This window comes from Oncorhynchus gorbuscha, linkage group LG09 (assembly GCF_021184085.1).
Source record: "Oncorhynchus gorbuscha isolate QuinsamMale2020 ecotype Even-year linkage group LG09, OgorEven_v1.0, whole genome shotgun sequence".
In the NCBI taxonomy this organism is placed as follows: Eukaryota; Metazoa; Chordata; class Actinopteri; order Salmoniformes; family Salmonidae; genus Oncorhynchus; species Oncorhynchus gorbuscha.
Window position 1 is genome coordinate 32,193,694 of NC_060181.1, and position 72,089 is coordinate 32,265,782.

At 44.0% G+C, this 72,089-nt stretch overlaps 1 long non-coding RNA gene across 1 annotated transcript; it reads left to right on the forward strand.

The window, feature by feature from the left end:
- The first annotated feature begins 13,590 nt into the window (after positions 1-13,590).
- Positions 13,591-16,820, forward strand: LOC124042769. The gene is made up of 2 exons (XR_006840199.1): positions 13,591-13,890; positions 15,317-16,820. It is a non-coding gene; the product is annotated as an uncharacterized LOC124042769 (long non-coding RNA).
- Positions 16,821-72,089: the final 55,269 nt, after the last annotated feature.

Genomic DNA, 72,089 nt, shown 5'->3' on the forward strand with positions numbered 1-72,089 from the left:
CCCAGCCTCCCTCTTCCCTCAAGCCCCCCTTTTCCCAAGCCCAGCCTCTTGCTCTCAGCCCAGCCTCTCTCCCTCTCCCTCCAGCCCAACCTTCCTCTCCCCCCAGCCCAGCCCAGCCCAGCCCAGCCCAGCCCAGCCTCTTACCCTCTCCCCCCAGCATGGCCTCTCGCCCAGCCCAGCTCGATGGGCATCGATCCCCCAGCAGCGAGTCGACGCCGGTTCCCAGGGAGGGGTAAGGGGATCCACCTCGTTGCCTCCAACTATCCCTCTGCCCCTGTAGGGACAGGTCGTGGTAAATTAATAGAGTGTTTGTAGCCACTGGATATTGTTAATGTATTTGCTATTGATGGAGTGAGATAACATGAGTAGCTTCAGCCTTACTTAACACAAAACATAAATTCTCCAAGGCCATTGGGTATATAGGACAGGGTAGAGGTGGCAGGGGATACTAGATGGGGCAGGATGGGGAAATGGGAATGGATGGGGTAGGTGAAGGCAGAGGAGGTAGGATGGGATAGGATGGGAAGGGTCACAACTTGCAGACTTGTTTACGTGTTACTGTGCGTTTTGTTGCAAACCTTACTTTGCTACCTGACAACTTTAAGTTTTTTACTTTTTAACTACCGTTTATATTGTCAGTTTTTCCCTCACTCAACTTTTTTCTCATTCAACTTTTTCACTCTTTATCTCTTTATCTGGACATGGTTCGTCAGGACCTCCAACAGCCTAAGCTAAGTAGTAACATTAACATGATGCCTTCTAATTGTAGTCTCTGTAATCATAATATACAGGATAATGATCGCCTTACGGCAAGGGTAGCTGTGCTGCAAGCCCAGCTTCAGACAAGGGTAATTTCAGTGTAGGAAAGGATGAAACAGCGTCTGTGCCACCAGTAAGTACAGATAGTAACGTTAGTATAAATTCCCTCGCATGGTCCCCGCAGCCGGACAACTTTCTCATGGCTTCTGGAGGAAAATGATGTTGGAATGCACAACAGGTGTTGCTCATTCAGCCGACAGAAACTTTCAATCGGTTTTCCCCATTAAGCAACGAGTCGGAGTCTGAGGCCGAGCCTTCTCTTGTCTCTACTCCTCCCATTACGGAGTCTGAGACGCCGAAGCTTCCCACCATTAGCTCTGACAAATTGAAAACCCTAGTCATTGGCGACTCAAATTACCCTCAGTATAGACTTAAAACGAATCATCCAGAGATCATACACTGTTTACCAGGGGGCAGGGCTACCGACGTTAAGGCTAATCTGAAGATGGTGCTGGCTAAAGCTAAAACTGCCGAGTGTAGAGAGTAGAGATATTGTTATCCACGTCGGCACCAACGATGTTAGGACAGTCAGAGGTCACCAAGCGAAACATAGCTTCAGCGTACAAATCAGCTAGAAAGATGTGTCGGCATCGAGGAATTGTCTCTGGCCCCCCCTCCCAGTTAGGGTAGTGATGAGCTCTACAGCAGAGTCTCACAACTCAATCGCTGGTTGAAAACTGTTTTTGCCCCTCCCAAAAGATAGAATTTGTAGATAATTGGCCCTCTTTCTGGGACTCACCCACAAACAGGACCAAGCCTGGCCTGCTGAAGTGACAGACTCCATCCTAGCTGGAGGGGTGCTCTCATCTTATCTACCAACATAGACAGGGCTCTAACTCCTCTAGCTCCACAATGAAATAGGGTGCAGGCCAGGCAGCAGGCTGTTAGCCAGCCGGCCAGTTTGGGGAGTCTGACACTAGCACAGTCAGTGTAGTCAGCTCAGCTATCCCCATTGAGACCGTGTCTGTGCCTCGACCTAGGTTGGGCAAAAGTAAACATGGCGGTGTTCGCCATAGCAATCTCACTAGGATAAAGACCTCCTCCATTCCTGCCATTATTGAAAGAGATTGTGATACCTCACATCTCAAAATAGGGCTACTTAATGTTAGATCCCTCACTTCAAAGGCAGTTATAGTCAATGAACTAATCACTCATCATAATCTTGATGTGATTGGCCTGACTGAAACATGGCTTAAGCCTGATGAATTCACTGTGTTAAATGAGGCCTCGATAGCAAATTTCAATTTACAATTTAAAAAAAACTTTTTCATCTTTTGAGCTTCTAGTCATGAAATCTATGCAGCCTACTCAATCACTTTTTATAGCTACAGGCTTCCTGGGCCATATACAGCGTTCCTCACTGAGTTCCCTGAATTCCTATCGGACCTTGTAGTCATAGCAGATAATATTCCAATTTTTGGTGATTTAAATATTCACATGGAAATGTCCACAGACCCATTCCAAAAGGCTTTCAGAGCCATCATCGACTCAGTGGGTTTTGTCCAACATGTCTCTGGACCTACTCACTGTCAGAGTCATACTCTGGATCTTAATGTTTTTCCTCATAATGCTTGACTATCGGACCACCATTTTATTACGTTTGCAATCGCAACAAATGATCTGCTCAGACCCCAACCAAGGAGCATCAAAAGTCGTGCTATAAATTCTCAGACAACCCAAAGATTCCTTGATGCCCTTCCAGACCCCCTCTGCCTACCCAAGGACGTCAGAGGACAAAAATCAGTTAACCACCTAACTGTGGAACTCTACCACGATCTAGGATCAAGAGAGACACTCAATGTTTTAGTACTATATCTCTTGACACAATGATGAAAATAATCATGGCCTCTAAACTTTCAAGCTGCGTACTGGACCCTATTCCAACTAAACTACTAAAAGAGCTGCTTCCTGTGCTTGGCCCTCCTATGTTGAACATAATAAATGGCTCTCTATCCACCGGATGTGTACCAAACTCACTAAAAGTGGCAGTAATAAAGCCTCTTGAAAAAGACAAACGTTGACCAAGAAAATATAAAAATCTATCGACCTATATCGAATCTTCCATTCCTCTCAACATTTTTAAAGCTGTTGCACAGCAACTCACTGCCTTCCTGAAGACAAACAATGTATACAAAATGCTTCAGTCTGGTTTTAGACTCCATCATAGTACTGAGACTGCACTTGTGAAGGTGGTAAATTACCTTTAATTGGTGTCAGACCAAGGCTCTGCATCTGTCCTCGTGCTCCAAGACCTTAGTGCTGCTTTTGATACCATCGATCGATCACCACATTCTTTTGGAGAGATTGGAAACCCAAATTGGTCTACATGGACAAGATCTGGCCTGGTTTAGATCTTATCTGTGCGAAAGATATCAGTTTGTCTCTGTGAATGGTTTGTCCTCTGACAAATCAAGTGTAAATTTCAGTGTTCCTCAAGGTTCCGTTTTAGGACCACTATTGCTTTTACTATATATTTTACCTCTTGGGGATGTCATTCGAAAACATAATGTTAACTTTCACTGCTATGCGGATGACACACAGCTGTACATTTCAATGAAACATGGTGAAGCCCCAAAATTGCCCTCGCTAGAAGCCTGTGTTTCAGACATAAGGAAGTGGATGGCGGGCAAACTTTCTACTTTTAAACTCGGACAAAACAGAGATGCTTGTTCTAGGTCCCAAGAAACCAAGAGATCTTCTGTTGAATTTGACAATTAATCTTGGTGGTTGTACAGTCATCTCAAATAAAACTGTGAAGGACCTCGGCGTTACTCTGGACCCTGATCTCTCTTTTGACAAACATAGCAAGACTGTTTCAAGGACAGCTTTTTTCCAAGAAACATTGCAAAAATCAGAAACGTTCTGTCCAATAAGATGGAGAAAAATTAATCCATGCTTTTGTTACTTCTAGGTTAGACTACTGCAATGCTCTACTTTCCGGCGACCCGGATAAAGCACTAAATAAACTTCAGTTAGTGCTAAATACGGCTGCTAGAATCCTGACTAGAACCAAAAAATGTGATCATATTACTCCAGTGCTAGCCTCCCTACACTGGCTTCCTGTTAAAGCAAGGGCTGATTTCAAGGTTTTACTGCTAACCTACAAAGCATTACATGGGCTTGCTCCTACCTATCTTTCCGATTTGGTCCTTCGTACATACCTACACGTACGCTACAAGACGCAGGCCTCCTTATTGTCCCTATAATTTCTAAACAAACAGATGGAGGCAGGGCTTTCTACTATAGAGCTCCATTTTTATGGAATGGGCATGGTGGGGTAAATTAGGGCAGGATGGGAACATTTGGGACTGGATGGGGTATTATGGGACAGGATGGGGCAGGACAGAGCAGTGAGGGTTGTTTCAGGTTTTTGTGGCACGTGTTTCCTGAAGGTAGCTAGCATATCAACCACAGTGAACTTTGATTTAAGATCAAAAGCATTATAAGACAAAAACACCACACATAGAATAGTTTAACTCATATCTGCCACTCTTTGTAGCCTTTGCTTTTTGTATGAAATTCCCCTCATCATTGTCGTCCAGGATAATTAGGCTGTGGGGGATGGTATAACATTTCCTCTTCGGCAGATTCATACTGCAATAATTGCTCCCTCCGGACCGATCGATGGCTCCGCTTATTGACGACGGCATCACACACACAAGCACGCACACGCCACATACACACACACACAGCAGCTATGCTTATTGACAATAGCGCCTCAGAGTACCACTCAAGGACTAATCATATAAAGTACATGCCCCTTTCCTCTCCTTCTCATCCCCCTCTGCTCTCTTTCTCATCCCCCTCTCGTCTCCTTCTCATCCCCCTCTCGTCTCCTTCTCATCCCCCTCTCGTCTCCTTCTCATCCCCCTCTGCTCTCCTTCTCATCCCCCTCTGCTCTGCTTCTCATCCCCCTCTGCTCTGCTTCTCATCCCCTCTGCTCTGATTTTCATTTCTCTCTGCTCTCCTTCTCATCCCCCTCTCCTCTCCCTCTCGTCTCCTTCTCATCCCCCTCTCTCTCCCTCTCCTCTACTTCTCATACCCCTCTCCTTCTCATCCCCCTCTGCTCTGCTTCTCATCCCCTCTGCTCTGCTTTTCATTTCTCTCTGCTCTCCTTCTCATCCCCCTCTACTCTCCTTCTCATCCCCCTCTACTCTCCTTCTCATCCCCCTCTCGTCTCCTTCTCATCCCCCTCTCGTCTCTCTCCTTCTCATCCCCTCTCGTCTCCTCCCCCTTCCCATCCCCCTCTCATCCCCCTCCCTCTCCCTCTCCTCTCCTTCTCCTCCCATCTCATACCCCTCTCCTCTCTCTCCCCTCTGCTCTGCTTCTCATCCCCCTCTGCTCTGCTTTTCCTCTCTCTCTCTCCTTCTCATCCCCCTCTACCCCTCTCCATCTCATCCCCCTCTGCTCTCCTTCTCATCCCCTCTCCTTCTCATCCCCTCTGCTCTGCTTCTCATCCCCCTCTGCTCTGCTTTTCATTTCTCTCTGCTCTCCTTCTCATCCTCCTCTACTCTCCTTCTCATCCCCCTCTACTCTCCTTCTCATCCCCCTCTCGTCTCCTTCTCATCCCCCTCTCGTCTCCTTCTCATCCCCCTCTCGTCTCCTTCCCATCCCCCTCTCGTCTCCTTCTCCTCCCCCTCTCCTCTCCCATCCCCCTCCTCTCCTTCTCATCCCCCTCTCCTCTCCCTCTCCCCCCCTCTCCTTCTCATACCCCTCTCCATCTCATACCCCTCTCCTTCTCATCCCCCTCTGCTCTGCTTCTCATCCCCCTCTGCTCTGCTTTTCATTTCTCTCTGCTCTCCTTCTCATCCTCCTCTACTCTCCTTCTCATCCCCCTCTACTCTCCTTCTCATCCCCCTCTCATCCCCCTCTCGTCTCCTTCTCATCCCCCTCTCGTCTCCTCCCCTCTCATCCCCCCCTCTCCCCCTCTCCCTCTCCCTCTCCTTCTCATCCCCCTCTCCCTCTCCCTCTCCTCTCCTTCTCATACCCCATCTCTCTCCTTCTCATCCCCCTCTGCTCTCCTTCTCATCCCCCTCTCCTCTCCTCTCCTCTCCTCCTCTCATCCCCCTCTCCTCTCCCTCTCCTCTCCTTCTCATACCCCTCTCCTTCTCATACCCCTCTGCTCTCCTTCTCATCCCCCTCTCCTCTCCCTCTCCTTTCCTTCTCATCCCCTCTCCTTCTCATCCCCCTCTGCTCTCCTTCTCATCCCCCTCTCCTCTCCCTCTCCTCTCCTTCTCATACCCCTCTCCTTCTCATCCCCTGCTCTGCTCTCCTTCTCATCCCCCTCTCCTCTCCCTCTCGCTCTCCTTCTCATCCCCCTCTCCTCTCCCTCTCCTCTCCTTCTCATACCCCTCTCCTTCTCATCCCCCTCTGCTCTGCTTCTCATCCCCCTCTGCTCTGCTTTTCATTTCTCTCTGCTCTCCTTCTCAAGCAAACAATGGAATCAACACTGTTTCAATCAACTCAGGACTGATGGATTTAATGACAGATTCATTTTTCCTCTCTTCCTTTATAGGAAAGAAGAGCTGACAACATCCAGAATGAGGCAGCCAAGGTCTCTAAACGGAGGAGGAGGTGTTGTTGTTTTATTTAGGTCCATTTCATTGAGTTTAATGAGAAGGAAATTACACTGACAAATCACTGTAAACTAGAGACAAATGAAGGACATTACTGTGTTGGGGCACATTTCTCACATTAGTCTGAATGGGATGAGACTGAGAGCCAGGTTCTACGGGGGACAAGGAGATGTATTGCTTACAGGGGGGTTGCGCTGGGATCCCAACAAGCTCTCTGTTGGATCGTCAATCCAACATACGGTGGCAAATGGCTAGGGAATAGGACAGAAAAAAACACCTGAGAATCAAATGAACTATGGAATGGTTGTGGCTGTGAGTTGTGTCTTCAGGGCATCCCATACCAGGAAGACCTGAATTGATGCGATTTGAAAGAGGGGCTCTGTTGGGGACTCTCAGGACTAATGGTGACTGAGTTTTGTCCCACAACACAGCTTCTTAGTAGAATCTAGCTGCACCAGTTAAATGCCATGACAACAAAACCCAGATTACATCTTGCATTAACATAGGGTTTACATGATCCGATCATGATCAAATCAAATTTTATTTGTTACATGCGCCAAATATCTGCTACTCTTTGACATGACTCAATAGCCCCGTTTACACTCACCTTGTCACGGAACCCTCTGGAACTGTCATTCCGCACACCTGGTCCCTATTCCCATTTGATTAGTAATTGTATAAGTGTGCCCTTTGTTCACCATTGTCCTCTCGATTATTGTTCCAATGTCCGTTGGTCGTTTGAGTACATGTGCTGTGTTGTTTTGGCTTTCGTACCACGTGTAATGTGCAGATGATTACGGGTCTCGTCCCGTGTGATAATCATTGTGTGATTGTTTATTTATTCGAGGTACTCCTCGCTCTTTGTTTGGGTCTCAACCCTATGTTTGGTATACGTGTTTGTTTAGTCTTCGTGCCTGTACATGGCACATTGTAATTTGGGTGAAGGAAAAAAAACTATTACGCATTCCTGCGCCTGTCTCCTGACCTTTTATACCAAGGTGACGCACCTCTCTAAACCTCACTCCATAGCGACCCCAGCCGTTGTGCTTAGTACAACTGCAGATCCGAGTCTGACGTCAGCACTGTAACATGCATCTGTAACATGCATCACACTGCATGCTTAACAGTACCTCTTCCTCCCTCACCAGCTCACACCAAGACTGGATCTTGGGACCAGTGTCTTGCAAACTCACGACTGCCTTATTGACAACCTCTTAGCCAGCTGCACCACCTAAAAGCTAGCAATTTTATGACATTTCAAGCTGAGGAGTGAGGTTACCAACTCAGGCACCATGACGGCCGTGGTGTTTTGATAGACAGAGTGATTGTGTTACACTGAGAGAGGACAGATGGATTATATTATACTATTGGAAACAAGTCAAGAGACACTAAAATCCTCTGGCCTTATACGGCTTCCTCTTCAATAATGCAGATACCACCTCTGGAGAAATCATCAAATTGTGTTCTGCAGACATCAGGTCATGACATGGAACTCTTTTTCCGATATGGTAATCAAAAACTGATGTCACACTGATCTTTGAGCGTTTCTGGGTGACGTACTATTGGATTGCAGCGTTTCTTGGATGAGAGCCTTTTTATTCCCATTGATTTAGGGCCATAGGGGGACGCTTGATACAATGGATGACCTCTACCAAAGTCAACACCATCGCTAGTGGTTTCATTATCATCCAGTGGACAGTAGAAATGTTTTATTTGGGGGGTTTTGTCACTTACACTATTTGAGAAAGGAATTTTATTGTCTGTTTCTGTGTTCATCTTGTTGATGGAAGGTTTTGGGAAAACACAGCATGATCGCCAGAAATATTGGAGTTGCGTGTGTGGCCTGAAGAACAAGAAACAATAAAACACCTGCACAAGTTTCTGTAGCACAATAATGTGTGTTAAATTGTGAGCTCCCATTCAAATTGACAAAACATTTGCTGATATGTTTATTTTATATATGAAAGCAGTGCAGACACATCTCAGGTGAATAAGTAGCTATGCCTGCATCTGTAGTCTCATGTCAATTTAGATCATAGATTATGATTATTCTAGACATTTTATCATTCAATATAAACTAGCGCTGTTGCCAAGCAACATGAGAGTCCAATATCTACAAGCAGTCACTTTCTGAGAATAATAATTTCCATATGTCTAGTTTAGTTCGTCATGTGTGTCTTTATATAGATTTCAGAAATGACTTTGTTTGGTACTGATGGTCTAAGGCAGAAACTGGGAAATGATGCGGAATTATTAGAGCAGAATTGTTTTGGTTCATGGAAAGTTTCCAAAAGTGATCTGCCAATTAAGAATATCCTCTCCTTCCTCAAAGAGTGTAATAAGGGAGTTATTAATATTAAATATTCAAAAATAAAGATCTCTGGTTGAAAACGGCCTATGTGGCATCGGTAGTTGTCATAATCATCAATTATAGTCCCCAAATTTACTAAAAAGTGAAATTAGGATAACTTTAGTCACAAAGTCATTATTTTACAAAACAGAGATTTGTGAGAATTAAGGAATTTAAAACTTGGATATTTGAGGGTTGGGTTTGGATTTCCATCTTTCCCACTTTCCCACTAACACGGGATAGCTAGCAGCACCCATCTAAATTATCAGAGCAAAACACGCAAGGAGAATTGTCATGCAATGAGGGTGAACAGTGAAACAGCTGCGCTCATCCATTTCTATATAGACAGCAGCGCCTCGGACTTGTTTGAGAGACGTGAGACAACGACACATACAACAAACATAACATTGCCAATGTTATGTTGAAAGAACGACTGTTCTTTATAAACTGTCACACCCTGATCTGTTTCACCTGTCTTTGTGATTGTCTCCACCCCCTCCAGGTGTTGCCCATCTTCCCCATTATCCCCTGTGTATTTATACCTGTGTTCTCTGTTTGTCTATTGCCAGTTTGTCTTATTTGTCAAGTCAACCAGAATTTTGTTTCTCAGCTCCTGCTTTTTCCCAGTCTCTCTTTTCTCGCCCTCCTGCCTGACCACTCTGCCTGCCCCTGACTCTGAGCCTGCCTACCGACCTGTACCTTTGCCCCCCTCCACTGGATTTTTGACCTCTGCTTACCCTGAGCCTGCCTGCCATCCAGTACCGTTGCCTCACCTCTGGTTACTGACCCCTGCCTGCTTTGACCTGTCTATTGCCTGCCCCTGTGGTATCATTATACTATTGTTTATTCAACGTGGTCTGCATCTAGGTCTTACCTTCATACCTGATATGAACGACTTGGGTGTTCTCCAACTCAAACATCCTCACATTCATGAGCTAACGTTGGCATCATAAGCACAACTGTTATTCCTTTAGCCAAAGTACCAATATACTGTATCTTTGGTATGGTGGCTGTTGGGGTTATCTCAATCACGGTGAGTGAAGAGGAACAAACAACAGTACTGTCAGGGTAGGCTATAATGAACATAACACATTCACATTAAACCACACCCTCAAGATGCAAATTTCCTCTCCACAGTTGAATTTCTTAAAGAGGAGGAGGAAAACTGAGCCGAAATCAGTGAGTTCAGCCCCTTTTAATGGTAGGGTAAATTGAAAGACCTCATTTTGCTCACTGCCCAGTGCAGGGACGTCTAAAATATGTAATTTTGCTCACTGGGTACCCTGTCTGTCTTGTTCAACTTTGATACAGAGTTGATAAGGTCAGGTTAGGTTGTCAGCTAATCCATGAGTGCTTTTGTTTCTGAACACGCTATGGTGCTTTAGCTGCTAAAGATTTTGACATGTTGCAGAAGTGTGTAGAAGGGAGATACCACAATGTGAGCAGGAGGGCACAGGGAGTGTAAAGTTAGGGTAAAGAAAGCACTGTGTGTCAATTGTGGGGGCGCCTGGTCCCAGCCTGGTCTCATAGATTAGATTTAACATAGTAAATGTAAATCTAGCACGCTCAAATTAGTATGATATGTTACGTTTGGTATGGTTACATACCGCCAGCGGGACACCTGGTGACAACTTCCGGTGAAATTGGAGGGTGCGCAATTCAAATAAATAATCATACAAATTATGGATATTAAACATCTAGGTACATACAAGTGTCTTATATCAGTTAAAAGCTTAAATTCTTGTTTATCTAACTGCATTGTCAGATTTACAATAGGCTTTACAGCGAAAGCATACCATGCGATTGTTTGAGGACGGCGCCTCACATCAATATATTTTTCAACCAGCAACAGGCTTCATAAAATCACAAAGTGATTAAATATTCACTTACTTTTGAAAATCTTCCTCCGAATTCCTCCGAAGGGTCCAAAGGGTCCAAAGGGTTCCAGCTACAACATAGATGGTCATTTTGTTAGATAAAATCCTTCTTTATATCCCAAAAGGTCTGTTTAGTTGGCGCCATGGATTTGAGAAATCCACTTGTTCAACCTGCGAAGAAAGGAATCCAAAAAGCTACCTCTAAACTTTGTTAAAACAAGTCAAAATACGTTTCTATGTAATCTTCAGGTACCCTAAAATGTAATTAAACTATAATATTTCATACGGAAAGATGTTCAATAGAAAAGTAAAATTAGCAGGTGCGTGTCCTCTTTGTCGTGCGCGCACAGACTGATTTCCAACTCTGACTCCCAGTACCAAAACTCAAAATTCTTCCTCGTTTGGGAAGAAAAAAGCCTGAAACCTTGAACAAAGACTGTTGACATCTAGTGGAAGCCATAGGAATTGCAATCTGGTCTTTCTGGTCCTCAAATCCCAGCTTTGAGGATGGGCTCTCTCTCAAAAAAAAAAAACATTCTGGTTGGTTTTTCTTTGGATTTTCCCCTACCATATCAATTGTGTTATAGTCTCATACATTATTTTAAAATTTCTACAAACTTCAAAGTGTGTCTATCCAATGGTACCGATTCTATGCATATCATGGCTTCTGGGCCAGAGTAACAGGCAGTTTACTTTGGGCACATCAGTCAGACAGGAAGTGGAGAGGAATAGACCCTAGCTTGATTAAGGCAAAAACGAAAGGAGGGTGGTTGGTCGGAGTGGATGAGTGGGTGTGTAACGGATGTGAAACGGCTAGCTTAGTTAGCGGTGCATGCTAAATAGCGTTTCAATCAGTGACGTCACTTGCTCTGAGACCTTGAAGTAGTGGTCCCCCTTGCTCTGCAAGGGCCGTGGCTTTTGTGGAGCGATGGTTAACGATGCTTCGTGGGTGACTGTTGTTGATGTGTGCAGAGGGTCCCTGGTTCGCACCCGGGTATGGGCGAGGGGACGGTCTAAAGTTATACTGTTAGATTGATGCTGTTGACCCGGATCACTGGTTGCTGCGGAAAAAAAGAGGAGTTCAAAAGGGGGATGAGTGTAACGGATGTAAAACAGCAAGCTTAGTTAGCGGGTTCGAGCTAAATAGCGTTTCAATAGGTGACGTCACTTGCTCTGAGACCTTGAAATAGTGGTTCCCCTTGCTCTGCAAGGGCCACGGCTTTTGTGGAGCGATGGGTAACGATGCTTCGTGGGTGTCAGTTGTTGATGTGTGCAGAGGGTCCCTGGTTCGCACCCGGGTATGGGCGAGGGGATGATATAAAGTTATACTGTTACAGGTGCATAACATGAACGTCTAACAACCGAAAGGTTGGCAAATACTTACCACTTTTTTGCTACTTAGCATGTTAGCTAAACCTTCCCCTAACCCTAAACTTAACTCTTTAATCTAACTCCTAACCTTAACCTTAATCCCCAACCCTAACCTTTAGCCTAGCTAACATTAGCCACCTAGCTAACGTTAGCCACAAGAAATTGGATTCGCAACAAATTGTACGAATTGCAATTCGTAATATTTCATACAAAATGACTGATGGAAATCACCAATTAATACATGCCATATGAAATGTAACATATCATACTAAATGGAGGTAGACAGATATACATTTACTATGTTACAGCTACCCCTGAGTCCAGGTTGGATAGATGTGGCAGCAGAAGACATTTTTTGTGTGTGAGAGATTTTAGTGCTGAAGATCTACAGGGGTTTTGAGAGAAGGGATTCCATCCCAGCTAGCAATGAGGAATCGACCCAGAAGGGGCCCTATTCCGAGGGGGCGAGGGGGGGGTTGAGGGGGGGGCATGGGAATCAGGTGCCGGAATCAGCCCCGAATCAAAATGAATGACTGCCCAGAATCGTCTGTTTCCGTATACCGGAATTGAGCCGACTTTGCCGGCATCTTACCAGAATCCCCCCAGAAGCGGCCCGGCGCAAATTTAAATAAATGTATACATATTTAGTCATTTTAAATATTACTATTATACATTTTATACATACAAATTATACCCATCCACAAAAAAATGGTGTCGGACGAAACACCATACACCTGGTGACCGTGTCAACGTGCATGCGCCTGGCCCACCACAGGAGTCGCTACAGCACGGGCCGGCCAAACCCTCCTTTAACTCGGGAGGGTTTAGCCTCTGGCATGGGTCTCCCGGTCGCGGCCAGCACGGGTCTCAAACCAGGCTCCATCCACAAAGTTTTTAAAGCTTATCAATTGCCTTGCACAAAGTATCAAATTACTAAAATACTACACAAGACTCTTAAAGAATGTAATTTAAATGTTAATTGTATTTTTTGATCGCAGAAACAATGAGAAAATGTGGAAAAATAAATAATGAAACGTTAATTATATAAAGCACCCAGTGTAATCATCTGCCAGAGAGTAGCCCCAATCATCCCGAGCCCCAAATAATACATTTGGGCCAGATAACTCACACTGGAATCGCCCTGAGCTCAATCCCCCAATCCTATCCATAAATAATAGTGCCAGACTCGGGCCACATGAAGTCTGCCGAATCTGACTCTCAGCCGAGTGCCCCGACTCTCAGCTGGAATCGGACCAAATCCATTGTGCTAGCTGGGATTCTTCCAGGCCGGCGGCCTAGTGTGGGATCTGTTAGGGCCAACGTAGCGGGATGAGGTGGTGGGTTTTTGGGAGATATTGGTTTATATGTGCAGGGTTAGGTGGTGGTGAAATGCCTTTTTCCCCTTCCATTTTTCCCTTTTTTGTGACCAAAATGTGCAATTCAAATTCCGAGCTGTAAAAGGCAGCAATACGCAAGAAAGCGTCTAGTCTGTCGCAAAGCCACAAGAAGGAGAATTAGTTCTGTTTCCATGACAATGACGTCAATATTAGTGTCGGGTAACCAAAGGTCAAAATAAATACAAGTGAGTGAAACGGAAGCAAACTGGAGAAATAAGTTTTAAAATGTTGCAAAAACAAAAGTAAAAGTAGGGGAAGTGGTTTGTTGTGAAGGGTAGCGCGTTTTAATATGCTGGGAATAGACGGAGAAGCTGGTGGTAAGGAATTGTCAAGTCATATCAGTAGAAAACCGTTAGCTAGCTGAGTACTTAGCAAGCTAGCTAACAATAGCTAGCCAGCAAAGTTAGCTAATCTTCAAGGGATGACTACAGGCACTGATATACCAAGCTAACTACTAGCGTTTGCCTATTGTTTTTACAAACAGTTGAAAGAAGACTCGGGTAAGAAGGGAGAATGACTACTTGACACCGAATTCACTAAATCGCTTTGCTAGCTAACATTTACCATAATAACTAGTTAACGTTAACTAGCAAAGTAGGTGGCTAGCTCAAAGTAGACCGGTTGCTGTCCAATAACCTTGGCAAACAACAACAAAGGGAAAGTTTGTTCTTGCGGATTTTGAGCTTGTTAGCCACCTTTTTAGGTAGCTAGCTAGGTAGCTACAGGCATCGGCAGACAACGCTTGTTTACCTGTGCCGTGTATGACTCCTGTTACTGATTTATGGAATGACACTATCTTAATTATTGTCTATTCTATCTAAGCTAGCTAGCTAGCCAGCCAGCTGTATACTGATGGTTAGTAGCTTGTTGGGAAAATTAGTTTCATTGATAGCGTTCCTTTTATCTCATAACGTTTTAAGCTCTTCTTTGTATCTATAATTATGATGAGGGTTGTTGCATGGTGTTCGAAGTGTCAACAGTCCAAGTTCAGACAAGGACAAAAGTCCCTCCAGTCAAGTCAATGTCAAAACAAAAATTGTAATTTGGAGCATCTTAAATTGGTTGTTGATTGTTTCATGTTGTCCTCAATTATGCCATTGTATTAATTCAATGTACTTCATATTGATTTTTGATGTATGTTCTCTTAGTCATTTGTATATCAACATAAACATTTTAAAAGAGGCCACTAGTGCTTGGCTTGGGAGACCAAGGATGTTCCTCAAGTGATTCAGAATTGGCCCTGTTCAAAAGTAGTACACTATATAGGGAATAGTCTGCCATTTGGTGATCACTTGAGCAACATCCTACCTCACTCCATTCATCCTCTCTGGCCCGTCATGTCAGTGTTTTCCAGATGACCGCATTGTTTCTCAGTTGTCCAGACTGTGGCACATTGGGTTGGGAGAACAAGGGGCCAGGAGTTGATCCTTGGTTGAGGACCGTGTCACTGCTGTCCTGAACCAGGCCCATTGTTAGACCAACCGGTGGCCTGGGCATCTTAGCTGGGAATCAGAGTTCTACCACATCTGTGGGGTGGTGGTGTGCATCCCAAATGGCATTCTATTCCTTATAGTGCTCTACTTTTGACCAAAGTGACTCTGGGGGCTGGGAAGGAACAGCTCTGGTGACCCCTCTGACCTTAAACACATTGCCTCTCCCTGAACAAAGCTTTTTGATAAATGGGATTGTAAGTCGCTCTGGATAAGAGCGTCTGCTAAATGACTTAAATGTAAATGTAAATGGATAGAGCTGTGTCGTGTGTGGATAGCTATGTTTGACCGGAATCATAGGCTCTACTTTACATCACAATATCTTGCGTTGTGAGCAGTGTAATTGTTAATTGGGCTATTTTGAAGATGCAAGTGGGATGCATTTTTTTGTTGATCATGCAAACTGTCAAATAAGAGACGTATGGTATCCCACCAGGTTTGTGCCAAACGAGGGCTGTTTGGGGCTGTAAACATCCCCGACTGGAATCTGTTCTACATCATCAGAGCTTTCAGTCAGGTGTTTGCTGCTGCTGGCTGCCTCCAGCTCCTACTGGGAAACAGACCAGTGCCATGTGGTGCTTGACCTGCTAATGATACTGTTAGTACGACAGACTGCATCCTTACCAATGCCTTAGTTCAGTGCCCTTCAACCCTGGTCCTGGTCCTGGGAATCCACGAGCTGTGAAGGCTTGTGTGCCACTCCAGCTTGACTAACACACCAGATGTTGGAAAGGTAATGGTCAAGACTACAGTGCTGAGCCCAGTGGGCTGAATCAGAAGCTAGCAGTGCACACCCTGTGGGTCTCCAGGATCTAAATTGAATAACACTTCTCTACTGATCTCAATGGAATGCTGAAATTAACTTATGATGACAACTGTTAATATGTGCATCTCAGTTGTAATTCTTAGTTGGCTCATACAGCTTATTCATAACAACACTCTAGAGGACACCATACAGACAGACCATACAGTGCTAAGACTACAGTTAATGTAAACATCCTACACTCAGCTGTGAGTTGGCAGCAGAGGCTGGGAGAAGGCTGTTTACTTTAACTGGCTTGGATAGACACCCAACCAAACAGGAAGACAGACAGTCCGCAGGTCCATACTATGGATGGAGGGTCATTATCTACCAGGGTGATTCCTCACGAAACAAGGAAAGAAAAATGCCATGATTTTCATTCAGTTTAATCCATGTAATGGTCCTTTGGAGGAATGATTGTTGACATATATTTAACATTTGTATCTTTAAAGCATAATTGAGAAATAATTAATTGGTTTGGGCTCCATAATGTTTCACCTGTAGATGCTTCAAAAAATTGGTACCATTTGTTCTGTAATATGAGTATTATTTTTTTATATTTTCTTAATGAATATTGAATAAGCTGATTTTCCTATATATTGTTGAACATAATATACTCTACAGCAGGGCTCTCTAACCCGGTTCCTTGAGAGCGACCATCCTAAAGGTTTTCGCTCCAACCCTAATCTAGCACACCTGATTCTAATAATTACCTGGTTGATCAACTGAATCATGTTAGTTACAACTGGTGTTGGTAAGTGTGAACCTACAGGAGGATAGCTCTCCAGGAACAGGGTTGGAGAGCCCTGAGCCACAGGCATATCAAAGTTCCATACTAGGATCTTTGCTACCATTTTAGAGTTATGATCCAATTTCAAAGCATTATCAACATAATTACTGTGAAAATGGTTTCAGGATGTGCAATGATACAAGAAAAACAGGGCTATGATTGGTTACAATGCCAATTTCTCTGTATAGAATGGGCAATAACTTTAAAACTAGCAGAGATCCCACCCTGAAATGTTAAAATGCCTGTAGTGTATATTATGTTCAATGTATGAAGTTTGTATTTCTTGGTATGTGACTTGTCCCATTGTTTCTGTATTTGTTAATAATAAAAATTAACAAAAATACCTGACAATCTGTCAGCCCCTTTCCATTACTGATTCACTCAGTTGTGTTTTATGAGAATGACGATACATTTTCTAAATGAATATGTAATGGTGATAATTTTTTTATAAAGTCATCTTTCATAGCAATGGCATGTCCAGTGGTGGAAAAAGTACCCAATTGTCATACTTGAGTAAAAGTTATGTACCTTAATAGAAAATGACTCAAGTGAAAGACACACAGTCAAATTCTAGTTAAGTAAAAGTATTTGGTTTTAAATATACTTAAGTATCAAAAGTAAAAGTAAAATTCCTTATTAAGTAAACCAAATGGCACACTTTTTTTCTCCTTTTTACAGATAGCCAAGGGCACTCAGACATAATTTACAAAGAATTTGTGATTAGTGAGTCTGCCAGATCAGAGATCAGGGATGTTTTCTGGACCATTTTTATGTCCTGCTAAGCATTCCAAATGTAACGAGTACTTTTGGGTGTCAGGGAAATGTATGGAGTAAAAAGTACAATTATTTTCTTTGAGTGTAGTTTAGTAAATGTTTTCAAAAATATAAATGGTAAAGTACAGATACCCCAAAAAACTACTTTAAATAGTACTTTGAAGTATTTTTACTTCAGTAATTTACGCCACTAAAAATGTCACATCTAACAATGTAAAACACGTTATCCCCGTGTTTAGCCTCTAGATGTCAGTGTTGTACTGAGGATCATACAGCCATGTGAAGTCCATGCACACCAAAGTGCATGTAAGCCCTAACTGATGCAGGTGGTGTGTATTATTTTTCCCATCTTCATTGGGAACGTATAAATAAATTCATTCCAAGTAAATAATAGTATCAAATCAATTTGTATTAGTCGCATGCGCCGAATACAACAGGTGTAGACCTTACAGTGAAATGCTTACTTACGTGCCCCTAACCAGCAATGCAGTTTAAAAAATAAAATAATGGATACGATTAAGAAATAAAAGTAACAAGTAATTAAAGAGCAGCAGTAAAATAACAATAGCGAGACTATATACAGGGGGGTACCGGTTAGTTGAGGTAATATGTACATGTAGGTAGAGTTAAAGTGACTATGCGTAGATAACAACCGAGTAGCAGTGGTGTAAAAGGAGGGGGCAATGCAAATAGATTTGATTAGGTGTTCATTTGATTAGGTGTTCAGGAGTCATGGCTTGGGGGTAGAAGCTGTTTAGAATCCTATTGGACCTACAGTTGAGCCAAAAGTTTTGAGAATGACACAAATATTAATTTCCACAAAGTTTAATGCTTCAGTATCTTTAGATATTGTTGTCAGATGTTATAATTGAATACCGAAGTATAATTACAAGCATTTCATAAGTGTCAAAGGCTTTTATTGACAATTACAATAAGTTGATGCAAAGAGTCAATATTGGCAGTGCTGACTGACCCTTTTTCAAGACCTCTACAATCTGCTCTGGCATGCTGTCAATTAACTTCTGGGCCACATCCTGACTGATGGCAGCCCATTCTTGCATAATCAATGCTTGGAGTTTGTCAGAGTTTGTGGGTTTATGTTTGTCCACCTGCCTCTTGAGGATTGACCACAAGTTCTCAATGGGATTAAGGTCTGGGGAGTTTCCTGGCCATGGACCCAAAATATTGACGTTTTGTTCCCCGAGCCACTTAGTTATTACTTTTTCCTTATGGCAAGGTGTTCCATCATGCTGGAAAAGGCATTGTTCATCACCAAACTGTTCCTGGATGGTTAGAAGAAGTTTTTCTCAGAGGATGTGTTGGTACCATTCTTTATTCATGGCTGTGTTCTTCAGCAAAATTGTGAGAGAGCCTACTCCCTTGGCTGAGAAGCAACCCCACACATGAATGGTCTCAGGATGCTTTACTGTTGGCATGACACAGGACTGATGGTAGCGCTCACCTTGTCTTCTCCGGACAAGCTTTTTTCCGGATGCCCCAAACAATCGGAAAGGGGATTCATCAGAGAAAATGACTTTACCCCAGTCCTCAGCAGTCCAATCCCTGTACCTATTGTAGAATATCAGTCTGTCACTGATGTTTTTCCTGGAAAGTGGCTTCTTTGCTGCCCTTCTTGACACCAGGCCATCCTCCAAAAGTCCTTGCCTCACTGTGCGTGCAGATACACTCACACCTGCCTGCTGCCATTCCTGAGCAAGCTCTGTACTGGTGGTGCCCCGATCCCGCAGCTGAATCAACTTTAGGAGACAGTCCTGGCGCTTGCTGGACTTTCTTGGGCGCCCTGAAGCCTTCACAACATTTGAACCGCTCTCCTTGAATTTCTTAATGATCCAATAAATGGTTGATTTAGGTGCAAACTTACTGGCAGCAATATCTTTGCCTGTGAAGCCCTTTTTGTGCAAAGCAATGATGACAACACGTGTTTCCTTGCAGGTAACCATGGTTGACAGAGAAAGAACAATGATTCCCAGCACCAGTCTCCTTTTGAAGCTTCCAGTCATTCAAACTCAATCAGCATGACAGAGTGATCTCCAGCCTTGTCCTCGTCAACACTCACACCTGTGTTAACGAGAGAATCACTGACATGATGTCAGCTGGTCCTTTTGTGGCAGGGCTGAAATGCGGTGGAAATGTTTTTTGGGGGAGTCAGTTCATTTGCATGGCAACGAGGGACTTTGCAATTAATTGCAATTCATCTGATCACTCTTCATAACATTCTGGAGTATGTGCAAATTGCCATCATACAAACTGAGGCAGCAGACTTTATGAAAACTAACATTTGTGTAATTCTCAACTTTTGGCCACAACTGTAGACTTGGCGCTCCGGTACCGCTTGCTGTGCAGTAGCAGAGAGAAGTCTATGACTAGGGTGGCTGACGTCTTTGACCATTTTTATTGCCTTCCTCTGTCAACACCTGGTATAGAAGTCCTGGATAGCAGGAAGCTTGGCCCCAGTGATGTACTGGGCCGTTCGCACTACCCTCTGTAGTGCCTTGCTTTCAGAGGCCCGAGCAGTTGCCATACAAGGCAGTGATGCAACCAGTCAATGGTGCAGCTGTAGAACCTTTTTGAGTATTTTAAAAATTTATTTCACCTTTATTTAACCAGGTAGGCTAGTTGAGAACAAGTTCTCATTTGCAACTGCGACCTGGCCAAGATAAAGCGTAGCAATTCGACACATACAAACAACATAGAGTTACACATGGAATAAACAAAACGTACAGTCAATAATACAGTAGAAAAAAATATATATATATACAGTGAGTGCAAATGAACTAAGTTAAGGAAATAAATAGGCCATGGTGGCAAAGTAATTACAATATAGCAATTAAACACTGGAATGGTAGATCGGCAGAAGATGGATGTGCAGGTTGAGATACTGGGGTACAAAGGAGCAAAATAAATAAATACCAGTATGGGGGATGAGGAAGGTAGATAGATGGGCTGTTTACAGGATCTGAGAACCCATGCCAAACCTTTTCAGTCTCCTGGGGGGGAATAGGTTTTGTAGTGGCCTCTTCACGAATGTCTTGGTGTGCTAAGTTTGTTGGTGATGTGGACACCAAGGAACTTGAAGCTCTCAAGTTCCACTGCTGCGCCGTCGATGAGATTGGGGGCATGCTCGGTGCTCTTCTTCCTATAGTCCACAATCATCTCCTTTGTCTTATTCATGTTGAGGGAGAGGTTGTTGTCCTGGCACCACACGGCCAGGTCTCGGACCTCCTCCCTATAGGCTCTCGTTGTTTGTGATCAGGCCTACCACTGTTCTGTCATCGGCAAACTTAATGATGGTGTTGGAGTCGTGCCTGGCCGTTCAGTCATGAGTGAACAAGGGAGTACAGGAGGGGACTGAGCACGCACCCCTGAGGGGCCCCTGTGTTGAGAATCAGTGTGGCGGATGTGTTGTTACCTACCTTTACCACCTGTGGGCAGCCCATCAGGAAGTCCAGGATCCAGTTGCAGAGGTAGGTGTTTTCTCCCAGGGTCCTTAGCTTAGTGATGAGCTTTGAGGGCACTATGGTGTTGGAACACTGAGCTGTAGTCAATGAATAGCATTCTCACATAGGTGTTCCTTTTGTCCAGGTGGGAAAGGACAGTGTGAAGTGCACTAGAGATTGCATCATCTGTGGATCTGTTATGGCGGTATGCAAATTGGAGTTGGTCTAGGGTTCCTGCGATAATAATGTTTATGTGAGCCATGACCAGCCTTTCGAAGCACTTCATGGCTACAAACGTGAGTGCTACAGGTCAGTAGTCGTTTAGGCAGGTTACCTTAGTGTTCTTGGGCACAGGCACTATGGTGGTCTGCTTAAAACATGGTGTAACAGACTCAGACAGGGAGAGGTTGAAAATGTCAGTGAGGACATTGCCAGTTGGTCAGAGCATGCTCGCAGTACACGTCCTGGTAATCCGTCTGGCCCTGCAGCCTCGTGAATGTTTACCTGTTTAAAGATCCTTCTCACATCGGCTGCGGAGAGCATGATCACGCTGGCTATGTCCCTTCCATCTTCAAGAGAGCGAGAGTTGCACCCCTTCTGAAAAAACCTACACTCGATCCCTCGATGTCAACAATTACAGACCAGTATCCCTTCTTTCTTTTCTCTCCAAAACTCTTGAACGTGCCGTCCTTGGCCAGCTCTCCCGCTATCTCTCTCTGAATGACCTTCTTGATCCAAATCAGTCAGGTTTCAAGACTAGTCATTCAACTGAGACTGCTCTCCTCTGTATCACGGAGGCGCTCCGCACTGCTAAAGCTAACTCTCTCTCTTCTGCTCTCATCCTTCTAGATCTATCGGCTGCCTTCGATACTGTGAACCATCAGATCCTCCTCTCCACCCTCTCCGAGTTGGGCATCACCGGCGCTGCCCACGCTTGGATTGCGTCCTACCTGACAGGTCGCTCCTACCAGGTGGTGTGGCGAGAATCTCCTCACCACGCGCTCTCACCACTGGTGTCCCCCAGGGCTCTGTTCTAGGCCCTCTCCTATTCTCGCTATACACCAAGTCGCTTGGCTCTGTCATAACCTCACATGGTCTCTCCTATCATTGCTATGCAGACGACACACAATTAATCTTCTCCTTTCCCCCTTCTGATGACCAGGTGGCGAATCGCATCTCTGCATGTCTGGCAGACATATCAGTGTGGATGACGGATCACCACATCAAGCTGAACCTCGGCAAGACGGAGCTGCTCTTCCTCCCGGGGAAGGACTGCCCGTTCCATGATCTCGCCATCACGGTTGACAACTCCATTGTGTCCTCCTCCCAAAGCGCTAAGAACCTTGGCGTGATCCTGGACAACACCCTGTCGATCTCAACCAACATCAAGGCGGTGGCCCGTTCCTGTAGGTTCATGCTCTACAACACCGCAGAGTACGACCCTGCCTCACAAAGAAAGCGGCGCAGGTCTTAATCCAGGCACTTGTCATCTCCCGTCTGGATTACTGCAACTCGCTGTTGGCTGGGCTCCCTGCCTGTGCCATTAAACCCCTTCAACTCATCCAGAACGCCGCAGCCCGTCTGGTGTTCAACCTTCCCAAGTTCTCTCACGTCACCCCGCTCCTCCGTTCTCTCCACTGGCTTCCAGTTGAAGCTCGCATCCGCTACAAGAACATGGTGCTTGCCTACGGAGCTGTGAGGGGACGGCACCTCAGTACCTCCAGGCTCTGATCAGGCCCTACACCCAAACAAGGGCACTGCGTTCATCCACCTCTGGCCTGCTCGCCTCCCTACCACTGAGGAAGTACAGCTCCCGCTCAGCCCAGTCAAAACTGTTCGCTGCTCTGGCCCCCCAATGGTGGAACAAACTCCCTCACGACGCCAGGACAGCGGAGTCAATCACCACCTTCCGGAGACACCTGAAACCCCACCTCTTTAAGGAATACCTAGGATAGGATAAGTAATCCCTCTCACCCCCCCCCTTTAAGATTTAGATGCACTATTGTAAAGTGACTGTTCCACTGGATGTCATAAGGTGAATGCACCAATTTGGAAGTCGCTCTGGATAAGAGCATCTGCTAAATGACTTAAATTTAATGTAAATGTCTTCCGGAACAGCTGGTGCTCTCATGCATGTTTCAGTGTTATTTGCCTCTCGTGTCACTGGGCAGCACTCGGCTGTGCTTCCCTTTGTAGTCTGTAATGGCTTGCAAGCCCTGTCACATCCGACGAGCGTCAGAGCCGGTGTTGTATGATTCTATCTTTGTCCTGTATTGATGCTTTGTCTGTTTGATGTTTCGTCAGAGGGCATAGCGGGATTTATTATAAGCTTCAGGGTTAGAGTCCCGCTCCTTGAAAGCGGCAGCTCTAGCCTTTATCTCAGTGAGGATGTTGCCTGTAATGTATGGCTTCTAGTTGGGGTATGTACGTCCGGTCACTGTGGGGACGACATCATCAATCCACTTATTGATGAAGCCAGTGACTGATGTGGTGTACTCCTCAATGTCATCGGAGGAATCCTGGAACATATTCCAGTCTGTGCTAGCAAAACAGTCCTGGAGCTTAGCATCTGCTTAATCTGACCACTTTTTTATTGATCTAGTCACTGGTGCTTCATGCTTTAATTTTTGCTTGTAAGCAGGAATCGGGAGGATAGAATTATGGTCAGATTTGCCAAATGGGGGGCGAGGGAGAGCTTTGTATGCATCTCTGTGTGTGGAGTAAACGTGGTCCAGAGGTTGTTGGGTTTTTTCCCCTCTGGTTGCACATTTAACATGCTGATAGAAATGTGGTAAAACGGATTTAAGTTTGCCTATATTAAAGTCCATTGCTACTAGGAGTGCCACCTCTGGGTGAGTGTTTTCTTGTTTGCTTATGGTGGAATACAGCTCATTCAATGCTGTCGTAGTGCCAACCTCTGACTGTGGTGGTATGTAAACAGCTACGAAAAATATAGATGAAAACTCTCTAGGTCAGTAGTGTGGTCTACAGATTATCATGAGATACTCTACCTCAGGCAAGCAATAGCTCGAGACTTCCTTAGATATCGTGCACCAGCTGTTATTTACAAAAATACATAGTCCGCCGCCCCTTGTCTTACCAGACGCCGCTATTCTATCCTGCCAGTGCAGCGTATAACCAGCCAGCTGTATGTTGATTGTGTCGTCGTTCAGCCACGTCTCAGTGAAGCATAAGATATTACGGTTTTGAATGTCCCGTTGGTGTTTAATCTTTCGCGTAGGTCATCTATTTTATTGTCCAAAGATTGCATGTTTGCTAGCAGAATGGAAGAAAGTGGGGGTTTATTTGATCGCCTACGAATTCTCAGAAGGCAGCCCACCCACTGGCCCCTTTTTCTCTGCCCCTCTTCACACAAATCACGGGGATCTGGGCCTGTTCCAGAGAAAGCAGAATATTGTTTTCGTTAAAGGAAAAACAGGATTCTGCCAGTCTGTGGTGAGTAATCATAGTCCTAATGTCCAGAAGTTATTTTCGGTCATAAGAGACTGCAGCGGCAACATTATATACAAAATAAGTTACAAACAAAAAAACTATCGGGGGCACGTAAAACGTCTGTCTTCTTCCCCGGCGCCAATTTACCATAAAAGATGGTGCCCGAGAGCCATGCGTCCCCCGAAACACGTCCCTGCCAAGTCGCTGCTTCTTGACACTTCAAACGGAAGCAAGCCACATTAATGCGTTGGAGGAAACACCGTCCAACTGACGAGCGATGTCAGCTTGCAGGCGCCCGGCCTGCCGCAAGGATTTGCTAGAGTGCGATGAGACAAGCACATCCCGGCTAGCCAAACTCTCCCTAACCCGGACAACGCTGGACCAATGCTGGACCAATTCTGTGCCGCCCCATGGGTCTCTCGGTCACAGGTGGCTGTGACACACCCTGGGATCGAACCCGAAGCTGTAGTGGCGGTTCAGCACTGCGTGCTGTGCCTTAGACCGCTGCGCCACTCAGGAGGCCCCATACATTGATATTCTAGACAATTCTGTGCTTCCAACTTTGTGGCAACAGTTTGGGAAAGGTCCTTTCCTGTTTCAGCATGACAATGTCCTCATGTGCAAAGCAAGGTCCATACCGAAGTGGTTTGTCGAGATTGGTGTGGAAGAACTTTACTTGCCCTGACCTCAACCCGATCGAACACCTTTGGGAGGAATTGGAATGCTGACTGCATGCCAGGCCTAATCGCCCAACATCAGTGCCCGACCTCATTAATTATCTTGTGGCTGAATGGAAGCAAGTCCCGCAGCAATGTATAACAGCTTCCAGAAGAATGGAGGCTGTTATAGCAGCAAAAGGGGGACCAACTCCATATTAATGCCTATGATTTTGGAATGAGATGTTCAACGAGCATAATAATGTATGTTTAACATACATTACCAAAATTATCTTTAAAAAAAATATTTATGTTTCTTCCACTTTGAAAGAGTATTTTGTGTAGATTGTTGACAAAATTATAATGAATTCAATTTTATTCCCACTTTAACACAATAATATTACAAGCATTACAAGTGCATCATACTGTCCAAGATAGTGCATTCCATATCATTAACTCGGTAGATGTATTATGGTAAAGTAATTAACCTTGCACCGGAATGGCTCATAGGACCAAGAGCCTATATCCTGTTTCTGTTGAGTGAGGCAGCTTGATATACAAGTACACTCCCTGGACATCGCAGGGCCTTACCCCCAATCTATCTACTTAATGCTGAGTGGCAAGCAGAGACCACCGGGTCCCATTTTTGTTCTTCGGAATGACTCGGCCAGGGATTGAACTCCCAATCTCAGGGCGGACACTAACCACAAGGCCACTAGATAAATTGTCATGATCAACAAGGTGATTCACCAAATCTTTGTTGGCGTTTATCTTCGGCCTAAGAAGTAAATATGAGCTGTTGAATTAAAGAAGACTTTCATTTCATCCAGAGGTGCTATGGAATCTTAGACAAATGCATGGTATAACAGACTGCTGGACTAATCAAAAGAGAATCTATAAAAAGTGGTTACTCACAAAGTGATGTTCAATCCATTTGTGGTGGCGCAGGGTAGCCACTGAAGGTCCAGAGTCTTGAAAGGGATCAGCAGGAACCTAGTGGTGTTGTCCACTCTCTGGGTACATGACTTTGTGCGTGGTCTGGCTTCCTACATCCTCATAGCCAAAGGTAGGAGCCATGTTCATTCTGAATAACACAGTAAAAAATTACAGGGATCCATACCACAATATTTCAAAGCACTTGCATTCAAAATACATAGGGCCCACTTCCAACTTAGAGAATTATGCCGTTCTTATGCATGCCTTTCCTACACACTTCTCAGTAGTTGGTATTCAGACTTACCTTATAAAGGTACGCAACGTGTTTTGCAGATGTGGTTCCCTTGTGCGTGCTAAATAAATGTAGGCCCTAATTCAACCGCCGAAAGATTTTTTGTGGAGTTTTCATTCAATAGGGTTTTCAGTACATTTATCTTATGCCATCCCTTTAAATACAGTGTACCCTTTTTAAATATAATTTTGTTGAAAGACTAGAATACATCAAGAGGATGGGTTCAGAAAATAGGGATCAATGAAATAATGCCATCTATACATCATCGTCTCCGTTTCAGCACCAACTGGTAGATTTAAAAATACTCTGACCTTGTAGATCATTTAGGCACATTTTAGGGTTAGGAATGTATATATGAATCATTAAAGAAACTGGTTTGGAGAGCCTTTACGCACTAAATATATTGATGAATAGAAAGATACAATAGTTTTATTCATCCTGTAAGTTCAATCCATGAAATATTGAAAGTTGAAAAAAGTGTACAATAAGGGTTGGACAATAGTCCTGTGAATCTAACCTAATTCTCACTAATTATGGAACTGTATGACAATGGTCCAGTCGTGAACTGTGCTCCAGGTTTAACCTGCTATTTGTGGTCGGAGTTCCATAATGATTCAAGTAGGCAACATGTCCCAAATTATTGCTCAACATTAGCCTAATATGATCTACTAATGCTAGCGACCCTCAGGAACAACTACACAGACGTGAGAGAGGAAAGAAAGGTTAACAGAATGGAATGATGCAAAATTAAAGCTACAAATGAAAGAACTGTCACTTTAGTGTTAGAAATCTCCACATACATTTATAATTAATGGTGGCTCCCGATAGTGGCTAATATTTAACGAGATACAAACGGTCAAATAATACAGAGAAAAGCCCGGAATAACGGCTGTGGTGGAAATTACAACATTACGTTATCCACATTGTATTAGAATGTATTCTTACATTTGTACTGTCATATTCTGTCTGTACTTCTGAAAGGAGCCTCTGAGGCTTAACACTGGCAGTTGATTTACGATGCCTTGGTGGTAAAACCAAAAGACTGTATTCCATTGTATTCCATTTCATGATTAGTATCTGTGTGATGAGTGCGAAACTGAGAGAACCCTATAGAAACAAGCAGTAAATGACCTCGAAACCTATACCTTTGTATAATTCTACACATCTGTTGCTTGTCATGAACATTCAGAAGGATGTACTTTGCTTTAAAGAGCTGTATAACCCAAATCTGCTCGTTGGGCTCTCAGTGATCACTTAAGGGTGTTTGTTAACCAGCTCCATATTTGCAATAATGAAGTTAGATTGTTTTGAAGTAATCTGAAAGTGTCTCTCCTTTGAATCAGAAATATTCCACGATAGCTATTTATAGCCAGCCTATTTCACTGTGGAAAAGGGACCGCAATATACATGTCGTGTTGATAGGATTTTCAGTATGCTTCAGTATGCTTCTACATGGCTGGTTTCACATTCGTCTCCAGTGATCATAAGGAAAAATTATCCAAAACAATTGCAATGTGTATTTACAATTCCCTTTCTCCAAATGGATTACTAATTTGCATTGAGATTGCTGTTATTTCTAGAAGTAAAAAGATATGGAGGTGCTTTTTTACTTTGAACTGGAATGTTTGCTCGACCTTATTCATTGTTTACTCACATGTAAAGGTTGTGGAATTATGTCAAGTTTATCTGTAGACACACCTCTGCCACACCTTCATTTCTTAGATCTCCACCCCAAAACAAACAGTGGCTGAATAGCATGCTATTCTTCGGAAAGTATTCAAACCCCTTGACTTTGTCCACATTTTGTTATGTTACAGCCTTATTCTAAAATGTATTCAATATTTTTTCCCCCTTATCAATCTACACACAATACCCCATAATGACAAAGCAAAAACAGGTTTTTAGAAAATTAAAAATTAAAAACCCAAAAGTATTCAGACACTTTACTCAGTACATTGTTGAAGCACCTTTGGCAGCGATTACAGCATCAAGTCTTCTTGGGTATGACGCTACAAGCTTGTCACACCTGTATTTGGGAAGTTTCTCCCATTCTTCTATGCAGATCCTCTAAAGCTCTGTCAGGTTGAATGGGGAGCATTGCTGCACAGATATTTTCAGGTCTCTCCAAAAGGTGCCTTTTGGAAAAATCCAAGTGGGCTGTCATGTGCCTTTTACTGAGGAGTCGCTTCCATTTGGCCACTCTACCATAAAGGCCTGCTTGTTGAAGTGCTGCAGAGATGGTTGTCCTTTTGGAAGTTTCTCCCATCTCCACAGAGGAACTCTAGAGTGACCATCAGGTTTTTGGTCACTTCCCTGACCAAGGCCCTTCTCCACCGATTGCTCCGTTTAGGCCGGCGGCCAACTCTAGGAAGAGTCTTGGTGGTTCCAAACTTTTTCCATTTAAAAATGATGAAGGCCACTGTGTTCTTGTGGACCTTCAATGCAGAAGACGTTTTTTTGGTACTCTTCCCCAGATCTGTGCCACGACACAATCCTGTCTCAGTGCTCTATGTACAATTCCTTCGACCTGATAAGACTCTAACGTAACGAAGTGGAAAAAGTCAAAGTGTCTGAATACTTTACCAAGGCATTGTAGTATCTATGGTTGCTTGGTAGGTCTGTGTGTACAGGCTAGGTTGGCTTGGGGTTAAACAACCCCCAGCGTGGGCCTCCTGAGTGGCGCAGTGGTCTAAGGCACTGCATCGCAGTGCTAGATGTGCCACTAGAGATCCTGGTTCGAGTCCAGGCTCTGTCACGACCGGGAGACCCATGGAGCGGCGCACAATTGGCCCAGCGTTGTCTGGGTTAGGGAGGGTTTGGCCGGCAAGGATGTTCTTTTCCCATCACGCTCTAGCGACTCCAGTAGCGGGCCGGGCGCATTGCACGCTGATACAATCGCCAGGTGTACGGTGTTTCCTCACTAATGCTTGGGGCTGAATGGAAGCAAGTCCCTATAACAATGTTCCAACATCTAATGGAAAGCTTTCCCAGAAGAGTGGATGTTGTTATAGCGGCAAAGGGGGGAACCAACTCCTTATTAATGCCCATGATTTTGGAATGAGATGTTCGATGAGCAGGTGTCCACATACAGTGGGGCAAAAAAGTATTTAGTCAGCCACCAATTGTGCAAGTTTTCCCACTTAAAAAGATGAGAGAGGCCTGTAATTTTCAACTATGACAGACAAAATTAGAAAAGAAAATCCAGAAAATCACATTGTAGAATTTTTTATGAATTTATTTGCAAATTATGGTGGAAAATAAGTATTTGGTCACCTACAAACAAGCAAAATTTCTGACTCTCACAGACCTGTAACTTCCGCTTTAAGAGGCCTCCACTCGTTACCTGTATTAATGGCACCTGTTTGAACTTGTTATCAGTTTTAAAGACACGTGTCCACAACCTCAAACAGTCACACTCCAAATTCCACTATGGCCAAGTGTCATGCAGGTGAAAGAGGACCCAAAAGCGACTTAACAGAAACAGAGTTTATTTAAGTCCAAAACCGAATAACAGAAATCCTCTAGACTTGTAGAGGGGAAACAACTGGAGAAGCGGCCACAGACTGCAGGTCGCTTCGGGTAGGCGCAGGCCGTAGTCGACAGAGACACCTGCTCTCACGCAGCATCTGATGAAGGCAAAAAACACGACAGGACAGGGCGATACACAATCACGGCAAAAACACGACAGGACATGGCGAAACGCAATCACAGCATGGTGAATACAATACAAGGAACCGACGGGACAGGAACGGAACACAAAGGAATAAATAGGGACTCTAATCAGGGGAAAGGATCGGGAACAGGTGTGGGAAGACTAAATGATGATTAGGGGAATAGGAACAGCTGGGAGCAGGAACGGAACGATAGAGAGAAGAGAGAGCGAGAGAGTGAGAGAGGGAGGGGGAGAGAGAGGGCTAGAAGGAGGGAAAGAACCAAATAAGACCAGCAGAGGGAAACGAATAGCATGGGAAGCACAGGGACAAGACAAGATAATAAATGACAAACATGACAGTACCCCCCCACTCACCGAGCGCCTCCTGGCGCTCTCGAGGAGGAACACTGGCGGCAACGGAGGAAATCATAGATCAAACGGTCCAGCACGTCCCGAGAAAGAACCCAACTCCTCTCCTCAGGACCGTAACGAAAAACGATAAAAAGGGAAACTAGGGTACTACTCTAAAAAAAAAAAAAAAAGAGAACTAGGGACAGACTGAGACACAGCAAGGGCAGGGACAAGAACAGGAGAGATGCGATGGCAGGGAACAGACTGAGACCCAGCAAGACCAGGAGCAGAAGCAGAAAAAAATTACCAGACTTCTTCTGCGCGCAGTCTGAACACGCAGCCACGAAACGGCGCGTGTCACGCTCCTGAGTCGGCCACCAAAAGCGCTGGCGAATAGACGCAAGAGTGCCTCGAACACCGGGATGACCAGCTAACTTGGCAGAGTGAGCCCACTGAAGAACAGCCAGACGAGTGGAAACAGGAACGAAAAGGAGGTTACTAGGACAAGCGCGCGGCGACGCAGTGTGCGTGAGTGCTTGCTTAACCTGTCTTTCAATTCCCCAGACTGTCAACCCGACAACACGCCCATAAGGAAGAATCCCTCGAGATCAGTAGAAGCCACAGAAGAACTAAACAGACGGGATAAGGCATCAGGCTTGGTGTTCTTGCTACCCGGACGGTAAGAAATCACAAACTCGAAACGAGCGAAAAACAACGCCCAACGAGCTTGACGGGCATTAAGTCGTTTGGCAGAACGGATGTACTCAAGGTTCTTATGGTCTGTCCAAACGACAAAAGGAACGGTCGCCCCCTCCAACCACTGTCGCCATTCGCCTAGGGCTAAGCGGATGGCGAGCAGTTCACGGTTACCCACATCATAGTTGCGCTCAGATGGCGACAGGCGATGAGAAAAATAAGCGCAAGGATGAACCTTATCGTCAGACTGGAAGCGCTGGGATAGAATGGCTCCCACGCCTACCTCTGAAGCGTCAACCTCGACAATAAATTGTCTAGTGACGTCAGGAGTAACGAGGATAGGAGCGGACGTAAACGTTCTTTTAGAAGATCAAAAGCTCCCTGGGCGGAACCGGACCACTTAAAACACGTCTTGACAGAAGTAAGAGCTGTGAGAGGGGCAGCAACTTGACCGAAATTACGAATGAAACGCCGATAGAAATTAGCGAAACCTAAAAAGCGCTGCAACTCGACACGTGACCTTGGAACGGGCCAATCACTGACAGCTTGGACCTTAGCGGAATCCATCTGAATGCCTTCAGCGGAAATAACGGAACCGAGAAAAGTAACGGAGGAGACATGAAAAGAGCACTTCTCAGCCTTTACGTAGAGACAATTCTCTAAAAGGCGCTGTAGAACACGTCGAACGTGCTGAACATGAATCTCGAGTGACGGAGAAAAAATCAGGATATCGTCAAGATAGACAAAAACAAAAATGTTCAGCATGTCTCTCAGAACATCATTAACTAATGCCTGAAAAACAGCTGGCGCATTGGCGAGACCGAACGGCAGAACCCGGTACTCAAAATGCCCTAACGGAGTGTTAAACGCCGTTTTCCACTCGTCCCCCTCTCTGATGCGCACGAGATGGTAAGCGTTACGAAGGTCCAACTTAGTAAAGCACCTGGCTCCCTGCAGAATCTCGAAGGCTGATGACATAAGGGGAAGCGGATAACGATTCTTAACCGTTATGTCATTCAGCCCTCGATAATCCACGCAGGGGCGCAGAGTACCGTCCTTCTTCTTAACAAAAAGAACCCCGCCCCGGCCGGAGAAGAAGAAGGCACTATGGTACCGGCGTCAAGAGACACAGACAAATAATCCTCGAGAGCCTTACGTTCGGGAGCCGACAGAGAGTATAGTCTACCTCGAGGAGGCGTGGTCCCTGGAAGGAGATCAATACTACAATCATACGACCGGTGAGGAGGAAGGGAGTTGGCTCGGGACCGACTGAAGACCGTGCGCAGATCATGATATTCCTCCGGCACTCCTGTCAAATCGCCAGGTTCCTCCTGAGAAGTAGGGAGAGAAGAAACGGGAGGGATGGCAGACATTAAACACTTCACATGACAAGAAACGTTCCAGGATAGGATAGAATTACTAGACCAATTAATAGAAGGATTATGACATAATAGCCAGGGATGACCCAAAACAACAGGTGTAAACGGTGAACGGAAAATCAAAAAAGAAATAGTCTCACTGTGGTTACCAGATACTGTGAGAGTTAAAGGTAGTGTCTCAAATTTGATACTGGGAAGATGACTACCATCTAAGGCAAACATGGGCGTAGGCTTGTCTAACGGTCTGAAAGGAATGTTATGTTTCCGAACCCATGCTTCGTCCATGAAACAACCCTCAGCCCCAGAGTCAATCAAGGCACTGCATGTAGCACCCGAACCGGTCCAGCGTAGATGGACCGACATAGTAGTACAAGATCTAGATGAAGAGGACTGAGTAGTAGCGCTCACCAGTAGCCCTCCGCTTACTGATGGGCTCTGGCCTCTTACTGGACATGAATTAACAAAATGTCCAGCAACTCCGCAATAGAGGCACAGGCGGTTGGTGATCCTCCGTTCCCTCTCCTTATTCGAGATGCGAATCCCTCCCAGCTGCATGGGCTCAGTCTCAAAGCCAGAGGAGGGAGATGGTTGCGATGCGGAGCAGGGAAACACCGTTGATGCGAGCTCTCTTCCACGAGCCCGGTGACGAAGATCTACCCGTCGTTCTATGCGGATGGCGAGAGCAATCAAAGAGTCCACATCTGAAGGAACCTCCCGGGAGAGAATCTCATCCTTAACCACTGCGTGGAGTCCCTCCAGAAAACGAGCGAGCAGCGCCGGCTCGTTCCACTCACTAGAGGCAGCAAGAGTGCGAAACTCAATGGAATAATCCGTTATGGACCGTTCACCTTGGCATAAGGAAGCCAGGGCCCTAGAAGCCTCCCCACCAAAAACTGAACGGTCAAAAACCCGAATCATCTCCTCTTTAAAGTTCTGGAATTTGTTAGAGCAATCAGCCCTTGCCTCCCAGATAGCTGTGCCCCATTCTCGAGCCCGGCCAGTAAGGAGTGAAATGACGTAAGCAACCCGAGCTCTCTCTCTAGAGTATGTGTTGGGTTGGAGAGAGAACACAATCTCACACTGCGTGAGAAAGGAGCGGCACTCAGTGGGCTGCCCGGAGTAGCAAGGTGGGTTATTAACCCTAGGTTCTGGAGGCTCGGCAGGCCAGGAAGTAACAGGTGGCACGAGACGTAGACTCTGGAACTGTCCAGAGAGGTCGGAAACCTGAGCGGCCAGGTTCTCCACGGCATGGCGAGCAGCGGACAATTCCTGCTCGTGTCTGCCGAGCATGGCTCCTTGGATCTCGACGGCAGTGTAACGAGCGTCTGAAGTCGCTGGGTCCATTCCTTGGTCGGTTCCTTCTGTCATGCAGGTGAAAGAGGACCCAAAAGCGACTTAACAGAAACAGAGTTTATTTAAGTCCAAAACCGAATAACAGAAATCCTCTAGACTTGTAGAGGGAAACAACTGGAGAAGCGGCCACAGACTGCAGGTCGCTTCGGGTAGGCGCAGGCCGTAGTCGACAGAGACACCTGCTCTCACGCAGCATCTGATGAAGGCAAAAAACACGACAGGACAGGGCGATACACAATCACGGCAAAAACACGACAGGACATGGCGAAACGCAATCACAGCATGGTGAATACAATACAAGGAACCGACGGGACAGGAACGGAACACAAAGGAATAAATAGGGACTCTAATCAGGGGAAAGGATCGGGAACAGGTGTGGGAAGACTAAATGATGATTAGGGGAATAGGAACAGCTGGGAGCAGGAATGGAACGATAGAGAGAAGAGAGAGCGAGAGAGTGAGAGAGGGAGGGGGAGAGAGAGGGCTAGAAGGAGGGAAAGAACCAAATAAGACCAGCAGAGGGAAACGAATAGCATGGGAAGCACAGGGACAAGACAAGATAATAAATGACAAACATGACACCAAGACCAAAGAGCTGTCAAAGGACACCAGAAACAAAATTGTAGACCTGCACCAGGCTGGGAAGACTGAATCTGCAATAGGTAAGCAGCTTGGTTTGAAGAAATCAACTGTGGGAGCAATTATTAGGAAATGGAAGACATACAAGACCACTGATAATCTACCTCGATCTGGGGCTCCACGCAAGATCTCACCCATGGGGTCAAAATGACCACTAGAACGGTGAGCAAAAATCCCAGAACCACACGGGGGGACCTAGTGAATGACCTGCAGAGAGCTGGGACCAAAGTAACAAAGCATACCATCAGTAACACACTACGCCGCCAGGGACTCAAATCCTGCAGTGCCAGACGTGTCCCCCTGCTTAAGCCAGTACATGTCCAGGTCCGTCTGAAGTTTGCTAGAGAGCATTTGGATGATCCAGAAGAAGATTGGGAGAATGTCATATGGTCAGATGAAACCAAAATATATATTTTTGGTAAAAACTCAACTCGTCGTGTTTGGAGGACAAAGAATGCTGAGTTGCATCCAAAGAACACCATACCTACTGTGAAGCATGGGGTGGAAACATCATGCTTTGGGGCTGTTTTTCTGCAAAGGGACCAGGACGACTGATCCGTGTAAAGGAAAGAATGAATGGGGCCATGTATCGTGAGATTTTGAGTGAAAACCTCCTTCCATCAGCAAGGGCATTGAAGATGAAACGTGGCTGGGTCTTTCAGCATGACAATGATCCCAAACACACCACCCGGGCAACGAAGTAGTGGCTTCGTAAGAATGACTTAAATGTATGTAAATGTAAGGTCTTGGAGTGGCCTAGCCAGTCTCCAGATCTCAACCCCATAGAAAATCTTTGGAGGGAGTTGAAAATCTGTGTTGCCCAGCAACAGCCCCAAAACATCACTGCTCTAGAGGAGATCTGAATGGAGGAATGGGCCAAAATACCAGCAACAGTGTATGAAAACCTTGTGAAGACTTACAGAAAACGTTTGACCTCTGTCATTGCCAACAAAGGGTATATAACAAAGTATTGAGAAACTTTTGTTATTGACCAAATACTTATTTTCCACCATAATTTGCAAATAAATTCATTAAAAATCCTACAATGTGATTTTCTGGATGTTTTCTCATTTTGTCTGTCATAGTTGAAGTGTACTTATGATGAAAATTACAGGACTCTCTCATCTTTAAGTGGGAGAACTTGCACAATTGGTGGCTGACTAAATACTTTTTTGCCCCACTGTATTTCTGGTCATGTAGTGTCTCTGTACTAAAGCCACACTTTCGGCTACTGCAGCTGGAGCCAAGATTTAAATTTGAGTGGAGAGTAGTCAAAAATGAAAGAATTCATCAGGATCCATCCATTAGGGAAATTGTTCTAGTTTAACATTGTGGCTGAGACATCTCTATCATTATAAAGCAGGAGCTGCTGTAGAGAGAGCGCTAAATGTCACTGCCAATGGCTATAGAGCTACACATTTCTTATGCGTCCTAAATGGCACCCTATTCGCTATATAGTCCACTACTTTTGAGCAGAGCCCTATCATATAGGGTGCCATTTGGAATTGCTCCCTGATGAATAGGCTGGTTTCCTCTCCAGTGGGTTCTCAGACTTATCAATTATAAAGCATCTAACTCAAACTGGAACATGTGGATCCCAGCATTGCAGTTTTCCTTTCTCTTTCATCTCACTTATGTATAACACAATCATTTTACATGTTCATATCTCTCAATGGTGTATATGAAATAACACTTGAACCTCTGGTAAAACGAATATTGGGTATCTTTTTATTTATTTTATTTCACCTTCATTTAACCAGGTAAGCTAGTTGAGAACAAATAAGTTCTCATTTACAACTGTGACCTGACCAAGATAAAGCAAAACCGTGTGACAGAAACAACAACACAGAGTTACACATGGAATAAACAAGCATGCAGTCAATAGCACAATAGAAAAAAAGAAAGTATATATACAGTGTGTGCAAATGGCATGAGGAGGTAAGGCAATAAATAGGCCATAGTAGCAGAGTAATTACAATTTAGCAGATTAACACTGGAGTGATAGATGAGCAGATGAAGGTGTGTAAGTAGTGATACTGATGTGCAAAAAAGCAGCAAAGTAAATAAAACCATATGGGGATGAGGTAGGTAGTTTGGGTGGGTTATTTACAGAAGGACTTTGTACAGCTGCAGCGATCGGTTAGCTACTCAGATAGCTGATGTTTAAAGTTAGTGAGTCTGCAGGTTCAGCGATTTTTGAAATTCGTTCCAATCACTGCCAGCAGAGAACTAGAAGGAAATGCGGCCAAAGGAGGGGTTGGCTTTGGGGATGACCAGTGAGACATACTGTACCTGCTGGAGCGCATGCTACTGGTGGGTGTTGTTATCGTGACCAGTGTGCTGAGATAAGGCGGAGCTTTACCTAGCATAGACTTATAGATGACCTGGAGTCAATGGGTCTAGCGGCGAATTTGTAGCGAGGGCCAGCCGACGTGAGCATACAGGTCGCAGTGGCGGGTGGTATAACGGGCTTTGGTAACAAAACGGATGGCACTGTGATAGACTACATCCAATTTGCTAAGTAGAGTATTGAAAGCTATTTTGTAGATGACATCGCCGAAGTCGATGATCGGATCGGTAGGATAGTCAGTTTTACTAAGGTAAGATTGGCGGCATGAGTGAAGGAGGCTTTGTTGCAAATCTATATTTAATGAGTGAGTCTGGAAGGAGAGTTTACAGTCTAGCCAGACACCTAGGTATTTGTAGTTGTCCACGTATTCTAGGTCAGAACCGTCCAGAGTAGTGATGCTAGTAGTGATGCTGGCATTGAAGCTCATTTGAAGGTTAGTTAACACAGTGTCCAAAGAAGGGCCAGATGTATACAGAATGGTGTCGTCTGTGTAGAGGTGGATCAGGGAAAAGAGTCGACCCGAGAATTGAACTCTGTGGTACCCCCATAGAGACTGCCAGAGGTCCGGACAACAGGCCCTCGGATTTGACACACTGAACTCTGTCTGCGAAGTAGTTGGTGAACCAGGCGCGGCAGTCATTTGAGAAACAGAGTCGAAAGCCTTGGCCAGGTCGATGAAGACAGCTGCACAGTACTGTCTTTTATCGAGGGTGGTTATGATATCGTTTAGTACCTTGAGCGTGGCTGAGGTGCACCCATGACCAGCTCGGAAACCATATTGCACAGCGGAGAAGGTACGGTTGGATTCAAAATGGTCAGTGATCTGTTTATTATCTTGACTTTCGAAGACTTTAGAAAGGCAGGGCAGGATGGATAAAGGTCTATAACAGTTTGGGTCTAGAGTGTCACCCCCTTTGAAGAGGGGGATGACCGCGGCAGCTTTCCAATCTTTAGAGATCTTGGACGATACGAAAGAGAGGTTGAACAGACTGGTAATAGCGTTAGTTTTAGAAAGAGAGGGTCCAGCTTGTCTATCCCAGCTGATTTGTACGGGTCCAGGTTTTGCAGCTCTTTCAGAATATCTGCTATCTGGATTTGGGTGAAGGAGAAGCTGAGGAGGCTCGGGCAAGATGCTGCGGGGTGTGCGGAGCTGTAGGCTGAGGTTGGGGTAGCCAGGAGGAAAGCATTGCCAGCCGTAGAGAAATGTTTATTGAATTTTTCAATTATCATGGATTTATCTGTGGTGACTGTGTTACCTAGCCTCAGTGCAGTGTGCAGCTGGGAGGAGGTGGTCTTGTTCTCCATGGACTTTACAGTGTCCCAAAACCTTTTGGAGTTAGAGCTACAGGATGCATATTTATTTTTGAAGAAGCTAGCCTTTGCTTTCCTGACTGACTGTGTGTATTGGTTCCTGACTTCCCTGAACAGTTGCATATCGCGGGGACTATTGGAGTCCACCACAGGATGTTTTTGTGCTGGTCAAGGGCAGTCAGGTCTGGAGTGAACCAAGGGCTATATCTGTTCTTAGTTCTCCATTTTTTGAAAGGGACATGCTTAGTTAAGATGGTGAGGATATTACTTTTAAAGAACGACCAGGCATCCTCGACTGACGGGATGAGGTCAATATCCTTCCAGGATACCCGGGCCAGGTCGATTAGAAAGGCCTGCTCGCAGAAGTGTTTTAGGGAGCGTTTGACAGTGATGAGGGGTGGTCATTTGATCGCGGACCCATAGCGGATGCAGATTGAGATCCTGATTGAAAACAGCAGAGGTGTATTTGGAGGGCAAGTTGGTCAGGATAATATCCATGAGGGTGCCCATGTTTACGGATTTAGGGTTGTACCTGGTGGTTTCCTTGATAATTTGTGTGAGATTGAGGGCATCTAGTTTAGATTGTAGGACTGCTGGGGTGTTAAGCATATCCCGGTTTAGGTCACCTAACAGAACGAACTCTGAAGATAGATTGGGGGGCAATCAATTCACGTAGGGTGTCCAGGGCACAGCTGGGAGCTGAGGGGGGTCTATAACAGGCGGCAACAGTGAGAGACTTATTTCTGGAGAGATTTTTATTTATTTTTTAATTAGAAGCTCGAACTGTTTGGGCATAGACCTGGAAAGTATGACAGAACTTTGCAAGCTATCTCTGCAGTAGATTGCAACTCCTCCCCCTTTGGCAGTTCTATCTTGACGGAAAATGTTGTAGTTGGGTATGGAAATCTCTGAATTTTTGGTGGCCTTCCTAAGCCAGGATTCAGACATGGCAAGGATATCAGGGTTGGTGGAGTGTGCTAAAGCAGTGAGTAAAAGGGAGGAAGGAGGCTTCTGATGTTAACATGCATGAAACCAAGGCCTTTTGATTACAGGAGTCAACAAATGAGAGTGCCTGGGAACAAGCAGGGCCTGGGTTAGCCTCTACATCACCTGAGGAACAGAGGAGGAGTAGGATAAGGGTACGGCTAAAGGCTAGCAAATCTGGTTGTCTAGTGCATTGGGGACAGAGAATTAAAGGTGCAGATTTCTGGGTGTGGTAGAATAGACTCAGGGCATAATGTGCAGATGGGTATGGTGGGTTGCGGGTACAGTGGAGGTATCTAAGGCATGTACAGTGGGACTAGGGGCTCCGCAGTAAACTTAAACAATGATAACTATCCTAAACAACAGTATACATGGCATATTGACATTTGAGAGATACCTAAAGCGAGGCATAAAGCAATCACAGGTGTTGATTGGGAGAGCTAGCTAAGACAACAACAGGTAAGATAACAACAGCTAATCAGCTAAGACAACAACAACAGGTAAATGGAGTACCGTGATAAATGAACAGTCCATCAGGCATTAGCTATGTAGCTAGGTGATCATAAGGTCCAGTGTACAGCAATAGATTGAACCGGGAAGCCACAGGGTACTCGTTGCTATGCTAGCAAGCGGGAGACACGACATTTAAAGTTAGCAGGCCGGGGTAAGAAGAAGCATCTGCTCGACGTCCGGCAAAGGCCCGGTTGAAGGCACAGCGGATGAAATTACGTCTGCGGAACAGTTGTGGTGGTACAGCGGGGCACTGTGTCGACGAAGGGAACGGGCCAGATGGCAAAAGAGGTAGATGTGTAGATGTGGTGATTTCGTTTGCAAGCTGGGAGGTGTGTCTGTCTCAGGGATAGCTTCGGGGCTGGGTCACTCAGTGACTGCTAGCTAGCTGTGATGATCAGGGGTAATGGTCCAGGGTTTACGGCAGGAATCCGGCGTTGAAGTGGAGAAAAACAATCCGAGGCTGGCAGGTATTATCCAGGCTAAAAAACGACTGGTGCCTGAGCAGAGTGTAAAGGCCGCTAGCAGTGGCTAACAATGACTAAATATCTAATAGCTAAATTAGCTGGCTAGCCCTTGATGAAAGTTTTGGCTATAAGGTCTAAAAAAAATAGCGGATCCGTGTCACACTGAGTGAGGCGGGGTACCGGAAGGTATATTTAATATAAAAATGGAAAAAGAGATTGAAAAATAAATTGGAATATAAACAAAAAAGACGAAAAATACAAAAAGTAAACAAGAGGACGACAAACCACGTCTGCACTGCAGAGGGGGGGGGGGATTTGATTGCCTTCATGTTAATTACTGTAGCCAGATCTTATACCGCGTAATGCCATTTTAATCAAAGGTTCTTAACCATGATTCTCTACTGAAGGAGCAACCATCACGATAATTACGTAGTTATGAGTACCTTTAACAATATAGCCTGTGTTTATACCGGCAACCCAATTCTGATATTTTTTCCACTAATTGGTCTTTTGATAAATCTTATCAGATCTTTTCACATCAAATGTTTTTCGGGGTTGATCTGATTGGACAAAAGACCATTTAGTGAGAAAAAAAATCAGAATAGGGTTGCCTGTGTAAATGCAGTCTTATACTCTACCATCAACAATATGAATGCTCTATTAAAGACATTACATTTGCAGAGCATGGCTGCTTCTCTCCCCCTCTAGAGAAATGGAAGACGGGACACATTTTAATGTTGGCAGACATAGGCATTGATACTGTACTGGTACTTCAAATGTACTTCTGTATTCATTTTCATGCTCTGTGTGGTGATTGATTCTGAACTCTGAGATGAAATCATGTCAGCTCTAACTTGTGAAACATCAGATTTAACAGACAGTGAATTGTGTTATGCCTTCATCCTTTTTGCAGTCAGTTCACATTCGAGAGCATGGTCTTTGACCCCATATGCAAATATTCTCACAGCTACTTTGGTGCATTGCATCATTCTGTCGCATGAGTTCATCCTAATCCCCAAAACACAACGTAATAGCTTGGTGTTTGTTTTTTCTGTCCTAACTACTCTTCAGGTTTGTCATGTCTGACACAGAACAGTTGGATCTCACGAGTCGTCAGCTCTCTCCTCTATCCTTCTCTCCTCATCCTCTCTTCCTCTCCTCCTCTCTATCCTGTTCTTCTTTACTCCTCTCATCCTTGGGTCAGGGACTCAAAGCGACACTGTGCCTCTGCAGTGCTTGCTGCAAGGTGGTAGCCATGGCACCTGTGGTTGACTGTGACCGTGTAGGATGGAGTGTCACTGTTGGTCTCCAATGAGTAATGTGAACTCTTCTGATGAGCTGTAATGTAATTGCTTAGCTGAGATTAATGATAATGTAACAGGCCCGTACTGATGTATGGTGAGGTAATCGGTGGGACAGTTGTTACTGCAGCTTACTGAACACAGTCATTTATCAGACCCCCTTAACAGATCTCATTCCTCACAGCTGGAACCCACAGACAGCATGAAAAACAAACCTGAGAGAAAAGTTCTCTCTTAGATCATTGTTCTAGAGGAAAGACTGTTTTGAAGAGGATGAGAGTTGTTCTCTCTCAGGAGGTTCCCTTTTAGCCTGAACCCATATCTGTTTGTGCTGTCTTTGCCATCTGACCATAGGACTTATGGTATACAAACAGATCTGGGACCAGGCAAGTTCTCTTCACCTACAGGACCAGTCAAAGGTTTGGACAGACTTACTCATTCAGGATTTTTTACTATTTTCTACATTGTAGACTAATAGTGAAGACAGAAAATATGAAATAGCACATATGGAATCATGTGGTAACCAAAAAGTTTTAAACAAATCAAAATATATTTTATAGTTTCCTTGATTACAGCGTTGCACAATCTTGGCATTCTCTCAACCAGCTTCATGAAGAATGCTTTTACAACAGTCTTGAAGGAGTTCCCACATAAGCCGAGCACTTGTTAGCTGCTTTTCCTCTCTGCAGTCCAACTCATCCCAAACCATCAATTGGGTTGAGGTCGGGTGATTGTGGAGGCCAGGTCATCTGATGCAGCACTCCATTACTCTCCTTCTTGGTCAAATAGGCCTTACACAGCCTGGAGGTGTGTTTTGGGTCATTGTTCCGTTGAAAAACAAATTATAGTCCCACTAAGCGCAAACCATCGCTGCAGAATTCTGTGGTAGCCATGCTAGTTAAGTGTGACTTGAATTCTAAATAAATCACTGACAGTGTCACCAGCAAAGCACCATCACACCACCTCCTCCATGCTTCATGGTGGGAACCACACATGGGGAGATCATCCGTTTACGTACTCTGCATCTCACAAAGACGCAGTGGTTGGAACAAAAGAAAACGCACATTTGGACTCATCAGACCAACGGTCAGATTTCCACCGGTCTAATGTCCATTGCTCATGTTTCTTGACCCAAGCAAGTCTCTTCTTCTTATTGGTATCCTTTAGTAGTGGTTTCTTGCAGCAAATCAACAATGAAGGCCTGACTCACGCAGTCTCTGAACAGATGATGTTGAGATGTGTCATGACTGTCAACGAGAATCCAAATAGGTCAGATCAGGTTTGCACTGAATGTCTTCAATCAGACCCCCTCTCACCCTGAGGGGGAAGGAAATAACTACTGGGCACTAACAACTCATGTCCTGTTGTAAATCAAGGGAGAAGATCCAGGCTCTCCCTCTCCAAATTCACAACTGAATGTGCTTTTTCTCAACAGACCTTTTTCCCGCCGAAATGCTAACGCGTTCAAAAGCGAATACTGGAACAATATTTCGAATCTAGAACGTGAGGAATGGTCAGAGGCGATCTTTAGAACACTAATGTAATTTTGTTTTGTTATTTTGGGATGTAATTTTAAAATGTTATAAAGGAAATACTGTAACTTGGAAAGTATACCTACTACATATACGAAGTTTCCATACTATGTGTTGTGCACGTAATTTGTTAAGAGAGGGATGTGATTTGAGAAGCTATAAGAGATAATTGTTTTACATGAACTTTGCACAGTGACATGTCACGCGGCGTGTGAGGTCAGAGAGCGTGTCAGTCTGACGGAACTGCCCCTTTCGAACAAACTGTATGAAATGATGGGTTAAGAAATTAACATACTAGACCAGAAAAACATCAAGCGGCAGCTGCATGTTTACAGTGGTTTGAATTTTGAATCTCAATACGAGGTAGAGATGATAAACTCACCTCCTGTACAATCACTGTTACGGCTGATTAGCTGTCCTAAGTGAATTATCTTAGAAATTGAATTTAAGTAAGACCCTTCTGTTACTCTGCTGAAACCATCGATACGGTTTCAAATCATCTAGCATTTCTTCAAAGAAGCATCTTCAAGAGCGACTGGAAGGAAAATAAACTCTGTAGTTCTGTTCAGTATTACACAACAAGTCACGGCTACCGGACAACTACAAAGAAGGCCACAGTATATTTTGTACAATCAGAATGATTTTGTACAATCAGAGGCTTACAAGCGTGCCGTGAAAAGGCCCAACACCCTTTCCAAGGTGGCCCTGTTCCGAGAGAGATACACAGTGAACCCAGGCATTTCACGTAAACACATTCATGATTTCTTACTCAAAAGAGGGCGGTGGCGGGCCTCCCGGGTGGCACAGTGGTTAAGGGCGCTGTACTGCAGCGCCAGCTGCGCCACCAGAGACTCTAGGTTCCCGGCCGGTTACGACAGAGCCTGGGCGCGAACTAGAGTCTCTGGTGGCGCAGGAGGTCTGTGGGGCAACGCACAATTGGCCTAGCGTCGTCCGGTTTAGGGAGGGTTAGGCCGGTAGGGAAATCCTTGTCTCATCGCGCACCAGCGACTCCTTTGGCGGGCCGGGCGCAGTTCGCGCTAACCAAGGTTGCCAGATGCACAGTGTTTCCTCCGACACATTGGTGCAGCTGGCTTCCGGGTTGGATGCGCGCTGTGTTAAGAAGCAGTGCAGCTTGGTTCGGTTGTGTATCGGAGGACACATGACTTTCAACCTTAGTCTCTCCCGAGCCCATACGGGAGTTGTAGCTATGAGACAAGATAGTAGCTACTAAAAACAATTGGATACCACGAAAAAGGGGGGAAAAAAGAGGGCGGTTGTTCGTGTGCAAAGTATATGGTTACTGTAAGTGATAGGAGTTTCTAAATGTACCAATGTTAAGTGTCTGTCCCCCTCTCTCCATCTCTTTTGTAACAAGCAGCCATGTTGTCAGTCCGCCAGGGACCTGTTTTTAACATACTAAGTGTGTTTATCCTGTGTTACATTTAATCAGCTAGTAAATAAATAATGAAACCAATTTGTGTAGTACTGAATCATAAGTAAGGCTTGGGTTTTTGCAGATGCAAGGAGGTTACGACTTTTCAGAATGATGATATCATACGAGGTTATGATTAATGAGTTGACTGTTTATAGATAGGTAAATACATTTTTAGAGTTTAATTCCAGAGATTGTAACTCTTTAAAGAACCGCTCTCGTGGTACCTCAGATCCTAATGAGTTAATTGTTACATGATTCATTTAATTGGTTAACAAATAAACAGTTGATTAGATAAATAACAGTCTTCAGATTGATGTTAAAATCAAGTCACAACAGATGTGTCTGTTACTTGAACTCTGTGAGGTGCAGTTAATTGCCGATATCTGAGGCTGGTAACTTGAATGAACTTATTATGTGCAGCAGAAGTAACTCTGGGGTTTCCTTTCCTGTGGCGGTCCTCATGAGAGCCAGTTTCATCATAGCGCTTGATGGTTTTTACAACTGCACTTTAAGAAACTTTTAAAGTTCTTGAAATGTCCCGGATTGACTGACCTTAATGTCTTAAATTAAAGATGGATTGTCATTTCTCTTTGCTTGTTTGAGCTGTTCTTGCCATAATATGGACTTAGCCCTATTTGGTAAAAGACCATCTTCTATATACCACCCCTACCTTGTCACAACACAACTGATTGGCTCAAACACATTAAGAAGGAAAGAAATTCCACATATTATCTTTCAACAAGGCACACCTGTTATTTGAAATGCATTCCAGATGACTACCTCATGAAGCTGGTTGAGAAAATGCCAAGAGTGTGCAAAGCTGACATCAAGGCAAAGGGTGGCTACTTTGAAGTTGAAGAATCTCAAATATAAAATATTTGTTTAACACTTTTTTGGTTACTACATGATTCCATATGTGTTATTTCATAGTTTTGATGTCTTCACAATTATAGTACAATGTAGAAAATAGTTACAAAAATATTAAAGAAAAATCATTGAGTGAGTAGGTGAGTAAGAATTAGTTCTTAACTGACTTGCCTAGTTAAATAAATAAAGGTCAAATAGGTGTGTCCAAACCTGACAGGTACTGTATATCTTCAGATTAAAAAGGAGATGCAGTACAGTACAGATGTAGGATCTTAGTTTGATCACCCTGTTGCCTGCAATGCATTGTATTTAAAGTTTCAAAAGGCTTCTGAAGTTTGTCACTTCCAACTTGAATGTTCAAACTTTCCCTTTTCCCTTAAGAAAAATATATCAATCCCTACAAAAATGTCCACATAATAGTTCACATTTCCTGTTGTTGTAGGATTATTTTCCCACTGTAGCAAACTGGTTTAAATTAAGATCTTACATATGTACAGCAACTGGGAATGTTTTCCAAGTCAAATAGCCAGAAAACACTGCATCTCCACAGATTTTGAAATTTGCTAAATCAATACATTGTACAACGGCATCGATTGTCGGCCCAGCCTCTGACCCTGTGTATAGCGATTCCTTTGACAGATTTACATTGAGTCTGTGTACCTGCAGGATCTAAAGGACAAGTTTGTGTACCTCTACAGTACCAAGGAAATACTGCCAGGTCCAATAAGGGACTAGGTGCCATATTATATTATTAAGTGAAGCACCTCCATGTGAATTTAATAAGAGGTCCTGGCTGGGACTGCTAGACAGCCAGCCGGCTGGAGAAACCGTAGAATAACCTAATGTCCCTGTGTGTGTCTGTTTGTGTGCGTGTGCATTATCTATACAATGCTTAAAAGGTTCTTGGACGTTACATTTTTTGCAGACACTGCTTACAGGAGAAATTCTATTTATTTAATTTTTTCACCTAGTCGGCTCAGGGATTCAAACCAGTGACTCGCCCAAAACTCTTAACTTTTTTGTTTGTTTGTACAGAACAGAGTAAAATAAATCCTTTCAGATGGGCAACATCTCTGTGCTGATTCTGACTGCTTTCCTCCCAGTAACAACAATTATATCAGTGGTAGATACAGTAGCCACATCTCCTAAATGACAAACCCAATTTTACTTTTCGGGAATCAACAATCGGGAATCACTTTCCTCTGTTCTCGCATGCTGAGAAGCATCATGGCAAATGTCAATTAATTTTAACCAAATGATGTTGAAAGACTTGTTTGCTGCTGTCGTGTTTTTACTATCATTAAATTGAAGAGTTCATTTTTATCAAAGGTTCTCTGTAATTAGTATTACGTGATCAAACTGATTAATCATGTAACTGTAATTAACTAGGAAGTCGAGGCACCAAGGAAAAGATTCAGATTACAAAGTTATAATTTCCAGATATAACCTTTCAGATATTTTATTTTATATATAGGTAATATAGGTATATTTTCAATTAATGAATTATTTACTTTACCTCACGTTAGTCTCATTCCAAACGTTGTATATTGTTGGTTATCTGCACAAACCCAGTCTTCACTATGAGTCATCCATACATCACTTGTCTTAAATCATTTATTTACTAACTAAGTCATTCACAGAAATGCATAAACAAACAGTAGATAGTTACAAGGAAATGACAACGGAGTTTCCCTAGTGGGGTAAACCGGTATCGCAGCTTGGTGGACAAAAAGGGAAGTGGGGGTCAACTGAGATGGGACACTACAAAGTTGATAATTGTAAAAATTGAAATGCTAATCCTTTGCACATGAACGCTCACTCATTCGGGAACAATTGCAATCAATATATATATATATATTTATGCTCAGTGTGTCGTCGGGATCTTTGTTGAAAAGTTTGTTTCTGTTGGAGTTTTCGTCCTCTCTCTCTCCTGTGGTGGTTAGAGTGGATTGTTAAGCGTGACATTCATTCATTCATGTTGCTATGGATAGATGTTTCGGCGGTCTTCGTTCTTCGCGTTCAATGATACCGAATTCCTAACCGTAGACTAGTAATTAATACCAAAGACGTGTTCTTATTCTGTCGGTATCGAAGAGTTTAACCACGTGGGATGGTTAAAAGATGCAGCAGTCTGGTCTCAAACCTTGGCCCTCTCGTTATCGAGGTATGCTGGTCAGCAACCTTTGTCCTCTCATGATTGAGAGAAACATGGTCTAGTGAGAATTTCTCAAAGTTGGGGTTTTATTCAGGAGTTGCAGAAAAGGGCCTGTCCCAGGATGCCTAACCCTAACTGGGCTCATGGGCGGTCCTCTGATTTAGTTCAACTCAAAAGGGAATTGGAGTTTCCTTCATTAAACAGTCCAAAATCACATTACACAATTTTACAAACAGTATCATCCTCACTCATTCATCGTATACAACAATTAGATGTAAACCTCATATCTGAGGCTATTATATAAACAGTGTTATGGTAATGTGGTCGCACCGTCTCCCATGAGCTTCACCAAAATGTAACAAACGGACCAGTTCATAGCTGGATTCTTCGCCGATCTTTTATAGCTTCTCCTGAACATAAATGTTAGTCGGACCTCAAGTTCTGTGAGGTGTAAGAAATTCCTTTGTTCTCTATGAAACTTCACTCTGTCTCTATACTGTGTGGCCATGAGGCAGGGTCTTCCCTAGGAATTTACGACCTCTCTGACCACAGCAGCCTAGTTGTAGGAGGCAGGGAGATGGGGATGGGGCTTGCTGTACCCAAAGAGGGCAACGTCATGACACTGCAATGTTAGCTTTTTAAAATATATATATAGGGAGTGGAATTGGGTTTAAAAGGAGAGCTTTTCTCCCATCACTTCTTACAATGCATTTGGAAAGTATTCAGACCCCTTCACTTTTTCCACATTTTGTTACGTTAATAGCCTTATTCTAAAATGTATTAAATATTTGTTCTTAATCAATCTACACAATACCCCATAATGACAAAGTGAAAACAGTTTTTTTTGCACATTTATTAAAAATAAATGGATAACTTCTAAGTATTCAGACCCTTTACTCTGAGACTCGAAATTGAGGTCAGGTGCATCCTGTTTCTACAACTTGACTGGAGTCCTCCTGTGGTCAATTCAATTGATTGGACATGATTTGGAAAGGTGCACACGTCTTTATATAGCCCTTCGTACATCAGCTGATATCTCAAAGTGCTGTACATAAACCCAGCCTAAAACCCCAAACAGCAAGCAATGCAGGTGTAGAAGCACGGTGGCTAGGACAAACCAGGCTATGTGGGGTGGCCAGTCCTCTTCTGGCTGTGCCGGGTGGAGATTATAACAGAACATGGCCAAGATGTTCATATGTTCATAAATGACCAGCATGGTCAAATTATAATAATCACAGGCAGAACAGTTAACTGGAGCAGCAGCACAGCCAGGTGAACTGGGGACAGCAAGGAGTCATCATGCCTGGTAGTCCTGAGGCATGGTCCTAGGGCTCAGGTCCTCTGAGAGAAAGAAAGAAAGAAAGAAAGAAAGAAAGAAAGAAAGAAAGAAAGAGAGAATTAGAGAGAGCATACTTAAATTCACACAGGACACCGGATAGGACAGGAGAAGTACTCCAGATATAACAAACTGACCCTAGCCCCCCGGCCAGTTCCCCTCTCTCCACTGGGATTCTCTGCCTCTAACCCTATTACAGGGGCTGAGTAACTGGCTTACTGGTGCTCTTTCATGCCGTCCCTAGGAGGGGTGCGTCACTTGATTGGGTTGAGTCACTGAAGTGATCTTTCTGGCGGAGTACTTTGTGGGCTATACTCGGCCTTGTCTCGGGATGGTAAGTTGAAGATATCCCTCTAGTGGTGTGGGGGCTGTGCTTTGGCAAAGTGGGTGCGGTTATATGCTTCCTGTTTGGCCCTGACCGGGGGTGTCATCTGATGGGGCCACAGTGTCTCCTGACCCCTTCTTTCTCAGCCTTGCTGCAGTAGTTTATGTTTCAGTTTCAACTGTTCTGCCTGCGGCTATGGAACCCTGACCTGTTCACCGGACGTGCTACCTGTCCCAGACTTGCTGTTTTCAACTCTCTAGAGACAGCAGGAGCGGTAGAGATACTCTTAATGATCGGCTATGAAAAGCCAACTGACATTTACTCCTGAGGTGCTGACTTCAAATCAAATCAAATCAAATTTTATTTGTCACATACACATGGTTAGCAGATGTTAATGCGAGTGTAGCGAAATGCTTGTGCTTCTAGTTCCGACAATGCAGTGATAACCAACAAGTAATCTAACTAACAATTCCAAAACTACTGTCTTATACACAGTGTAAGGGGATAAGGAATATGTACATAAGGATATATGAATGAGTGATGGTACAGAGCAGCATACAGTAGATGGTATCGAGTACAGTATATACATATGAGATGAGTGTGTAGACAAAGTAAATAAGTGGCATAGTTAAAGTGGCTAGTGATACATGTATTACATAAGGATGCAGTCGATGATGTAGAGTACAGTATATACATATGAATATGAGATGAATAATGTAGGGTAAGTAACATTATACAAGGTAGTATTGTTTAAAGTGGCTAGTGATATATTTAAATCATTTCCCATCAATTCCCATTATTAAAGTGGCTGGAGTTGGGTCAGTGTCAATGACAGTGTGTTGGCAGCAGCCACTCAATGTTAGTGGTGGCTGTTTAACAGTCTGATGGCCTTGAGATAGAAGCTGTTTTTCAGTCTCTCGGTCCCAGCTTTGATGCACCTGTACTGACCTCGCCTTCTGGATGATAGCGGGGTGAACAGGCAGTGGTTCGGGTGGTTGATGTCCTTGATGATCTTTATGGCCTTCCTGTAACATCGGGTGGTGTAGGTGTCCTGGAGGGCAGGTAGTTTGCCCCCGGTGATGCGTTGTGCAGTCCTCACTACCCTCTGGAGAGCCTTACGGTTGAGGGCGGAGCTGCACCCTTGACAACTACTGTGATTATTGTTATTTACCAGGTTTTAGGCTGGGTTTCTGCACAGCACTTTGCGATATCAGCTGATGTACGTGTCTCCTTCCTGAGCGGTTTTACGGCTGTGTGGTCCCATGGTGTTAATACTTGCGTACTATTGCTTGTACAGATGAACATTGTACCTTAAGGTGTTTGGAAATTTCTCCCAATGATGAACGAGACTTGTGGAGGTCTACAGTTTTTTTCTGAGGTCTTGGCTGATTTCTTTTGATTTTCCCATGATGTCAAGCAAAGAGGCACTGAGTTGTAAGGTAGGCCTTGAAATACATCCACAGGTACACCTCCAATTGACTCAAATTATATCAATTAGCCTATCAGAAGCTTCTAAAGCTATGACGTCATTTTCTGGAATTTTCCAATTTGTTAAAGGCACAGTCAACTTAGTGTATGTAAACATCTGACCCACTGGAATTGTGATACAGTGAATTATAAGTGAAATTATCTACCTGTAAACAATTGTTGGAAACATTTATTGTCATGCACAAAGTAGATGTCCTAACCGACTTACCAAAACTATAGTTTGCTAACAAGAAATTTGTGGAGTGGTTGAAAAATGAGTTTTAATGACTCCAACCTTCGTGTATGTAAACTTCTGACTTTCACTGTATTTACCAAGGGTGCCAATATTAGTGGAGGGCACTGTACATATGAGATGAGTAATGCAAGATATGTAAACATTATTAAAGTGGCTAGTGTTCCATTTATTAAATATTTTGAGTCTGTGTGACTCGAGTCTTTGAATATAGGCAGCTATAGGGATGGCTATTTAATGGTCTGATGGCCTTGAGATTGAAAAAACCTGTCCTCCAGGACACCTACAGCACCCGATGTCGCAGGAAGGCCAACAAGATAATCAAGGGCAACAACCAACCGAGCCACTGCCTGTTCACCCCGCTATCATCCAGAAGGCGAGGTCATACACTGTACAGTGTATATACTGTACTCAATACCATCTACTGTATCTTGCCTATGCCGCTCTGTACCATCACTCATTCATATATCTTTATGTACATATTCTTTATCCCCTTACACTTGTGTCTATAAGGTAGTAGTTTTGGAATTGTTAGCTAGATTACTTGTTGGTTATTACTGCATTGTCGGAACTAGAAGCACAAGCATTTTGCTACACTCGCATTAACATCTGCTAACCATGTATATGTGACAAATAAAATTTGATTGGGAAATAGTCTGGGTAGCCATTTGATTAGCTGTTTAGAAGCCTCTTGAAACTAGACTTGGCGCTCCGGTACCGCTTGCCGTGCGGTACCAGAGAGAACAGTCTATGACTAGGGTGGCTGGAGTCTTTGACCATTTTTAGGGCCGTCCTTCTGTAGCTCCGTTGGTAGAGCATGGCGCTTGTAACGCCAGGGTAGTGGGTTCGATTCCCGGGACCACCCATACGTAGAATGTATGCACACATGACTGTAAGTCGCTTTGGATAAAAGCGTCTGCTAAATGGCATATATTATTATATTATTCCTCTGACGCCGCCTGTTATAGATGTCCTGGATGGCAGGAATCTTGGCCCCAGTGATGTACTAGGCCGTACGCACTACCCTCTGTAGTGCCTTGCGGTTGGAGACCGAGCAGTTGCCATACCAGGCAGTGATGCAACCTGTCAGGATGCTCTCTTACACCATGTTAGTTTGTTGGTGATGTGGACGACAAGGAACTTGAAGCTCTCAACCTGCTCCACTGCAGCCCCGTCAATGAGAATAGGGGCGTGCTCTGTCCTCCTTTTCCTGTAGTCCACAATCATCTCCTTTGTCTTGATCACATTGAGGGAGAGGTTGTTGTCTTTGTACCATACGGTCAGGTCTCTGACCTCCTCCCTATAGGCTGTCTCGTCAATGTCGGTGATCAGGCCTACCATTGTTGTGTCATCAACCAAATTAATGATGGTGTTAGAGTCGTGCCTGGGACTGAGCACGCACCCCTGAGGGACCCCGTGTTGAGGATCAGCGTGGCGGATGTTTTGTTTCCTACCCTTACCACCTGAGGGAGGCCCGTCAGGAAGTCCACGATCCAGTTGCAGAGGGAGGTGTTTAGTCCCAGGGTACTTAGCTTATTGATGAGCTTTGAGGGCACTATGGTGTTGAACGCTGAGCTGTCGTCAATGAATAGCATTCTCTCATTCTGTTGTGAGACAGTCTGATAGACAGGTGACGTAAATGGATTTGCTGCTGACTGGCCAGCTGGTTCAGATCTGTTGGTTAGTCCCCTGTGAGGCTCCCACAGGAAACCATCACCTTTGGTTGTTATTTGCAGTTCCTCAGTGTTACTGAACCTTAGCCATGGTTGTGAGTCAATACTGTATATTGCACCTTCTACATGCCTTGAAAAACACTTTCAGGATATGATATGTTTTATAACCTCCTAAGTAACCTTATTTTCCAGGCATCCAACCCACAGTATGACGTTTTGCACTATTTTTCTTTCTGTAGGTTAGTCAGTGATCTTTCCCCTTCACACATATTGCTCATATTAAAACGAAGTGGCTACAGCCAGCCAGCTTTAATGACAATGTTTAATAGACTCTGAGCTATACTGTAAGACTTTAGTATAATTGTTTATTGATCCTCTTGTAATCAGAACTACATATTGGCAATTTCCTGCTACGTCTACATGATCAGCTCACTGACTGATGTAAGAATAACAAGGATCAACAGTGTTGTGGGTTCTGTAGGTTCCGGGTATTTTAAATAGTCATAGAGATTTAACTGTTATGAGGATTGAGGCTATATTGTCTCAAATAGAGATGTGACTGTCAAATAGCACTCAAATTACCATCAGTGTTTCTGTGGAATTGGTTTGTGTCCCTGATTTTTGGTTGTACAAGATCGAGGGCATCGGACACATGACACGTGACTTGAGGAATGATTGTTGAATATCTGTTTCCTTAACCAACTGCAGTTCAGCGCAGTGTGAATTAACACCTTCCCCCGTAGTCTCATTTCCTGGACCAAGGCACAGAACTCCATCTGAGGATTATATCAAGTATCAAAACATTTCAGATGTGTAGAATACTGTTTGTCCTTCTCATGGTGTAATGATCTTCGTCTGCTGTAGAAGAGAGGCAGACCGAAATGCAGCGTGTAGGTTACTCATGACCTTTAATAAAGATAAAGCGGTACATGAAATAATTGAAAATACAAAAACAACAAACAAGTTAAACAAAATACAGCCTATCTGGTGACTAACACTAAGACAGGTACAATCACCCACGAAATACAACGCGCACTCAGGCTACCTAAATACGGTTCCCAATCCGAGACAACTAGAATCAGCTGACTCCAATTAGGAATCGCCTCAGGCAGCCAAGCCTAACTAGACACACCCCTAATAATACACACTCCCAATTAATACAAACCCTAATACGAAATACAACATATAAACCTATGTCACACGCTGGCCTACCCAAACATATAACAAAAACACAAGATACAATGACCAAGGCGTGACAGAACCCCCCTAAGGTGCGGGAAATGCTACTCCGGGACGCACCTCAAGACCATAGGGAGGGTCCGGGTGGGCGTCTGTCCATGGTGGCGGTTCTGGCTCGGGACGTGGACCCCACTCCATAAATGTCCTAGTTCCTCCCCTACGCGTCCTAGGATAATCCACCTTCTCCGCCGACCATGGCCTAATAGTCCTCACCCTGATCCCCACATAACTGAGGGGCAGCTCGGGACCGAGGGGCAGCTCGGGACCGAGGGGCAGCTCGGGACAGTGGGGCAGCTCGGGACAGAGGGGCAGCTCGGGACAGAGGGGCAGCTCGGGACAGAGGGGCAGCTCGGGACAGAGGGGCAACTCGGGATAGAGGGGCAACTCGGGATAGAGGGGCAACTCGGGATAGAGGGGCAACTCGGGATAGAGGGGCAACTCAGGATAGAGGGGCAACTCAGGATAGAGGGGCAACTCAGGATAGAGGGGCAACTCAGGATAAAGGGGCAACTCAGGATAGAGGGGCAACTCGGGACAGCGGGGCAGCCCGGGACAGAGGGGAAGCCCGGTACTGAGGGGAAGCCCGGTACTGAGGGGAAGCCCGGTACTGAGGGGAAGCTCGGTACTGAGAGGAAGCTCAGTACTGAGAGGAAGCTCGGTACTGAGAGGGAGCCCAGTACAGAGAGGGAGCCTAGTACTGAGAGGAAGCTCAGTACTGAGAGGAAGCTCAGGCAGGTAGTAGGCTCCGGTAAATCCTGGCTGGCTGGTGGACCTGGATGATTAAGGTTGTCTGGCCAATCTAGAAGATCTTGGTAGACTGGCACTTCTGGCGGATCCTGGCACTTCTGGCGGATCCTGGCAGACTGGTGACGCTGGGCCGACTGGCGGCGCTGGGCAGACAGGAGACTCCGGCAGCGCAGGAGAGGAGAAAGGCTCTGGCTGCGCTGAACAGGCGAGGCGCACTGGACGCGCTGGGCCGACTGGGAGCACTGGTGGCGCTGGACAGACAGGAGACTCCGGCAGCGCAGGAGAGGAGAAAGGCTCTGGTTGCGCTAAACAAGCGGGAGACTCCGGCAGCGCAGGAGGGGAGAAAAGCACTGGCTGCGCTGAACAGGCGAGGCGCACTGGAGGCCTGGTGCGTGGTGCTGGAACTGGTGGTACTGGCGCGAGGACACGCACAGGAAGCCTGGTGCGGGGAGCTGCTACCGGAGGACTGGTGTGTATAGGTGGCTCTGGATAGACCGGACCGTGCAGGCGCACTGGAGCTCTTGAGCACCGAGCCTGCCCAAGCTTACCTGGCTCGATGCCCACTCTAGCCCGGCCAATAGGAAGGGCTGGTATGAGTCGCAGCTGGCTCTGCACCCGCACTGGAAACACCTTGCATAACACGGTGCCTGCCCGGTCTCTCTAGCCCAACGGTGAGCACAGGGAGTATGCGCAGGTTTCCTACCTGGCATAACTATTCTCCCTTTTAGCCCCCTCCCAAAAATTTTTGGGGTGACTTTCCGGTTTCCAACTGCGTCGCAGTGCTGCCTCCTCATACTCACGCCTCTCCGCTTTAGCTACTTCTATTTCCTCCTTGGGACGGCGATATTCTCCCGGCTGCGCCCAGGGTCCTTTTCCGTCTAATATCATCTCCCAAGACCAGAAGTCCTCATATTGCTGTTCCTCACAATTAACAGGGAGAGTAGGCTCAGGTCTGACTCCTGACTCTGCCACTCTCTCTCTGCGCTTTCCCCGTTACCTACGGTTTTCGCTCTGTATAGCCGTGCTTTCCTTTTCGATTCCATCCGTGTATAGCCCTCTTCGCATTGCTGTAGGGAATCCCAGGCGGGCTCTTGCACTCGCTCTGGGTCGGACGCCCACCTGTCGATTTCTTCCCACGTCATATAATCCCTGCTTCTGCCGTCCATATCTTCCTCCTTTAGCTCCTGCCAGTTCACACGCTGCTCAGTCTGTGAATCGTGGTGGGTGATTCTGTAATGATCTTCATCTGCTGTAGAAGAGAGGCAGACCGAAATGCAGCGTGTAGGTTACTCATGACCTTTAATAAAGATAAAGCGGTACATGAAATAATTGAAAATACAAAAACAACAAACAAGTGAAACAAAATACAGCCTATCTGGTGACTAACACTAAGACAGGTACAATCACCCACGAAATACAATGCGCACTCAGGCTACCTAAATACGGTTCCCAATCCGAGACAACTAGAATCAGCTGACTCCAATTAGGAATCGCCTCAGGCAGCCAAGCCTAACTAGACACACCCCTAATAATACACACTCCCAATTAATACAAACCCTAATACGAAATACAACATATAAACCCATGTCACACCCTGGCCTACCCAAACATATAACAAAAACACAAGATACAATGACCAAGGCGTGACACATGGATTTAAAATAACAAGTGTTTCTACCATAAAGGAAATGCTATCAGTCTTAATTTAAAGAAACAGGTCTATATTTTCTCTATGGGTCCTGGTCAAAAGTAGTGCACTATATATGGAATCAGGGCTTGGAACCGGTTCAGGGAACAGAACCCAAAATGAGAAAATAACTAAATATTTTGAGGAACAGAACCAGAACCTGGAACAAAAGTGACCTCCAGCGTTCTAGAACATAACCATTATTTTCAAATCTTAAAAAACAGTTAATTTTATTTTTTATCCAAAACATATTCCTAATGTGTAGTATACAGTGGCAAGAAAACGTATGTGAACCCTTTGGAATTACCCGGATTTCTGCATGAATTAGTCATACATTTTGATCTGATCTTCATCTTAGTCACAACAATAGACTAACATAGTGTGCTTAAACTAATAACACACAAATTATTGTATTTTTCTTATTTTCACATCATTTAAACATTTACAGTGTAGGTTGGAAAAAATATGTGAACCCTTTTGGAAAAGTCATTAGCCTAATTGGAGTCAAGAGTCAGCTAACCTGGAGAATCATTGAGATGAGATTGTAGATGTTGGTTAGATCTGCCCTGACCTATAAAAAAAACTCACAAAATTTGAGATTGCTTTTCACAAGAAGCATTCCCTGATGTGAACCATGCCTCGAACAAAAGAGATCTCAGAAGACCTAAGATTAAGAATTGTTGACTTGCATAAAGCTGGAAAAGGTTACAAAAGTAACTCTAAAAGCCTTGGTGTCCATCATTCCACGGTAAGATAAATTGTCTATAAATGGAGAAAGTTCAGCACTGTTGCTAGGAGTGGCCATCCTGCAAAGATGACTGCAAGAGCACAGTGCAGAATGCTGAATTAATAATCCTTGTTTCAGCTAAAGATTTACAGAAATCGCTGGAACATGCTAACATCTCTGTTGACGAGTCTATGATATGTAAAACACTAAACAAGAATGGTGTTCATGGGAGGATACCACGGAAGAAGCCACTGCTGTCCAAAATAACATTGCTGCACATCTGAAGTTCGGAAAAGCGCATCTGGCTGTGGACAGATTCAACTAAAGTTGTGTGGTTTGGAAGGAACATGCAACACTAGGTGTGGAGCAAAAAAAAGCACAGCACACCAACATCGAAACCTCATCCCAACTGTAAAGTATGGTGGAGGGAGCATCATGGTTTGGGTCTGCCTCAGGGCCTGGACAGCTTGCTATCTTTGACGGAAAAATGAATTCCCAAATGTATTAATTAATTCCCAAGACATTTTGCAGGACAATGTAAGGCTATCTGTCCGCCAATTGAAGCTCAATAGAAGATGGGTGATGCAACAGGACAACGACCCACAACACAGAAGTAAATCAACAACAGAATGGCTTCAACAGAAGAAAATACACCTTCTGGAGTGGCCCAGTTAGAGTCCTGACCTCAACCCAATTTAAAATGCTGTGGCATGACCTCGAGAGCGGTTCACACCAGACATCCTGAGAATATTGCTGAACTGAAACGGTTTTGTAAAGATGAATGGTCCAAAATTCCTCTTGACCGTTGTGCACGTCTGATCTGCAAATACAAAAAACGTTTGGTGGCCAAAGGAGGGTCACAGTTATTAAATACAAGGTTTCACATACTTTTTCCGCCCTACACTGTGAATGTTTACATAGTGTGTTCAATAAAGACATGAAAAGGTATTATTGTGAGTTATTAGTTTAAGCAGACTGTGGTTTTCTATTGTTGTGACCTAGATGGAGATCAGATCACATTTTATGACCAATTTATGTAGAAATCCAGGTAATTCCAAAGGGTTCACGTACTTTTTCTTGCCACTGTATAATCCTCTAATTCAATGAAGTTACGATATTAAAAGCCTAAACATACTCCAACTCAGCTCATAATAGCACCAGTAATGAGTATTTGATTTCATTGGAAAGCCCCTGAGGCCAGGTTTAAATCTATTGTTGTTTTTTGTTGGCTGTAAGATATATAGTAGCAGTAATCTTGGCTTTATCCCAGGAAAAAGAGGAGTTACTGCCTTACTTAACTGTAGACACTACGACTTGATCAACCAGATTATTTTAAGAGAACGTACAGGATATGCCTTCCTACTTGGCAGGTGTTTTATTTGAACTCTGTCTGCCAACTCAATATTAGAACACTTTCCTAATACTAAGCTGCACCCTCTTTTGGGTCAGGATGCTCTCTAATCTTTTTCCTAACCTGCAACGTTAATTCTCCTAAACTGCTACAAAAAGTCAAATCTGACAAAAGCTGTATCCCATAAAACCCTGAGGGGGCTGTGGTCCTAGAAATAAAATGTTACTTGTCACATGTGCCGAATACAACAGGGGTAGACCTTACAGTGAAATGCTTACTTACAAGCCCTTAACCAACAAGAAGAAAATACCTTTGAAAAAGTGAGATAAGAATAACAAATAATTAAAGAGCAGCAGTAAATAACAATAGCGGGGCTATATACAGGGGTACCGGTACAGAGTCAATGTGCGGGGGCAGCGGTGTTGAGGTAATTATGAACATGTAGGTAGAATTATTAAAGTGGCTATGCATTGATAATAACAGAGAGTAGCAGCAGCGTATATACACTGTACAGTGTATATACTGTACTCAATACCATCTACTGTATCTTGCCTATGCCGCTCTGTACCATCACTCATTCATATATCTTTATGTACATATTCTTTATGTACATATTCTTTATCCCCTTACACTTGTGTCTATAAGGTAGTAGTTTTGGAATTGTTAGCTAGATTACTTGTTGGTTATTACTGCATTGTCAGAACTAGAAGCACAAGCATTTTGCTACACTTGCATTAACATCTGATAACCATGTATATGTGACAAATAAAATTTGATTTGGAAATAGTCTGGGTAGCCATTTGATTAGCTGTTTAGAAGCCTCTTGAAACTAGACTTGGCGCTCCGGTACCGCTTGCCGTGCAGTACCAGTGAGAACAGTCTATGACTAGGGTGGGTGGAGTCTTTGACTATTTTTAGGGCCTTCCTCTGACGCCGCCTGTTATAGATGTCCTGGATGGCAGGAATCCGTGAGGCCCCAGTGATGTACTCCACCGTACGCACTACCCTCTGTAGTGCCTTGCGGTTGGAGACCAAGCAGTTGCCATACCAGGCAGTGATGCAACCTGTCAGGATGCTCTCTTACACCATGTTAGTTTGTTGGTGATGTGGACGACAAGGAACTTGAAGCTCTCAACCTGCTCCACTGCAGCCCCGTCAATGAGAATAGGGGCGTGCTCGGTCCTCCTTTTCCTGTAGTCCACAATCACCTCCTTTGTCTTGATCACATTGAGGGAGAGGTTGTTGTCCTTGTACCATACGGTCAGGTCTCTGACCTCCTCCCTATAGGCTGTCTCGTCAATGTCGGTGATCAGGCCTACCATTGTTGTGTCATCAGACAAATTAATGATGGTGTTGGAGTCGTGCCTGGGACTGAGCACGCACCCCTGAGGGACCCCGTGTTGAGGATCAGCGTGGCGGATGTTTTGTTTCCTACCCTTACCACCTGAGGGAGGCCCGTCAGGAAGTCCACGATCCAGTTGCAGAGGGAGGTGTTTAGTCCCAGGGTACTTAGCTTATTGATGAGCTTTGAGGGCACTATGGTGTTGAACGCTGAGCTGTCGTCAATGAATAGCATTCTCTCATTCTGTTGTGAGACAGTCTGATAGACAGGTGAGGTAAATGGATTTTCTGCTGACTGGCCAGATGGTTCAGATCTGTTGGTTAGTCCCCTGTGAGGCTCCCACAGGAAACCATCACCTTTGGTTGTTATTTGCAGTTCCTCAGTGTTACTGAACCTTAGCCATGGTTGTGAGTCAATACTGTATATTGCACCTTCTACATGCCTTGAAAAACACTTTCAGGATATGATATGTTTTATAACCTCCTAAGTAACCTTATTTTCCAGGCATCCAACCCACAGTATGACGTTTTGCACTATTTTTCTTTCTGTAGGTTAGTCAGTGATCTTTCCCCTTCACACATATTGCTCATATTAAAACGAAGTGGCTACAGCCAGCCAGCTTTAATGACAATGTTTCATAAACTCTGAGCTATACTGTAAGACTTTTGTATAATTGTTTATTGATCCTCTTGTAATCATAACTACATATTGGCAATTTCCTGCTAAGTCTACATGATCAGCTCACTGACTGATGTAAGAATAACAAGGATCAACAGTGTTGTAGGTTCTGTAGGTTCCGGGTATTTTAAATAGTCAAATAGAGATTTAACTGTTATGAGGATTGAGGCTATATTGTCTCAAATAGAGATGTGACTGTCAAATAGCACTCAAATTACCATCAGTGTTTGTGTCCCTGATTTTTGGTTGTACAAGATCGAGGGCATCGGACACATGACACGTGACTTGAGGAATGATTGTTGAATATCTGTTTCCTTAACCAACTGCAGTTCAGCGCAGTGTGAATTAACACCTTCCCCCGTAGTCTCATTTCCTGGACCAAGGCACAGAACTCCATCTGAGGATTATATCAAGTATCAAAACATTTCAGATGTGTAGAATACTGTTTGTCCTTCTCATGGATTTAAAATAACAAGTGTTTCTACCATAAAGGAAATGCTATCAGTCTTAATTTAAAGAAAAAGGTCTATATTTTCTCTATGGGTCCTGGTCAAAAGTAGTGCACTATATATGGAATCAGGGCTTGGAACCGGTTCAGGGAACAGAACCCAAAATCAGAAAATAACTATATATTTTGAGGAACAGAACCAGAACCTGGAACAAAAGTGACCTCCGGTGTTCTAAAACATAACCATTATTTTCAAATCTTAAAAAACAGTTAATTTTATTTTTTATCCAAAACATATTCCTAATGTGTAGTATACAGTGGCAAGAAAAAGTATGTGAACCCTTTGGAATTACCCGGATTTCTGCATGAATTAGTCATACATTTTGATCTGATCTTCATCTTAGTCACAACAATAGACTAGCATAGTGTGCTTAAACTAATAACACACAATAATACCTTTTCATGTCTTTATTGAACACACTATGTAAACATTCACAGTGTAGGGTGGAAAAGTATTTGATTTCATTGGAAAGCCCCTGAGGCCAGGTTTAAATCTATTGTTGTTTTTTGTTGGCTGTAAGATATATAGTAGCAGTAATCTTGGCTTTATCCCAGGAAAAAGAGGAGTTACTGCCTTACTTAACTGTAGACACTACGACTTGATCAACCAGATTATTTTAAGAGAACGTACAGGATATGCCTTCCTACTTGGCAGTGTTGGAGCGAACCATTGAGGAGAGAGCTGAGAATTACATAGGTCTGGTTGCAAGGCTGAGATAGCAAGGACATGCACGTTAAGAGAAGATGACACCCAGGCCTCATGACACCCAGGCCTCATGACACCCAGGCTATACTCTATTTTTGAAAGAATACATTAACCAAGACCATACGTGCATTCATGACAGCTGAATGTCAGCAGGATACAGGAAGAAAGATGTAGGCAAGATAACTGATGACTAACACGTAAAACATAAAGCATGAAATACATACATTATTTTTAGAACATGGAAAGAGTTCTGCCATCGTTGTAACCAAAAGCAGATACTAAGGGGGAGTAACTTTATTTACATATGTGACGTACACAAATACTATGTATGTATAAAAGCAGAGCCAGTGCTAAGAAGCGGCGGCTGTTCCGCGGACCAACACGGCTCTTAATAACTTGTATTAAAGTCTACATTGAATTCACAAAGTTCTTCTGAGAGTATTATATTTCTGAAACAATTATCCACGACAGCAGGTGTTTTATGTTGAATTCTGTCTGCCAACTCAATATTAGAACACTTTCCTAATACTAAGCTGCACCCTCTTTTGCCCTCAGAACAGCCTTAAATTAGTTGGGGCATGGACTCTACAGTGTGTCGAATGCAGTCCACAGGGAAGCTGGCCAATGTTGATTCCAATGCTTCCCACAGTTGTGTCAAATTGGCTGGATGTCCTTTGGGTGGTGGACCATTTTTAATACACACGGGAAACTGTTGAGCTTGAAAAACCCAGCAGCTTGACACACTCAAACCGGTGCGCCTGGCACACACTTCAAAGGCACTTAAATATTTGTCTTGCCCATTCACCCTCTGAAAGGCTCACATACAAAATCCATGTCACAATAACAGACAACAAATCACATGTGCACAGTCAATTAACATTACTCTCTTTACACCCAACATGGTCTCAGAGCATTTGGTATAATTCTGTACGTAAATCCAAGACACTCCATTTAGTATGATATGTTACTTTTCGTATGGTATGTATTCATTTGTGGATGCCATTCACCCATTTCATATGATATGTTACGAATTGCAATTCGTACAATATCTTATGAATTACAATGTTACAAATTTGCAAAACATATATGTTACGAATTACAATTTGTTGTGGCTAACGTTAGCCTGGTGGCTAGATGACTAATGCTAACGTTAGCTAGCTCTAGGGTTTAGGATTATGTTAAGAGTTAGGGTTAAGGGAAGGGTTAGCTGAAAGAGTTAAGTAAGGGGTTGGGGAAGGGTGTGAAAAGGGTTAAGGTTACGGGAAGGTTAGCTAACATGCTAAGTAGTTGAAAAGTAGCTAAAAAGTAGTAGCTAACTAACGTAAACTCACCCAATTCCGTACAAATGTGCGCAACCGCAACATTCAAACGAGACTACAAAGAAAAGTAATGGGACTGTAGTGACTGTGTTGACTTCAAAATCAGGTGAGTGAATTACGTTTCTATTCAAGCATTGATCGCCATGGTAATGGCTCTATAGTAATGGAGAAAAGTTGAAAAAACTGACCCTCAATTACATCGTGACGTGTCATGTCCTAACGTACAGCACGCATAAAGCAACTATTTCTGTCTTACAATCTCTTTCCACCAGGTGTAGCACTTCTCTCATCCTTTAAAAACAGGAAATGGACAGTGACGGGGGTAAGGGGGATACCTAGTCATTTTTTTGCGTCATCACTGCATGCGATCATCATTCCCAAAGCCGCTGTTTACTTCTAAGATCACTTTAACACCGCCCTAAAACCAGATTCAAATTCGACACAAACCTTCAAATAGGTATGTAATGACACATCATATAAACTCTTTATAGTGTTTTATTTACATTTTAGAGGCGATAAGGTGATAGGTTGGACAGATCGAGTGAAAAAAAGCAATTTTCCCACACATCTCTCCTTCTCACTATCACGCATTAGTTTCGCTTCCATACCCACCATTTTTTTAAAGACCCGACGGAGCTCATTGCCTGCTTGAATCATGCAGAAATGGGTAGCATTTAGGTCATGTAATTGATTCTGTTGGAAAGGGGAGAAATTGTGCTTTACAATGATCTGGAAGTATTATGTTTTTGGGGCGCTAAAATAAGGTAAATTGTACGGACCAAGGCGATGTACAAAAGTGAGGGAGTTTACGTTAGTTGCTAATTATCTAAAATGCTAAAGTTGTCCGTGATGAGTTTCGAACACTAGGCATTCGCATTGCTAGATGTCCTTTCATTTTTGCCTTTAAGATGTAATATGCAGAAATCACTCTGTCATTTCCTCGTTACAAAAATTCTAAACTACTGTGGTATACTGTGGTATACAAAACTGAACGTAAAAGACGCAAAAATTAAAGTTATGAACGGGAAGCAATGAGAGAGCGGCTAGATATATCGCTGCTTAGACTTGCTTTCAATGAGAATGACAGATCTATAACTCACATTTCTATGTGAATTTGGTTGGGTCGCGCAAAACTTTATATATTGTAGATTTAAGAAACCGTCTATATTATGTAACCATACCAAAACTTACATATACTAATTTGTCAAAATGTTTTGTCTAAACTAATTTGTCCCAGATTTACATTTACTATCTCCTTCAGGATCGGACCCCTAAATGTTCACCTAAAATGACATACCCAAATCTAACTGTCTGTAGCTCAGGACCTGAAGCAAGGATATGCATATTCTGGATACCATTTGAAAGGAAACACTTTGAAGTTTGTGGAAATGTGAAATTGTAGAACACAAAAAATGGTATCTATCTAAACTATGCTACATTTTTATCTCTGGGACCCTCAGGATAACAAATAAGAGCAAGATTACTGAATGTAAGTACATTATTTAACTTCAGAGGTGAATGTATCCAACCCGATGCAGTGACAAAACACTTTTATCACAGCAACTGGTTTTATACATTCACTTCTGAAGGTAAATAATGCACTCTCCTCAAACAATAGCATGGTATGTTTTCACTGTAATAGCTGCTGTAAATTGGACACTGCAGTTAAGCTTTCTGCCCATATAAGACATGTCTATGTACCGGAAAGTTGGCTCTTGTATACAATGTCATTCTAGTCACATTAGTGCACGTTAGCAACAAACAACCGTCCCAGTTTAGGGACACGATCCCGTAGAGGCTATGTTACGTCTAGTGAGACCAGTCTGAACCGCATACTAAATCTTGACATTCAATGAACTGGTAACTACTGTATGTCACGTTATATCTCACTTCACATATTGATTGCAGCAAATTATTTCTGCTTTGAGACAAAACTGTACAGATGAAATAATCACCTTTTGATGTTTATCATCAAGTAATTTGAGTACATCTGAGACTCCATGAATGTATAAGACTGTCGTAAAACATCTGTAGCAGTTAGCATCTCTGCTAGCTCAGCAGGTTAACATCAACATCCAACACTCTGGGGAACTAACATTAGAGAGATTCAGACTAAAATGAATGGAGCAGCATTTTATTGACCCCTCAGCTGTGCTATTTCACTAAATCTGTCTATTTTTAGAGATGAAGGAATTCAACTAAAAGGTTTTCACTAGATGACCATGCTGCAAAGTCAAATTTAGCTGCCATTTAAGAAAGGGTTTTTGGAAAGAAATAGTGCTGCCTCATTTCATTGCAGAATGGCTAGACATGCTGCCCAACACAAAGGCACCAGCAGGCTGCAGTCAGTCCTGAGAAAGAAATAATCATCAGTGTTAAGAGTGGGGATCACATCAGCTTAGCCACAGAATGGGCCTATAAATCTCTTAGTCCCAGCAACTGTGGCACTACTCTGTAATGTCTAGCTGATCTATGGGCTGCATTTAACACAGGAACTGGCTAAAGTCTCTGGGAAGCCATTCTGCCTCACTGACAGTATGGCTGACGCTCTGTCTTCACTACAGCAATCCAGTTTGAAAGGTGTCTGTGCCTCTGTGTGTGTGTGGTGAGGAGGGGGTGGGGGAGATTACTCACCAGGAGATTTCTGGTGGCAATCAGGTTGTGATTCATATCTGGGTAACAGAATACAGTGTCAGAGAGGATAACCGCTCAAACTCACAACGGAAGGGGGCGGGGTAAAGGCACACACTGCCATTTCAACAGTCTGACCCTGCCGTTTTGATAAACTGACAGATGGGGCAGACTAAGGCAGTGGTTCCTAACCAGGGGTACAAGGACCCCTGGGGGTACCACTCTCAGACAGAGAAATTACAACATAATGTAACATAATGTAAACAAGACTAATACAGCCGAACATCTTGGATTAGGATAGGACATTATAATTGTACTAAACTCATATACCACATGACCAAAAGTATGTGGACACCTGCTCATCAAACATATTTTTCCAAAATCATGGGCATTAACATGGAGTTGGTCCTCTCTTTGCTATAACAGCCTCCACTCTTCTGGGAAGGCTTTCCACTAGATGTTGGAACATTGCTGCTGCGGGGACTTGGTTCCATTCATCCACAAGAGCATTAGTGAGGTCGGAAACTGATGTTAGGCGATTAGGCCTGGCTTACAGTCAGCGTTCCAATTCATCCCAAAGGTGTTCGATGGGGTTCTGTTCAGGGCTCTGTGCAGGCCAGTCAAGTTCTTCCACATCGATCTCGACAAAACATTTCTGTATGGACCTGCATGGGGGCATTGTTATGATGAAACAGGAACGGGCCTTCCACAAACTGTTGCTACAAAGTTGGAAGGACAAAATCATTTAGATTGTCACTGAAACTAAGAGGCCTAAGCCCAAAGAATGAAAAAACACCCCAGACCATTATTACTCCTTTACAGTTGGCACTATGCATTGAGGCAGGTAGCGTTCTCCTGCAATCCACCAAACCCAGATTTGTCAGTCGGAAGAAGAACGCGTAACCTACTTCATGAAGCTCCCGATAAACAGTTCTTGTGCTGACGTTTCGTCCAGAGGCGGTTTGGAACTCAGTTGTGAGTGTTGCAATAGAGGACAGACCATTTTTATGCGCTACATGCTTCAGCACTTGTCGGTCCCATTCTGTGAGCTTGTGTGGCCTACGACTTTGTAGCTGAGCCATTGTTGCTCCTAGACGTTTCATCTTCAACATAATAGCCCTTACAGTTGACAGTGGCAGCTCTAGCAGGGCAGAAATTTTACAAACTGACTTGTTGGAAAGGTGGCATACTATGACAATGCCACGCTGAAAGTTACTGAGCTCTTCAGTAAGGCCATTCTACTGCAATGTTTGTCTATGGAGATTTAATGGCTGTGTGCTCAATTTGTTTACAACTTTTAGCAATGGGTGTGGCTGGAAACTAAAGCCATGCCTTACACCGTTATCAAAGTATGTGAAGCATGCTATATTTGTCTGAAACTGGTTTGGCTTGAATCAGCCTTAATTTGTTTCCTTCTCAGAATGCATAGTGATGGTGCGTGAAATGCTCACGTCATGTCAGCAGTTGCCTTTCTGTATGCACTGTTCATGTCCTTTAAACATGTACACAGTAAGACTATTTATTGGCAATAGCACTGGAGACATCTAATATAGCCGTAAGGATGCATTTAAATTACTATAAGCTGCGTCTCAGTGCGTTGTTTACTGATTGACACAGAGTAGATGTTTGAATACACCTGAAGTGTGTTCCTGCATTTCAGACACAATTCCTGCCATCACAAAATAGGAATCAAAATAGGAATAGAGAAACATAATGATGTTGTAGCTGTTGAGACACATGCCCTTATGTACATATAGACCCCTTTAAGCTCTGTATCTCTGAGGCTGGAGCTGCAACTCACCGTTTAACCTTTTCTTACTTCTGCTCAGTAGCATGCAGTCTGAGATATTACCCTATAAAATAGCAGACGGATCTCCTATTTCAGGCTGATTGGAGCAACTGGTGAGCTTCCGGGTTGGAGTCCCGCTCCTTGAAAGCGGCAGCTCTAGCCTTTAGCTCAGTGCGGATGTTGCCTGTAATCCATGGCTTCTGGTTGGGATATGTACGCACAGTCACTGTGGGGGCGACGTAGTCGATGCACTTATTGATGAAGCCGGTGACTGAGGTGGTAAACTCCTCAAGGCCACGGGATGAATCCCAGAACATATTCCAGGCTGTGCAAGCAAAACAGTCCTGTAGTGAAGCATCCGCGTCATCTGACCACTTCCGTATTGAGCGAGTCACTGGTACTTCCTGCTTTAGTTTTTGCTCATAAACAGGAATTAGGAGGTTAGAATTATGGTCAGATTTGCCAAATGGAGGGCGGCGGAGAGCTTTGTATGGGTCTCTGTGTGTTGGGTAAAGGTGGTTTAGAGTTTATTTCTCTGGTTGCACGTGACATTCTGGTAAAAATGAGGTAAAACGGATTTAAGTTTGCCTATATTAAAATCCCCGACCACTAGGAGCGCTGCTTCTGGATGAGCATTTTCTTGTTTGCTTATAGACTTATACAGCTTATTGAGCTTAGTGCCAGCATTGGTTTGTGGTGGTAAATGGATGGCAACTTAAAAAATATACAGTGGGGCAAAAAAGTATTTAGTCAGCCACCAATTGTGCAAGTTCTCCCACTTAAGAAGATGAGAGAGGCCTGTAATTTTCATCATAGGTAGACTTCAACTATGACAGACAAAATGAGAAGAAGAAAAATCCAGAAAATCACATTGTGTCTTCCCAGAGCATTGCCGTAGATGTTTCCATACTGGCTGTTACCATGTAATATTGGTGTTAAAGATTTATAGTTTAAGAGTCAAGTGAGAAAGACAAGCTATTGTAACTAAAAAAATAATACTTCTGTAGAATCTATTTGCAAATTATGGTGGAAAATAAGTATTTGGTCACCTACAAACAAGCAAGATTTCTGGCTCTCACATACCTGTAACTTCTTCTTTAAGAGGCTCCTCTGTCCTCCACTCGTTACATGTATTAATGGCACCTGTTTGAACTTGTTATCAGTATAAAAGACACCTGTCCACAACCTCAAACAGTCACACTCCAAACTCCACTATGGCCAAGACCAAAGAGCTGTCAAAGGATACCAGAAACAAAATTGTAGACCTGCACCAGGCTGGGAAGACTGAATCTGCAATAGCTGATGAACTCTCTCTCTCTTGGTAGATAGTTTGGTCTACAGCTTATCATGAGGTACTCTACCTCCAGGCGAGCAATACCTTGAGACTTCATTAATATTAGACATTACGCACCAGGTGTTATTGACATAAAGACACACACCCCCACCTCTTGTCTTACCGGACGTAGCTGTTCTGTCCTGCCGATGCACAGAAAAACCAGCCAACTGTATATTACCTGTGTCGTCGTACAGCCAGGACTCAGTGAAACATAAGATAATACCGTTTTTAATGTCCCATTGGTAGAATAGTCTCGAACGGAACTCATCCAGTTTATTCTTCAGTGATTGCACCTTGGCCAATAGAACGGATAGTAGACGCGGGTTACCCACATCGACGTCAAATTCTCGCAAGGCACCCCAATCTCCGTCCCCTGTATTTTCGTCGTCACGCGAATGATGACAGATGAAACTATCCAAGCATTAGATGTCTGTTAAATGTTTGTCTTTGGCTGCGTTGTCAACCAAATACAATTCAGTAATGCTTTGTAATACAGTAAATCTTACAAACTAATATGACAGTATTTATTCAACCAATGAGTAGCACATCCATGGCCACATTTTAAGGTGAGCTTAATGTCATTATAAATGTATTCCTATGTAATCATAGGAAGTGTGCATGTTCAAGATGCAGATTAGCATTTATTGTCATGAGTCTTTTCCTGGAGGTAGCTCTACAGAAGGGTCACTATAGCTGGCAAAGCCACAAAGTGTTAAGAGTGGGGATCACATCAGCTTAGCCACAGAATGGGCCTATAAATCTCTTAGTTCCACCAGCTGTCGCGCTACTCTGTTATGTCTGGCTGATCTATGGGCTGTATTTAACACAGGAACTGGCTAAAGTCTCTGGGAAGCCATTCTGCCTCACTGACAGTGTGGCTGATGCTCTGTCTTCACTACAGCAATCCTGTGTCTCGGTGTGTGTGTGGTGAGGAGGGAGTGGGGGAGATTACTCACCAGCAGATTTCTGGTGGCAATCAGGTTGTGATTCATATCTGGGTATCAGAATACAGTGTCAGAAAGGATAACCGCTCAAACTCACAACGGAAGGGGGCGGGGTAAAGGCACACACTGCCATTTCAACAGTCTGACACTGCCATTTTGATAAACTGACAGATGGGGCAGACTAAGGCAGTGGTTCCTAACCAGGGGTACAAGGACCCCTGGGGGTACCACTCTCAGACAGAGAAATTACAACATAATGTAACATAATGTAAACAAGACTAATACAGCCGAACATCTTGGATTAGGATAGGACATTATAATTGTACTAAACTCATATACCACATGACCAAAAGTATGTGGACACCTGCTCATCAAACATATTTTTCCAAAATCATGGGCATTAACATGGAGTTGGTCCTCTCTTTGCTATAACAGCCTCCACTCTTCTGGGAAGGCTTTCCACTAGATGTTGGAACATTGCTGCTGCGGGGACTTGGTTCCATTCATCCACAAGAGCATTAGTGAGGTCGGAAACTGATGTTAGGCGATTAGGCCTGGCTTACAGTCAGCGTTCCAATTCATCCCAAAGGTGTTCGATGGGGTTCTGTTCAGGGCTCTGTGCAGGCCAGTCAAGTTCTTCCACATCGATCTCGACAAAACATTTCTGTATGGACCTGCATGGGGGCATTGTTATGATGAAACAGGAACGGGCCTTCCACAAACTGTTGCTACAAAGTTGGAAGGACAAAATCATTTAGATTGTCACTGAAACTAAGAGGCCTAAGCCCAAAGAATGAAAAAACACCCCAGACCATTATTACTCCTCCACAAAACTTTACAGTTGGCACTATGCATTGAGGCAGGTAGCGTTCTCCTGCAATCCACCAAACCCAGATTTGTCAGTCGGAAGAAGAACGCGTAACCTACTTCATGAAGCTCCCGATAAACAGTTCTTGTGCTGACGTTTCGTCCAGAGGCGGTTTGGAACTCAGTTGTGAGTGTTGCAATAGACCATTTTTATGCGCTACATGCTTCAGCACTTGTCGGTCCCATTCTGTGAGCTTGTGTGGCCTACGACTTTGTAGCTGAGCCATTGTTGCTCCTAGACGTTTCATCTTCAACATAATAGCCCTTACAGTTGACAGTGGCAGCTCTAGCAGGGCAGAAATTTTACAAACTGACTTGTTGGAAAGGTGGCATACTATGACAATGCCACGCTGAAAGTTACTGAGCTCTTCAGTAAGGCCATTCTACTGCAATGTTTGTCTATGGAGATTTAATGGCTGTGTGCTCAATTTGTTTACAACTTTTAGCAATGGGTGTGGCTGGAAACTAAAGCCATGCCTTACACCGTTATCAAAGTATGTGAAGCATGCTATATTTGTCTGAAACTGGTTTGGCTTGAATCAGCCTTAATTTGTTTCCTTCTCAGAATGCATAGTGATGGTGCGTGAAATGCTCACGTCATGTCAGCAGTTGCCTTTCTGTATGCACTGTTCATGTCCTTTAAACATGTACACAGTAAGACTATTTATTGGCAATAGCACTGGAGACATCTAATATAGCCGTAAGGATGCATTTAAATTACTATAAGCTGCGTCTCAGTGCGTTGTTTACTGATTGACACAGAGTAGATGTTTGAATACACCTGAAGTGTGTTCCTGCATTTCAGACACAATTCCTGCCATCACAAAATAGGAATCAAAATAGGAATAGAGAAACATAATGATGTTGTAGATGTTGAGACACATGCCCATATGTACATATAGACCCCTTTAAGCTCTGTATCTCTGAGGCTGGAGCTGCAACTCACCGTTTAACCTTTTCTTACTTCTGCTCAGTAGCATGCAGTCTGAGATATTACCCTATAAAATAGCAGACGGATCTCCTATTTCAGGCTGATTGGAGAAACTGGTGAGCTTCCGGGTTGGAGTCCCGCTCCTTGAAAGCGGCAGCTCTAGCCTTTAGCTCAGTGCGGATGTTGCCTGTAATCCATGGCTTCTGGTTGGGATATGTACGCACAGTCACTGTGGGGGCGACGTAGTCGATGCACTTATTGATGAAGCCGGTGACTGAGGTGGTAAACTCCTCAAGGCCACGGGATGAATCCCAGAACATATTCCAGGCTGTGCAAGCAAAACAGTCCTGTAGTGAAGCATCCGCGTCATCTGACCACTTCCGTATTGAGCGAGTCACTGGTACTTCCTGCTTTAGTTTTTGCTCATAAACAGGAATTAGGAGGTTAGAATTATGGTCAGATTTGCCAAATGGAGGGCGGCGGAGAGCTTTGTATGGGTCTCTGTGTGTTGGGTAAAGGTGGTTTAGAGTTTATTTCTCTGGTTGCACGTGACATTCTGGTAGAAATGAGGTAAAACGGATTTAAGTTTGCCTATATTAAAATCCCCGACCACTAGGAGCGCTGCTTCTGGATGAGCATTTTCTTGTTTGCTTATAGACTTATACAGCTTATTGAGCTTAGTGCCAGCATTGGTTTGTGGTGGTAAATGGATGGCAACTTAAAAAATATACAGTGGGGCAAAAAAGTATTTAGTCAGCAAGTTCTCCCACTTAAGAAGATGAGAGAGGCCTGTAATTTTCATCATAGGTAGACTTCAACTATGACAGACAAAATGAGAAGAAGAAAAATCCAGAAAATCACATTGTGTCTTCCCAGAGCATTGCCGTAGATGTTTCCATACTGGCTGTTACCATGTAATATTGGTGTTAAAGATTTATAGTTTAAGAGTCAAGTGAGAAAGACAAGCTATTGTAACTAAAAAATAATACTTCTGTAGAATCTATTTGCAAATTATGGTGGAAAATAAGTATTTGGTCACCTACAAACAAGCAAGATTTCTGGCTCTCACATACCTGTAACTTCTTCTTTAAGAGGCTCCTCTGTCCTCCACTCGTTACATGTATTAATGGCACCTGTTTGAACTTGTTATCAGTATAAAAGACACCTGTCCACAACCTCAAACAGTCACACTCCAAACTCCACTATGGCC